Consider the following 72,089-nt stretch of genomic DNA (forward strand, 5'->3'; position numbering starts at 1 on the left):
GAGCTGCCAAGCGGGAAACGTGGCTTTGCCGAGATTGTCGTTCCCAAAATAACACAGCAGCCGTGGTAGATGTAGTCCGAAATTGCGACTCGCTTTCAGAGTTATCAGCTAAAATTGGGTCTCTTTTGCCCATAAAGGACGCCATCAGCTCCCTTGTTCTCAAAATTTATGAGCTTCTGCAAGTCAAATCAACTGTTAATGATCTTCAAAAATCAGTCGACTCCGTTCACGAAACAGTTTACTTTGTTTCGGAAAAGTACGATGAAATCATAGCTACTGCTGCTGCGCAACAAGCCACTATCGGTCAACTGCAAGGTGAGGTTCAAGCCTTAAAAGCCACCGTATCAGGTCAAGCGGAAGAACGGTCGAGCCTGCGCAAAGATGTAACTAACGTTGAACAATACAGCAGGAGGCAGAACTTGGAAATTCATCGTATGCCGCAACAGAAAGGCGGACAGCTTTTGCCTATAATGTCTGATATGGCACAAAAAGCTGGAGTTAATCTTGATTGAGTTTGGCATCGAAGCGTTAAATCGCCTTCCTGCAAACCCAGATCGTCCGCCAGTTCTGCTGGCTAGATTTGCCTCCATGGCACTGAAAGAAATGTGGTGGAACTGTAGAGTCTCTTTGAGGGCACTTGCGGAACATGGTACGATTCCTCAGCTGTACTTCTCTGATAACTTGACCAACTACAACTGAGAAATGTACTGGGCAGCCCGCCAGAAAGGAAAAGAAAAGCTGTACAAGAAGGTCTGGGCTAAACATGGTAAAAGTTTCGCCAAGACAGATGAGAAATCGCCCCTTATCCGCATATCGGAGTACACTAACCTAAACAAGCTTGTGTAAAAGTGAACAAGTACACCGACTTAAACTGATCCCATAATGAACAATGTTTTTCACAATTGTGACAGCTTTGCTGACTTCGTTAGTCTCGCAAATGAAGGATGCAAGTCCTTCACGGTTGTGCACGTTAATATCCGCAGTATCCGTCGGCACTGGGACAAATTCTTTGGTGCACCATGGTCTTTTTACATGAACAATTTGTGGCGTCATCATTGCTATCAGGGCTAAGCTCAGCAGATTGCCTGGCACTGCGCATCGCCTTGTTCGATACAGATATAACACGACTAGCCATTTACAGACCACCCTCCGGAAATGCGAACGTTTTTGTAAGCGAACTGGACAACGTCTTGCTTTCCTTGCCCTCAACTTCTATTCTTTGTTTCGTTGGTGATGTCAACAGAAATACTTTATCTCCGGCCCGCCCAGCTGTCTGCGAATATTTGAACGTGTTGGCCAAATCAGGGAATATTCCAACTATCGGCTCCCCTACACGGGAAGAATACCTTAGAGCGAAATTAGTAACCTCATTTATTGACCCCATCAACGTTAGGGCGCCGTTTTTTCGTATCAATGCGGCCGTGATCAAACACAAATTGGCCGACCATTATTTTATGGGTTGCCATGTTTATTTTCCCGCGCTTAAGAAGGTTGCAGGTATCGCGCAGGTATCTATTCTCGACGTAGCTAAATTCGATAATTTAGCTAATAATTTTGACTGTAATGCATTCATGGAAGGGGTAACTCCACATGACAGTTATAACAAATTTGTGAATGGTATCGACCAAGTAAAATGAACTCCGCAAAAAACCATAATAATTAAAAAACCCAATAATGAATTGCCTTGGCTTACCTCTGCCGTTCTTAGGGCTATTAAAGAAAAAGGTAAACTTTAAACTTCGGGAGAAGTGTAGGAGCTCTTCTAATAATACTGCTCTCAGGAACCTATATAAAGTTCACAGAAATACAGAGTTCAGAAAGTTCACAGACTGCGTTACTTCGGTCCGAGAAGCGCTCATTATAGTAAATCCTTCTACGAAAACAGATACAACCCTAGAAAAACATGGTCAACAATTATTCAAATATTTGGTCGACATCCTCCACAATCAGTTCGTAAATTCGTAAACACTTCGACAATTTGGAATCAACAGTTATTGATTTCAATGTTCACTTTGCTAAAACATCTTCGGCTACGCATTCAACTTCTATCGATGGTTTCGACAACATCAGCAGTTTACAGTCCTCTGAATTCCTTCCTTTCATGACTTCTCATGACTTGCACAACAGACTATTTAGTTTTAAGCAATAGAAGGCGCCGGGTTTAGATGTATCTGTCTACGAGTTGCAACGTAACTTTCTTTCTCTGGAAAACGTACTTTTATTAATGCCTAATAGTTACATTGAACTTGGTTTTCTTCCAGATGAACTAAAAACTGCAGTTGGTAAAACATTACATAAAAGGGGCTCTTTTAAACAGGTTGACGACTACAGGCCGATTTCGATTTTCCCGCGATTAGTCAAATGTTAGAAAAACACTAATCGCGAGTAATGACCAACTTTCTCGAAAAACACCATTTATTGTCAACTTCGCAATTCTGGTCAATTCCTGGGAAAGGAACTGTTCTCCTTTTGGAAGAACTATCTGATTTAAGCTTCTCTGCTTTCGAAAATAACGAAGTAGTGACGGCTCTTTTTTTGGATGCAAGCAAGGCATTTCATTCTATTATCCCAACAATGCTTTTCCGCAAGCTATATCTACTGGGATTTAGGGGGCCTTTTAACAAAATATTAGCTAACTATTTCTGCAATCGTTCACAGTTAGTCAAGATCGGTGACCACATTATATCAAAAGTTTTTCTAAAATCTGGTGTCTCGCAAGAATCTGTATTATCACCAATATTGCTTAACGGGTATGTAAATGACTTATGTAATTATACATCACATTGCCAATTCTTTGAATATGCTGATGGCACTGTTCTCCTTGCCAGGCACTCCGTTTACAGCAAGTCTGTTGCAATGTTACAAGGTGACCCTCAATCTGTCAGGGATTGTTTCACCCGAAACTCTATAACTATAAATGAGCAAAAAACAAATCTGGATTGTTTCCACAATCCACACAAGCAAATTGGTCATAACCTACTTCTTTTTCTTTATGGTTCGCGATGTAATATTTGTCAATGCTCTCCTCTTCTACCATCGTCGAATGTAAAGTATTTAGAAATTATCTTTGAGTCTGATATGACATGGAACAGTCACCTATCTAAGCTCTTGAATAAACTTCGGGGCTTGTCTTGTACTATGTATAGCAGCCGTTTCATCCTCCCTTTACCCGTACGTAAGATTATCGTACATGCACTTGGTTACAGCATCCTGAGATATGGAATCACAGCATTTGTTCATTGTTAGTTCACTTGGCTTTCGAAAATAAACTGTATTCCTAAATCGTTGCTACGAAATGTGGCCAACAATATCAACATTCCTGATGGCAACAGCTTGTTTTCGGCTTTGCAATTGCCTTCTTTTGACGCATTATTTTTGCACCGTATTATCTGCCGCCATTTTTGGAATAGTGATTTTTTTTCGCTTTGTTCCTACAAGACCCCTGAGACGTCATCCTTTGTTTCGCATACCCCCATGTTACACGCAATGTGGACGTTTTGTGCGCAGGTATTATGTTCCCGATATATTCAATTCTATGCCCACTGATATCTGCTTCATTTTTTCGAAACATGATCTCAACTGTATTTAAGGATAAACTATGCTGAAGTTGAGTTATTCTGCGTTTTCTCTTTTGTATGTATGCATTACACTGCTTTACTGCTTCTGATCGTTTTTCTCTTGTGTTATTTTTGCTTTTTTGTAGTTGCTTTTCCCTGTTCTCTTTTCTTTTACCTTCACCTTTCGTTTCTTTTCTTTTTTTCCTGCTGTTATTTCTAGTGTCCTGACACTGGCTGCCGGTACAACCCGACAAGCCTGTTCGGCTTGGGCTGATCCGTCATGTACTCTGTACCTCTGGGACAAAACAAAAACCTATTATTAATTATATATATTCACGGGGTTGAGTTACACGACATACCTTGAACGTTTACGAAAAAACAGAGGCGCTCATTAAGGATAATAACGCACTCAAGCCATGATCATCCAGTGCTTCCCTCTTTAGCAAACTACAAATCTTACCAATGGACAGTTTACGTCAACCGAAAACTGCCATTGCCATTAATAATATTATAGAGTACAACCGAACTGTTAGTTAGTTCATTCTATGCTCCTCGTCATGCCCTACAAAGAATTCTGTTGCTGGTAACTTCAACCTGTCTTCTACCAATAACGTATATGACATAAGACGACTAAGTTCATTGGTACCCAAACCTGGAATAGTCTGGCCTAGGCTATAAAATGGGTTGTTATATTTCCTCTCAATATCACGAAACATTTTCTTGCCCTCCTATGAGTCCCTGTGGCGAGCCGTCAGTCCCGAAATCGCAACAAAATCGTTAAACTCTTGATTGCGAATATCACTACATCCAGTGAAAGTTTACTGCGTAGTTTTTAATGATTGCCTTTCTTTTGTCTGTTTATAAAAATTGCATGTTTATTTTGTCTTACCCAAGTTTTAGTGTGTGAATATATATGTTTGTACAATTCCGTAATCTTCTTTTCTATATTCGCAATGTTTCCGCATCTGGTACACTGTATCCTGCTACAATGCCCTGTATTTCAACATTTGCCCTAATCCTAGCCTTTGCCTATGGGTCCAGGCAGTTTTTTAACTATCATGTTGGAATTGAAAATGAAGTGAAATGAAATGAAATGGATGAAGACATTGGGCGTCCACAGCGACGTCGTGCAATTCTATTTCATTTCGTGTCCTTTTATTACCTTAAAGGTCCGCGAAAAAATATTTTGTTAGAAGCCGGGTTACACAAAATTCCTTCTATGAAAAGCAATTATTCAGCTTGAAAGATGGCTTGTAGCGTTCCGCATAAATGTAAATGGAGAGGTAATTCGTTAAATTTTGGGAGGCAGGCCATTTCATACTTGTGTTGTTGATTTCAGATATGATCGAACAAATTCAGTCTTGAGATTGACCAATATTTTACCCGGGAAAAAGTTCGTTTACTGTAAAATAATTGGGAACCCGGCCAGTTGGGCTACCGCCGCTACCAGCCCCTGCGTCTCAGCCAACTTTAGCAACATCTATCTACGAAATTATTTACGATGGTGATTCGTATATTTTATGCTCACTATACGCAAGGTGCGCATGTTTCTAAACATTTAATCATGGAAAAAGTTTGCATTTCTCTCGATATATTTAAAATTTGATCCAGAGGACAATTTCGGCTCTGGGCCAAAGAACTGGGCACTGAGCCAAATTGTTTTCAAAGTTTGAACCTACATATTACGAAAACTACTTGCATTTTAACCTTCAAGTATTACTCGCGTGTGTTCCTTGCTGGGCTTAACAAACAGATCGAATATTTAGGTTGTATAATGTATCGTTGAGATTGAATGGGTACGCAAATTTGAAGCAATCGCGGCAAAACAAATTTCAGACGGGAATATCAAAAACACATCAATTTTTCTCAAATTTTCGCCTGATGTAGGCCTTTACATGTGATGTTGTCGTAGGGATCTTTGGACCGTCATGATGTGACGAGATCTTCAAGTGGGATGGACCATGGGCCACACCCGTCATACGGCTCATAGCACACCAAAATCAAGGAGGGGGGAAAACAACAGTCCTGAAATTATTGAGAAGTGCACGGACTTGGAAGAGGATTGCAGAGCCGACTGATAGAAGTCAGCGCAAACGCGGCGGAACTGCATCAGCCGGCGATAGCGACGGTGCTCCAGCCGCGCCTGACGTGCAGAAACGGAGGACTGGGTCGATGCGGAATTCATGCAAGCTGTATTTTATGAGAGGCAGTAGTTGTCCGACGGGGAGCAGAATTCCGAACGCCGATCCCTTCTTTCTAGTCTTGCGTGTTTGTTTTTTTTCCTATCCCTTCACTTTTACAATTAGAGTTTTTGGCGGTTGCCTTAAGGAAGTCACCAAAATAGCCCGAATTACCAGAATACCCCAAACCGCGAACTCACGGTGGAGCAGCTAGTAATGTATCGACATATCTTGTCAGGATCCTTCCCTTACACTCGCAATGAATCGCATGTTTTCCAGTCAGTACAATATCTGTCTTTTATGTAATTAGCTGGGTGCTCTTCGCCGCATGATAGGAGATTGCGACTTCAGCGCAATACACCCACCCATCCCATGGCCATCCCATGACACATGTACTTACATTATTATCAAAAACATGTTGCATTTTGTAGCTCGATTGCTTACAGGCAGAGAGGGTAGCGCGCTCTGCCCGCCTTTCCTGGACGTACTGCAGTGATAGCGACTTTTCTGAGATTTCTATAAAGTATGTATGCTTTCTGAAACAGGCACATTATCCCTTTATATATACAAAAAATATAAACGGAGCAGAAAAAAATGTTACCTTTAATATTCACGCTTGAACCATTATAACCAACCCGCGCATAATTCACAGTATATAGGTTTAGGGAAAAGCGACAAAACTCTTCGGTTCAGTCCCCTGGCTTTTAAGACGCACCTCATCAATTTGTGGGAAACTCTCCCAAGAAGTTGACCTCTGAATTTACTTTTGTTATAAGTAGAAAAAAACGCAATTTTTAAAGTTATAGACCAGGGTTACAAGCAGCCGTGAATACCTGATAAGTACGTTGTCGAGCCCCACTGGCCGGTTCGTAGAAGGCTGCTGATGTAGTCTTACCGACGTTGTCCGCAGTTCCCAGCCGAAGGTCGCAAGATCGCCGAGATTTAGATGAGCCAATCCGTCGGAGTATACAAATTTTTCTTTTTGGTAAATCCACTGCGCCATCCGACAGAGGTGCAGTCGCAGCGAGGCTCTCAGTTACGAGCGCTCGGAATTTTCACGCTTTTCGGGGATTTTACGACTTTTTTCTTCTGCTAAAGTCATTGCGAGTGCCGGTGACGCTCGGCGGTCTGCGCGGTGCACGCGCTCATAAGCGTTGGCATCTTCTTGGTAGTTTTTTTCCTAAAACACCGAACTTGTACAAGAGCTCCACTGTTAAAAGTAAGGCTGCCTAAGCTAGCAACTGCGGGGCAGGGAGCTGTGTTAGGTGATTGGACCAATGCACTTGCCTGGCAAATTAGGGACTGTAGCTAAACACTAAGTTGAGTTGTCACCAGGATTATTGGATGATATGCTTTCAAGTTCTGAGCAGTTTTTTTTCTGTAATTTTGAGCAAGTAGTCACTTGGCATGAATATATTAAAAGTTTCGAGCGAAGCGGGTTGATGAAATTTAACAAAAACGTTAGGCAAAACCGTGAAAGGGACGTTTTCTGCACGCCCACGAGTGAAAATTTTCAGGTGTCACTTAAAAGAAAACTGACAACAACCAAGATGCACTGAGAAGAGTTGACATTTCTAATGATTGCTTGTGTTTCCTTAAAACGACTGTGTCGATATAAGGAGGAGATGGTCAAGCGGAGATGCAGTGAAAAGAAAGTAAATCTGCCCAAATAAACTAAATAGCCAAAAAAGACGACAAACGGGTGAGGGTTAAAATCAACATGCATGCTCACAGCTTTTCTTACCACTGTTTATTTGCCGAAAATATGTCTCTATTTTTTTGGGTAATGACGAAATATGACGAGAAGCCATCAGCACGACGTAGAAAAAGCCAGAACTACAGGTTTACTCTGACCGTGTTCTATCAAAATCTTTCTTACAGCCTAGCTGGGGATAGCTAAGGTTGTGTGTATTTTATTCGTGTTTAGACTGAAAACGTTTTTCGCCAAAGCTATTCTTTTATGGCTCTTATGCACAGCGCGCTCCGCTTTATTCGCTTTCGGGCTTGTTTATCGGCGGCGGCTGCCAAGAAAGGCGTCCGCCGGGGCGGAGACTTTAAAGGAACCCTGCAACACCTTTTTTAACTTTTTCTAAGTCTTAAATGCTTTAAAGGAACCATGCAACACCTTTTTTATCTTTTTCTAAGTCCTAAATGCGCTCGGGACATAGTAAACAAACACATGCAGTACTTACAATAGAGCGCCACAATTAACTCAACCAAAAATTACTGCTCTGGGGCTATCAACGTTGCTCAGAAAAAGAATATCACTTTTCTGACCCAGGCATTCTTCAAGCGGTCATATGACGTCATTAGAGCAAAGCAGGAGCAATTGGTTGGCATCCTTTCATTCCAGCAATAAACGCTTTCGATAGCCACTTTTAAAACATAGCCACAAAAGCAAAGCAGAAACAGAAGGCAATTCACCTGCGACGAGCAAATCAGGCATTGTCCTTCTGCGCTAGCGATTACTATACCGTTCATACATTTTCAGACCCGAAGAAAATAGCGAAATCGTTTATCGCAACTGTTGCAGCGTTTCTTTAATCCATCCGGCTTAGCAGGCCGCATAAAAGAAGTAAACGCAAAAAAACAAAAAAAATTGGCCACGTATCTGCTCCTTTCCTTGCAAATGTCGACAAAAGATGATAGTCCTTATAAAATTTTGCCAAGTAAATACCTCCATTTGCTTTTCTGCTCAGATCTTATGCTGTTCCTCTTCCGCCCCATTCCTTCCAGGGTAAATACGCCAAATGTTTGCTTAAATCATTTTAAAATTACCGCGTTTCACTGCTCCAGGCCGGGTGTCTCGATGCTAACGCTGCCGTACGGCGAAGACGCGCGTGAATCGAGGCGCCCTACTTCGACGTTTATAGAACCGCGTTTGCCTACCCCACGTGCGTTGCAAAACAGAACGTGGAGCTTGTCTAGTAGAACCTTTCGTAACTGTTTCCGGTTGATTCCTCAAAGGTGCCATGAAGAGAAAAAACAACTTCGTTTACTTTGAAAGAACTAGGATTCAGTATCTCACTCAGCTCCATTAGAGCCACAAAAGATGTTTTTAAACAAAAAAAAGCAAGAAGTGTTTAAAAATTTCATATTTTGCGCCACAGTGACGTGTTATGAGCAAGAATAACGTCATATGGGCCAACCATAAAATATAATTTTCAGTGCTTTAACTGCACGTTAGCATTCAAGTGATGCGGTCAAATGGAACTAGAGGCCCCATTACAGACATACAGTCATGTGTCGCCGCGACAGGTCAGTTAGGCGGCCGCCAATCGCACAAACAAATTTCCGTGACGTCATAGAAAAGTTGCGGGAAATTGGCTAGAGGGTCACCATGGCTTCGCACGTTTTGTTTAATATCTCCGTTATTTCTTCGAAAGTTGCGATGATATTGGTATCATTGTTATCGGTGCTAAGCAGTCTTGCTAATAAACCCAAGGTGTATTTTGTCTTCATGGCTCCTTCAAAATGCCGCAAGAAGCTAAAGTGGCGCGGGCGACAGCAGGCGACGGTGTAGTGAATTTTTTTTCTGCAGTTTATGAAGTATTTATTTCGCAAAAATCAAGCATGTATGACTTTTTATAAAGGAAAACTGCAAATATAACTTCTATAATTATTTGTTGACGTATATTTGCGTCATGTCTTGCTCTTCTTCAACAATATTGACAAGTATGAACATTACACCGGACTTAGACGGGTAGATTTAACTGTGACTATATAAGGCTATTGCGCAGGCATAGTTTTACTTCGGCCGGGTGGCGGATTTGAGTCAGAGACAGACCAACAGACATACAGACAGACCAAAATTTCTGGGTTTAGGTAGCCCAAAAAAAACTATCGTCTATAAAAATACTTTGGATGTTACTTATTTTGTCACACAATTTTAGGAAGACCAGACAGAGCAGCACAGTCAGACGCCTCTAATCTCCACGTCTACGTGACGTTTCCTTTCTTGGCTACAGGTTGGCTGTCCGGATCCTCTACCCCGACCGGATATGTCTCCGCCCCGGTTCCAGTTTATTTACTGTGGTTATCACGATGAGGAATAGATAGTCGAAATACGATTTTCTATAGTGCGTCTGTTTGTTAAATATTTCCCCTTAACCGTCGCAAGTCATGCACCTCCAAAAAATATAAAGGCTAAAGTTTTCTTTGCACAGCAGTGGTGACGAATTTTACCTCTCTTCTGGACATGTGGAAAATGACTTAATGGTCACTGCTTTGCACGAAATAAAAATCCTCGGGGCTGCGTTTTCGATTCACATCCAGAACATTGCAGATCAAAGGAGATCATTCTGGGCTAGTGAAGGTACGGCGAAACAGACAGCTTATCCGAATAAGATAGCTCGTGCGGCATACAATAAATAATGCAAGACGCGCTTTACTTGGAGACACAGATAACAGAGCCAAGCGAAGCCGGGCAGTAAGCAAACAATAAATAAACAAACCCATACATATTTCGGGGCATTACCGCCCTCTAATAGTGCATCGACCCGATGCTAAAATAAAAGACCGTCCGAACAAAATATAAAAAAGTCCGTCAACTTGCATAGTAAGGTTTCAAGCGAACCACTTGCACAATTTCCGGCCGCTGCGTTGTCGTGATTTTCCGGAATCACCATCAGGGATCACCTGCTAGGTAAGTTGACCGACACGTCGTTGAATCCCGTAGGGTCTGAGATATCGTCGCAGAAGCTTCTCACGGAGTCCGCTTCATCGTATGGGAGTTTATATCCAAACACAATCCTCTGGGCGGTACTCGGCGTCTCGGCGTCGGAGGTTGTAGCGCCCAGCATCCACCAGCTGCTGGTCCATTGAACGAACTCGAGCGAGCTGGCCGGCCTACTGCGCACGCTGAAGGTATCCTTGGACGTGGCGGTTGAGGTCGTCGTTTTCAACATGCGGAAGCATAGCGTCAGCCATCATAGTCAGCCTTTTTCCGTAGACAAGCTCGAACGGCGTAATTTGCGTAGTTTCCCGGATAGCCCTGTTGTAGGCAAACGTGACATACGGGAGCACTTCGTCCCAAGTTCTATGTTCAACGTCGACGTACAATGACAGCATATACGCGATTGTTTTGTTCAATAGTTCCATTAGTACGTTCGTTTGGGGGTGGTACACCGTCATTCTTCGGTGATTCGTGTTGCTGTAGCGTAAGATTCCTTGCATCAGCTCCGCAGTAAAGGCCCTACCGCGGTCCGTGATAAGGACTTCCGGGGCTCCATGTCGCAGCACAACTTGGCTTATGAAGAACCTTGCGACTTCTTGTGCAGTCCCCTTCGGCAGAGCGGTGGTCTCTGCGTAGCGCGTACTGTAGTCTGTCGCCGGGCAATCACTTGTTCTCCGATCGGGATATAGGGAACGGGCCCAGAAGGTCCATTTCAGTCGGTTGGAGGTGCTCCAGCGGGACGGCGATCCCTGCAGAAGTCCGGGGGCTCTCGTCGGCGGCGTTTTTCGTCGCTGACAGTCACGGCAGCTCCGGACGTAGTGGGTGACGTCGGATGTAAGGAGAGGGCAGTAGTACTTCTTCAGTTTTCCAATTGTGCGGGCTGTGCCCAGATGTCCGGAAGATGGGTTGTCGTAGCACGCTTGCAAAATTTCGTCACGGAGGTCGGCAGGGATAACAAGAACATAATTCGTTCTCGTTCGAAAGCTGAAATCATTCAGTAGAACGGCGTTTTTCAGGCTGAATGGTGGTAGGTTGCGTTTGAAGGTCCTCGTCACGGCGACGTTGCATCCTTCGAGGTAGTCGATTATGACGCATAAGTCGTGGTCGGCACGCTGCTGGGCGGCTAGGTCGCTCTCCGTCATGACTCCGAAGAACGCGCTGTCTTTATCAGAGTCTTTTGGTTGTGGGTTGACGGTAGCGCGGGACAGGCAGTCGGCGTCGGAGTGTTTCCTGCCGGTTTTATAGACTATTGTAACGTTGAAATCTTGAAGGCGCAAGCTGCACCTCCAGGGACGGCCTGAGGGGTCCTTCAAATTGGCGAGCCAACACAGCAAATGATGTTCTGTCCCAACCTAGATTGGTCTACCATACACGTATGGGCGCAATTTTGAAATCACCCTTATAGTCGCGAGGCACTCTTTTTCAGACGCTGGGTAGTTTTTCTGCTCCTTCGACAGACCACGGCTGCCAAGGCGATTACTTTTTTTCAAACAATTTGTTTTTGTACGAGGACGGCACCGAAACCTATATCACTGGCGTCCGTGTGTATTTCCTTTTCGGCGTCTTCGTCGAAATATGAGAGAACGGGTGGCCTTTGCAGGCGCTTTTTCAGCACGCAGAATGGTTTTTCTTGGTCGTTTTCAAGCTGAAAGGGGTCCTATCGTTCGTCAAGCGTGTGACTAGCTGTGCAATGCGTGCGAAGTTTGTGACGAAGCGCCGGCAGTTTGCGCCGAGTCCGAAAAATCTTTGCACGCCCGTGTCGTGTTTTGGCCTTGGGAAGATCGGAATGGCTGAAGTGTTTGCCGGGTCAGGTTGGACAACCGCGGCGTTGACGACGTGGTCCAAAAGCTTGAGCTCCTCGTACGCGAAACGGCACTTTTCAGGCTTCAGCGTTTACACCGACGTACGAATGGGCTCGAGTACAGACTCCAACCTTGCAAGGTGTTCATCGAAAGTCCGGGCGAATACCACAACGTCGTCAAGGTATACGAGGCAGTTGTGCCACTTCAGGCCAGCCAGCACCTTGTCCATGACTCTTTGAAATGTTCCTGGCGCCATACATAGCCCAAACGGCATCACCCTAAACTCGTATAGGCCACCCAGGGTTTAAATGCGGTCTTCTCTCGGTCTCTCTCGTCCCCCTCAATGTACCAGCAGCGGATCTTCAGATCCATCGATAAAGAGTAGTTCGCATGACAGAGGTGGTCAAGATCTTCATCGCTTGCTGGCCGGGGGTATAGGTCCTTTTTGTCGATTTTGTTCAGTCGCCGTTAGTCAACGCAAACACCTAAGTGCCGTCTTTTTTCTTCACCAGTACGACCGGCGTAGCCCAGGTGCTTTTCGATGGCTGTATAATGTCGTCGCTGAGCATGTCGTGGAATTGAGTCCGGATGGCTTCCCGCTCGTGAAAAGAGACGCGGTACAGTGACTTTCGGGTAGGTCGGGCTCCATACTCGGTTATTATTCGGTGCTTAAGTAGAGGTGTCTGAAGTAGTTTTAAGTTCGACGAAAAACACTTGCTGTAGCGACGCAGCAAAGCCAATAATTTGTTCCGTTGTAATTGCCTTAGCGCCACATTCCCATTGAAGCGATACGGAAGCTTGAAGGTGTCGTCGTGTGTGCGTTCAAAGTCGGCGACCGCGATCACGTCACTTGCTTCTTGCGTTTCTTCGGAAACTTAATTACCGCGCCCTTGTTTAAATGCTCGTACTCCTCGGCGAAATGAGTTACCAGAACGTGGGATTGTTCTTCCCTGAAGTGCGCAATGCTTCTTCCAACAGAAACACCCCGGTCGAGAAGCAACCTTTGATCACTCTCTACGATAGCGTCGACATCAGGAGCCGCATTTTTATAGTAGACTGTGATTATCAAGCTTTCGCGGGATGGCAGGGTGACATGATCATCGGCAATCCCTAAAGCAGCACGATGTTCGGGGTTCGGTTCCGACGTCGTGCATTGATCGGGGGAAAAAGATATTGACTTGGTCTGCAGATCAATTATTGCACCGTTGTTCATCAAAAAGTCCATTCCAAGAATTACGTCGCGGGAATATTTGGGCGAAATGGTGAACGAAGCCGTTTACCTGGGGCCGTCTATGGTGATGCGTGATGTGCACGTTCCACTGGGCATCACAAGATGGGCCCCTGCGGTGCGTATGTGTGGACCGTCCCATCTGGTCGTAACTTTCGTCAGCTTAGACGCGAATGATCCGCTAATGACTGAGTAGTCAGCTGCTGTGTCTATAAGGGCAAATACATCAAAGCCGTCGATGGACAACTGGACGTCGGACGCCACCTTCCTCGAGTTCCGGGTGCGTCGTGGCGTCGTATCTCGGCGTGTGCGGCTTGACGGCTTGGCACTCTGCGTCGTCGTTATCGTCGTTTTCGCAGCGGCAGGCTTGGTCATGTCGGGTACGCCTCGCGCCGTGTCGTTGTCGTCGTGCTCGGCAGTCACGCCCGGGTTATATCGGGTCGTGGGGCATAGGGCAAGTCTTGAATAATGGTCTTCGGCGTGTCGTTGCGTCGTTGGAGGCAGTTCATTTTTCCGTCATGAAGCAGCAACTTCACCTCCAGAAGTTGCTGCTTTTAGTTTCCCCCGCGTAGGCTGGGGGACCTTCCATGTGCAAACTCAGCATTGCTACGGCGGTTCGGCGACTGGTATTGGTAGGGCGACAGCGAACGGTTGAAACAGGCTGGTCCACGGCTGGTTTTCGATGGCTATTCTTCGATCTCAGATGGGCGGTGGCTGGGTCGGGGGCGTGGTGCGTCGAAAGAGAACCCTCGCAAGGTGAGCCTCTTGTAGGGGCAGCAACGGTAGATATGGTCGGCCTTTCCGCAGCGGTAGCATAGCGGATGATTGTGGGGCGTTCGCCAAACGTCGGTCTTCTTTACGGAGGGGGCTGCACCGCAGGTGGTCGGGTCGGCGACAGGGGACGACTTTAAGGGGCCCCGTGACGATAGCCTGCAGGAGGACGAGGGCGACGGACAGCAGCCGCTTAGACCATCGCTTGACCTGTGCCCTCTGTCGAGAGGCAAAACCTCGCCTTGTAAATATATTCTCTTTATTAACACTTTCTCTCTCTCTCTCTCTCTCTTTCTCGGCTCGCGGGGTGCTTCTGGGGTCGTTGAAGTTTCCAGGGCTTGCTGCACTTCTTCTTTAATGACGTCGGTAAGAGCAGCGACTTGTGGTTGTCGCGGCGTTGGGAGAAGTTTCCGCAGCTCCTTCCTCACTATTGCGCGAATAGTCTCGCGTAGGCTATCTGCCGGAATCCGCATGCTGTCGACGTAGTTCACATTGGCCGTGCCGACAAAGTTGCGGTCGTACTGCTTAGCGCGCATTTCGATGGCATTTTTAATTGTGCTGTCTTCGGTCAAAAATTTTGCGATGGTTTTGGACCGATGGCGGACAATTCGACAAAACAGTTTTTCTTTCACGCCACGCACTGAGCAGCGTGGCATGAAGCGTGGCGTGGATTCCTGAGGCATTTTGAAAAGCAATGTGTCGAAGTTCTGCTTTCCTCTGTGGCAGTTCACCCAGTGCAAAAATTGCTTTCACACCTTCGTTATACGCTGTAAATAAAAGTTTCAGTTGTACCTATAATAATTTCGCTGGCTCTTCTGCCACCCGCAATTGGCCTTGGAGTTTTCTTAACGGTTATCAGTCAGTGAAACGTCGCAAGCGGGCTTGAGCGGAGCTATTTCAACTTACGACCTCACACAGTTTACAACCTAAAAAAATGGAGGGGCATTCTTAGAGGCACAACCTTGTCATCGCTTGGTTTCAACTGAGTGAACGAATTGTGATGATGCGCCGGTAACCTTCCGACTAAACGCTGGAAGAATTATTTTGTAGGAGGGTAGGCGAGCCGTGCAGCAGCGCTGTCAAGATAATCTGCCTCCTCTTAACGTCGAACGAAACGTCAGAGCAAATCGGAAAGGACGATGCAAAGAGGAGGAGATCCCTTTCAAATTGATTCTTCTAGCAAAGAAAGCTACGTAAATACCGCTAGAGTGGTCAAAACATGGCCTAGATACCACACGCTGCAATTGGTGCTGTTATCCCGATATTTTTACAAATCCATTCAGTTTCTCTTTAAAAACTATTTTTATACACATTTATAATATAAAGATGAGATACCTTTTTTTAAAAAGATGTTTACACGTGCATTGAGGAAAGCATTGATAAAAGCTCGGAATGTGTGCCGCACTTAATCGGATGGATTCCATATTAAACTAAAACCTCGGTTTTGCAATGACGATAATTTTAACTGTTCCCACTTTCGTTTTACACAATTTGTTTGATGCATGTCGAAAAATTGTGCAAAATATTTAAAATTTCCCTCCCTGGATCAGAAATACCAATGGTTAGCCGGCCTGAAGCCCAAATGCTTGGAAAAAAATACGCTATTTTTTATTTCCGGGTGCTGCTTTTCTCTGACAGGGGCTACTTTATGTTTTATTTGGCAATAAACAACGTTTACATATATATTATTGTTGTATTGAAATATTCCAGTTTGCATGATGTAGGTAACATATACTTAGGATATAATCAGGGTTAATTCAATCTGTGGTACACATATTCACGCAATTTTTTGAGCAACCTCCAGAAAAATGGTATTCTTGTCTCGTCGTTTTGTCTGCGTTTGTGAAGTCTCGGGAGGTTTTAAAAGTGTGTAAACCATTTCTTTGTTTTATTGTGGCGATGCCATCATGCTATGTTCAAGTACACAGTTACATTTCTGTGAATATGGTCTTCTCTGAGCCTTGTAGTGGTTTATGGGGCCCTTCAAAGTGCGTGCGCAGTTTTTTTTAGGAAACCAGAACGTTTTCTCTGGAAATAAAACAAGATTTCATCACAAATATTTGTATACTTTGCTTGCAACAGCCTTGGAGTGGGGACTATCGTGTATTTTTTAGGAAGTTCCACGTGTTTAGAGAAAATGTAGTAAGAAAATAAAACAAGCGAATAATTACAAGGGGTGGTTAACCAAAGCTTAGATAGTTTTTTTTCTTCTCTTTTTTGGTTTAGGTTACCTGCCAATTTCCGTATCTAAACATTTGTTCTGTTCTTTTACGCGACACCAGGTACGCAGCGATGGCGAAAAAAATTGTGCCTATTCTGCAAAATAATTAAATTTAATAATAAATGTTATAAGGACAGACATTATGACTTCTGCCATAAAAGGTTGTCTGTATGGTACAACTCCAAGTACTATCGTTTTTTTAAATGAGACTTCACCAAGATTCTAAGCACCAGTACATTACCTTGCGAAGATTGCACGGCCGCGCTTAGACTTTGTAGCCAGGAGAAATATTCGGACCATGAATATATATGTGTAGTCCATTTTACTCACATCTGGGAATATAGGCAGCACATCCATCATAACTATCTTTCCAAACTGCATAACTACATACTGACGGCGGTTTTGCTTTCTATTTTTGCTATATAAGCTTTAACTATGTTTTCTCACAATATATGCAAACACACACCATATCTCAGTATCTTTATTAAAATATATCGCGCAGTGACACAATTCATCTTTTTCCATTTTCTACTCGTTTTCATTGATGGCTTATTACTGGGCATAGGTTCTATGTTTAGGTTTCAGGAGTACTCAGAAAATGCGTCTTCTTTATTATAAAGGTCATGCCAGTCCTTAGTTGAATGAAATCAGGCTGAATATTGCGAAACCCATTGACGCCTTTATTTCTTACAAAAACTGCCTGGGAACCAGTTTTTTATAATGAGTATACGAGATGCGTATTCACTTCACAGTGGAGCTATGGTAAGTTCTGCGTTTGCGTAAGTCTGCTATAGGTCGTGGGTCACGCAGGGGTAGGAGCAGATGGCAGGTTTACCGATGAAGGGTGTAATGCCAATTAGGGTGAGAATCTCTCTCTCTTGTTAAGAGTGGAAGAGGGTATAGACACGCTCGCTGTTGACGCTTATCGTCCGCTTCCTTCTGGAGAGCCTAAAATTTGGCCGCCGACAGCGTCGGCACTTTCGGGTGCGCGCCCGTGGACGTTGGAGCCGACGTAGGAGAGTGAGGGCAGGACTGTTTTAGATGATTTCACACGTGGTGTCTCTGGGTTTTAATTTTTTTCCAACATGTCCCAGGGCCATACCCTTCATCGTTGTCGTCCAGAAAACATTCACAAGGTGGTGGGCATTCAGGATTGTAACCTCCGCAGAGAGAAGGCGGCACTAGAAGAGAGTTCAGAAAGTCAACTTTTTATGTACCGCTTTTAAAAGTATTTGGAAGTTTAAATGCAAACCTTCGGTACCAGCAGGATAATGTTTATTTGCTAAATTTCATTCTGTTGGTAGTTGTATGTTCAGAAAACTGTGTCACAAGCCCATTCAGTGTATTTGAAAACGTTTTCCGGGTGGGTGTCTGTATTATGCGGATGAACAATCATCTATAAAGCAGTGTTTGCATACTGTAGTGCAAAGTAAACAGCAACAAATTTTGCTGTTGTAATGATGATGATAATGATGATGATAATGATTGCATTTTAATGGCGGAAGGCCCACTTAGGGAATGAGCGCCAGGGCAACACTATTTTAGGAAGACGAAGTGAGAGCAATACCATTTACTAACCATTTACTAAACATACCCCATTTACTAAAAATAAATATGAAAGTCATAAAAGCAGTTTCATTTATGTGTTTATTTATTTATTAGTATTTATTTATTTATTTATTTATTTATTTATTTATTTATTTATTTATTTATTTATTTATTTATTTATTTATTTATTTATTTATTTATTTATTTATTTATTCATTCATTTATTCATTTATTTTAAAACGCAGACCCGCCCCTCTTAGGACTATGGCAGGTGTCAGCATACCACGGAATAATAAGTTGGAACTGCAAATAAACAGAGCGGTGTAACAAATAACAAAACCGCAATCACGGCAAATCAGAAATGGCAACTAAGAATTTTTCAAGGGGAAGGGAATGGGTGTCACCAGGAAATCCCTTCTAGTATTGAGCGGTTAAAGGGAAAAAACTAAATTCGAATGTGTCAGACCTACAGTGGCAAGGTTTGATGTTAAGATGATGATTGCTTCGAGTAATGGACGGCGAGGCAAATGAATTATATGTAACCTCAGACATGCGATAAGCTGAGTGGATGAAACAGTGAAGCAGTTTCATACCCGACGTATATTCACTTCGAGATTTCGCGCATCTGCTGAAATTACAGTTCTAAAAACTAGAATAATGGCGTGATATTTGGTAGGGTTTTCGGGATAATATTGCACGTATAACCCTTAGTACATCTGTGCAGATGATGGACTTTAAATGATGATGTTAAAAAATATTATCTGCGACAAAAAATCTGCCATACACCTCCGCCGTGAAGATGCTCGTATTTAAATAAATGATTATACCGAAATAAAGTTGGGTCCGCGCACCACAAGGCACCACGGCGGACGTTTTGGATGCATCGCTGAAACATTCGCCCGTGTGGTATCTCTGCCGCAAAATCGCGATTTGTGGTACCATGTTTTTCTGTAATCTTGTGAAAGACAGGTCACACAATGCAGGCCGGAAATGCCTACGACCTATAAAATAAATGGTACATGGTTTCAATGTGTCTAAACCAGAGGCAGAAAGTTTGGAAGCTTCATCTCTCACCCTGAGCGAGAAAGGCAAAGAAAGGGGTTGTCAATTTAAAAAGAGTTCAAATGTTGATGTGTCATTATGGCATATTTACAGTGTGACCAGCCACTGATGAATCATTAAAGGCATACAACATGTCAACACACTTTGGTTGGTACCTTAGGCGTACCAACCAAATGCATACTTGCATTTGGTTGGTACGTCACGCACTAAATCTCATTATTCTCATGGTTCTTTCCACAATCGGTCGCTGCTGAAGAGGTGAAGACAAGCCTTTGGGTGTGGCTGCCTCAGTTGTAATGTTCTGTTAGGACCGATAACGCACCTCCGCGGACGATTTGTGAGCACAACTGATAGTGGACAGCTGGCAAGCCACGGAAAAATCGAGAAATCAGGAAAATAATGCTATTGCGTTAAACCTAGCCTTGTGTCCTACGATGACAGTAGGACACAGTTGTTAACCACACACAGGACAACAAACAATTGCGGCCTCGCTTGAAATTCCCATGCCCGTCAATGGCCTGCAACTTAGATTGCGTGGCTTCATCGTGACATACCAATTGTGAACAAGAAATAAGTTAAATGCACTTAACAACAGCCTTTGTAACTTTACCACGACATTACCCACTGCTTTATTATCAGGAGTAGGGCACACTTTCCCTTCATTTCCGACTTTGGAACCCTTTCCCGCTTCCATCCAGAGGACGTCACTCCCTGTTTCTTATGAAGCCGACGTTGTCCGTTTACGGAACAGCTTATGCAACCATAATCTTTATTTGGATAACCTCGCAGGTTAGAGGTACACAGCTTTGGTGTAAACCGTCTGCAGAATTCTATGTAGGCCTTGCCCGTTGGGGGTGCGCACTCAGCAGCCTGATTGCCTCTGTAAACTCGCTAAACTGTAGAGGGAAGGGTGTGATCGTTACATATACCCTGCAAACTGCCGAGAATGGTATTGAGTTTGGTCAGCCTTGCACCCTGCTGGCGCTACCCTCATGAATATACCATTCCTGCATTTTTGCACATTCCTTTTTCCCTGTTGCTACTTCACAGATAGCATTGGTGGTGTTCTCACTCATCTAAAGGAACACGTGCATGAGAGAGTACGAATTTAATCGTATTTGACAGAAAAAGTGTCAACGTTATTGACAGTGCAATATCAACAACGGATGGTTAAACCGTTACATCGTGAGCTTGTAAACGTTAATTATTTTTCTGATCAATTCCGCTTTGGAATCAGTGTGCCCAAAAGTAACTGTTCAGTTCATGTTAAGTACCGGCAAAAATATCTGTTCGGTTCCGCTTATTGGTTCACGTTTAGTTCCTGTTGGACACCCTGCAAAATTACTTTACTTGTTTCAGTGTTTACAATGTTTCCCCTTCTTTGTTTTGAGCCATGATTTAAGCTTAGCGCTGTAACAATTCAATTTCTTACTTCCACGAAATATGCGATCTTGAATATGTACCATCGCAGTGACAAATGAAAATTGGGTGCGTCTTATGTCTTGTTCGATTGATGAATACGCAATCTTCAAGATATCGTTCAGTGAAAATGCAGTAAATATCTTGGATTGGCAATGTTTGGTGCTGATGTTATCAATCTGTCAACATTCGCGCGGATCATCGGGCAATTTGTCGCGGCGCATGTGAGTGCTGGTTTGTTCCCCTTTGAATTATGTCAGTTTTGTATGTATGATGCGCCACAAGGGTGCGCAGTGTGGAGATTTTGTATTTGGTTTCAGTAAACTCAGTTGTTAGTAAGCGCTCGTCCTGTGTAGTTCTTCTCTTTGTCGCGCGTTTTTATGCGCTTTTATTTAGCAATGTCTCCATAGCAACTTGCCCACATGTCGGTGGTCCTAATATGCTAACTTTCCTGCATTCCCAAACAAAAGAATAGAGAACACTGCTGGATAAACTACAATGCCGGTACATACCCAAACATCTACAAGAAATTTTACGACCCTACACGCGGGAATTAATCTCAGCGATGGACAGCCCTGGTGAGAAAGCGGAGACGTACGAGGCCGTCCCTAAGCTGCAGACATCATCCTCGGCCGGGTCCATTGTCATTACTAATAAACCAATCATGACCCTCAGCGACTAATTCATAGCCGTGCTCACCTACTATCTCAATAAAGTACGGGATGGACTAAAGCTTCCTTATGCAAGAAAAAATGCCTGCATCATCCTCATCTCTTAGAAGGACAAAACCATATATTGGCAAAGGCATCGGCAGCATGCCGGTACCACAAGGCGCCGGGATCTCCGCCATCTTTATCAAAGTTGCTATGTTTTTCTTGGCCCTTTGCTCGACCGGATTCACAATCACCCCCACAGCGTGTACGCCGATAACATTAGTGTGTGGACAGTAGGTGGTAGGACGGAAGGATATAGGAACGCCTGCAAGCAGCCACTCATGTTGTACATACATAGGTGCGCCCCAGAGGTTTTGCTGTTGTCTGTACAAATTCCTAAAGTTGTTGTATTCTTCCGATAAGCCATCATGGTGCATGCAAACAAAAATTGACTACAGTTTAGGTGACAACCCGGGTATTTTGCGAGAGGTAGGGGTGCTAAGTAAAATTTGGAGCAGCGACCATATCATGGTTAGATGCAAGCTAAGGCTCAATCTCAGAAGAGAATGGAGGAAACTCGTGAAAACTAAGCGACTCCGCATTGAGGGAGTCATAGTCAGATCGCAGGAGCTTCAAACAACTCAACACAAATTCGCGCTTCTAGACGAGCACAACGAGGTGAATGTACACAAGCTATATCAGAATCTAATAATGGCTATTGGTGAAGCAGCAGCTCCTGCAGGAAGAGCAACATGTAGGAAACAAGCTGGAAAACAAACTAAAAAAAGGAACTCATTGGTAAACCTAAAAACCTGAAAGTGTCAAGTACGGTAGATTTAATTTAAATAGCCAGCTCTCGAAAGTGATTAACAGATGTAAAACAAACGATACTTGTGAAAACAATACTTGTGTAAAACAAATGGTACTTGACATTTGGGATGGTCAAGCGAGCGTACTTGATTCCATTCGACGCTTAACCTCGAATCGCAGCGAATTGAAAGCGACAGTCACAAACACATCTGAAAAGTTAGGCTCCATTGATATCAGGTTTGGAGTTCTTGAAAAGCACGCTGAAGACTTAATACTAAAAGAAAGTACTGGCACACTTCACAACGAAAACTTTTTGAGAAAAGCACGTTTGACAGATCTGGAAGGTAAAGCGAGAAGGGACAACCTTGTATTTTTCAATGTGCCTGAGAACCCATCGAAAACTATGGCGGACTCAGTGAAAGAAGTCCCGAAGATTGTCCTTAACCAAAGGTCGAATTTTCTTTTGATAGCGATATCGCTCGTGCTCACAGGATTGGCACACTGAATCACGACAAAGAACGACCAATAATAGTAAAGTTTGGAAACTACAAAAGAAAAGAAAAGGCACTGTGCGCAAAAACCAGACGTAAAGGATCAGACATCACAATCACTGAAGAATTCTTGTCAACTATTCGACATGGGCGTAAAATGCTAGTGGATTTCGCGAAACGCTAAGCACCGGATGAAACTTAGAAGATTCGTTATAACAAGCTCACCTTAAACAATAAATGTTACAAGTATTGCGAGGTAACCATGGAAGTAAAGGTAAAAACCAGATATCGTAGTGCCCCAAAGCTCCGCATACAACACTTTTTCCACATGCTTCCCCAGAATAGCTCACCGTCAGTCCACATAACTTGGCGCGGACGCCAAGTAACATTTCAGTTGTTTTCACTAACATACAAAGTGTAGTCCGTACCCACGATTCTATTTCTGGTGATGCTGACACTACTACCTCTGACGTTATTGTATTATGTGAGACTTGGTTGAAGGGATCTTTACGTGATAGTGCAATTGTTTATGCTCAAAAGTTCTACAGTATCTTCCGATGCGATCCCTCCTCAAAGCATGGCGGTGGTTTTTAGTTGCTGTGAACCACAGTTTAGAATAATCATGAGTCAATGTCGCTACCAATCTTGAGTCAACTTGCATTCAGATATCCTTTCTCTTAACTAAGTTTCTATTCTGTGTATGTTTGCACCCGCATTCTACGCCACTAGTCTTTTGTAATGATCTTCACGAGGCTCAACAATATTCACACAAGGTTTATTATTCAACAGATATTTTTTTTCGGTGGCTTCAATTTTTTCAATGTTAACGGGGAGTCACCCGCAATCTCAAGCGAAGAAACACGCGAATCACCAAATTTGACGGAACTCTGGTCATTTTTTAAACTGAGGTTATCACTGAGCCAACACGAATAACTGGTTGACGTGTAACATACTTGACTCATTGTTAACAACAGCTCCCAATCTTGTCACCAACGTCAGCTATTTACCGAAAAAAAGCGACCATTCCGTCATACACCAAATCTTAAATTTTTAACTCATTTGTCCTGTAATACCTATAAGGTTATTTACGATTGCAAAAAGGCTGACTTTTCGGCCAATTATGATGGGCTGAAGACTTTTCTGGATGAGGTTGTATTGGTTTTGTTGAGACATCCGTCACTGAAAACTGGCAGCTGTTTAAAAGTACCATTTGCAATTTATTAAACATAATATTTTACAAAACGTTATTACCACTAACCGTCAGTTTCCATGGTCCAGCCGTGCATTAAAACCCCTTGCTAACAAAAAAAGATGTTTCTTTATCAGAGCAAAGTGCTCTCGAAAACTGGAGCACTCGTCAGCACTAAAGGATGTCGTATCTACTTAAAAGAAAGCTTTAGAGCAAGCAAAACACAAGTTTTAAATTGTTACACTACCTGAAGCGCTTTCCAAAAACCCTAAAAAATTTTGGAGTATAAATAAGGATACCAAGGATTCAACAATTTTTCTTGTTGATTTGAAGTGAAACCGAATCACCAACGCTGATTGCGCCGTCGCTCTGAACGACTCATTTGCAAAAGCATTTTCGAATTACGGTAACCCGTCACTCCCGGCTTGTCACACTCATATTGATTTCCCCATGGATCCTATTCATTTTGATTTTTAAGGCATTGTATGCATCATTGAGAGCCTAAAATTGTCCTCCAGTTGTGGTCCCGATGTTAATAATAGAAAAGTGCCTAAAGCAACACGGTTTACTCTGCGATTATACTGTCCAAAATATTTATTCAGTCTTTTCAATCAGGGGAGATTCCAGATGACTGGAAAATAGGTAAGGTGGTTCTCCTTCGTAATACAACCTTAAAAACTTAGGTCTACACAGGAGATGCTTGATTTCCACCATGAATGATGTATAAGCTCAGTGATGCTTAATTTTTTAACAAGCATTTTACTATTGTGGTTTCTATGGCTGCGGAGCATATTAGGCCGAACCATTCACTTCAAGAATAGTTGCTGTGTTGTAGTGAAATCCCATTCCTCTTGCGCCGAGGAGCTTCTCGGCAATTACTATACCCTGGCCGTGTCGAATCGCGATAGTGTACTCAAGTGTGAAGGGGTAATATCAGGGGTATGTGAGCTACTAAAAATTGCCCAAGTATTGCACGGAAGAGGGATATTCGCACGCCTGTGCCTTCCTAACTAGTTTGGCTCTTCATGTTAGTTGCCTGCCGATGGATCCAGACCACATGGTTCCACACTTTCAAAGGAATCCTTTCCAAGTAGAGGCATTAGATAGATTGCCAATCAGCAAACCCAAACCGTCATATTTCACTGTGCAAACTGTCAGTAAATGAAACTGTTCCACTTTGCAGCGGCACTGTTACCAAGCTACTAAATCGGGGGATAAATCCGAGGTTTTGTGAAGAACCACATTTTTTATGTAACAAATTACACCAACTTCCCATATGGAAACCCTGAGTAGTTTGCGAAGCAGGCATGGGGTAGATTCAAGTGCCCATTTGTTTTCAGTTCGTCGTTTCCGTGATGTTGAGGCACGTAGCTAGAGTTATATTTACCGTTTGGTTTCCATGGTACCTACCACCCTTTTCACTTAACAAGACTATGAAATGGACAATTGCGTTGACACCACGACTGTTTCGCATACTACTCAGGGTTTCCATACGGGATGATGGTGTAATTTTATTGGAGGGGTTGGGGGTGTTAGAGTGGGGGAGAGAGAGAGAGACGTTGTACGTGGTATGAGTTTGTCTTTATTTAGGCATTATCATCATCATATTCAACGTAGGTGACGTGGAGCAGTGGTTGGCGTTCCGCTTTGAATATAACCGCCTTATGGTCTGTGAAATGCAACGTCAAGGGAAAGTCAACGGCTGCTGTAGCGGATGAACCCTAAAGTTCCTGAAGATGAGGTCGATGCACGTTCCCCGGATGGTTGTGGGCTGCTAGTAATCACGGCCCGCGGAGACTCGCCTACGCACGCCGCTGCCGACGGCGTTAAAACTTCGAAGGCGCGTAAAGCATGCTCGTCTCGTGCCAGCCCAGGAAGACACCGGCAAAACTGTGTCTCCAGGACCCCTTAAAGTGGAAGCGTGCTCGTCTCCTGCAGGCCTAGGAAGACACCGGCAACACTTTCGCTCCAGGTTCCATAGAAGGGTAAGGCACCACCGTGTGCTCAGCAAGCCGAGCATGCGCAGTGGGGGTCTGTACGGCTCAACAACGACAACGACAACGGAGGGACATACACCGGACCAGGAGATGCTTTGCATCTAAAATAGAGTACAATGTAAGGCCTAAATATTCACCCCCCACTGCGTGATGTTGGCAACGAGCATCGAAACATTACTGGCCACGATCTGCAGTGGCTGTTAAACTCTACCACACGTTACTTCTGCGGAATTGTTTCACATGTTCTTAACTTCTATTTCACTGCGCAGCAATAAACCTTGCGCAAATATGTTCTTTGAAAACTGCCTGGGAGCGCGCTAAATGTTTGAACTGCCTATTGTTTCTAGTTATCCTCCGCGCAGAGTCAATACTACGATGAACAATGTGGCGAAGGCGTACTTCTTAGCGTGACAAAAAGTACGCGGTATAACCACTATAAGCCGCCTAAAAGTCGAACAGCAAAACATTCCTGTGAGTCTCAGCCTTGCGAAATTGTTATTATGTTTCCGTGGAGCAAACAACCGAAGAAAACAGCTCCTCACCATGAATATTGAAAAGCACCCAATGAAAATTTAGTTTTAAACGTACTTACGCTGTAGTTATTACAAGGTTGCCAGCCGGGCCGGCCCCAGTCAGTCTCCAAAGAAGTAATCAACCTAAAGACGTAGGAAAATGGGCGCGGGATCTCTTATAGACGAAATAAACAAAACATCCAAAGTACGTGTCACGCATAAAAGTGTCACTTTTATGTTGCACACTCTTATAAGAGATATAAAATTATTTACTCCAAATACGCACGCACTTCTAGGAAAAACGAAGAAAACTGCCAAAGACACGACATTTATTACATTCATGAGTAGATTATAGTGTTAATATTGGCCTATGTTTCAAATAATTCCTAGATTTAATTAGTTCAAAGATTTGATTTCCTCATAAGTATGAGGAGGCAGGCTGAGATAAAGGCTCCAGCACCCTGACAAAGTCCCCAGCCCCCTTTAGTACAGCACAAGGATTAAGAAAAAGTACAAAGATGGAAAATGTAAAATTCCAGTAATAAAATATATAAGCAACATTTGTGGCACCTGAACATAATGAACAAGAACGATAAGGTACAAATAATTACATTAAAAAACATGAGTAAAGTAACAAAGTACATTAGGACCATCAGAGTAGAACTATAATTGGGTTTATACACAGACAAAACCACAAAACCCACGCAATAAAGTGATAGGCTAAACAGCATTCCCAGTTCTAGCCATTGAAATAAAAATTCTGACGTAAGGGGTGTTCGTTTACCTCTGCTTTAAATTGTTTCCACCGTATTGGACATCAATCTGGTCTCTAACTATGTATAGTATGTCGGTGGGTGGGAAAAGAAAAGACAACCTGCCATAGTTTCTAATTTCGGTTTACGTGCTTTGGCATATCCGGGAGAATATATACTGCTAGTGTCGTTATATTGCAATGCAGATATTTCTGTGTAGATATGTTGTTAAAGCTTCATAAAATAATTTTGGTCACCCTTAAGCATACTGTAACAAAGAAATAGTCGAGTTGTTTGGAAGCCAGGATAGTGTCCATGAAAATTGGCAAATATATGTGGAACTCTTTTTTGTGTGGCGATAAGCCATTTGTAATTTTTTCTATTTTAGTTCCCCATGCAAATATTCTGTAGCAAAGCCGAGAATACACAAGAGAATTGTAAGCTGTTTTGAGCCAAAGCCGCATAGACCTCCTAATCTGTAGACAACTCCAATATTTTTGAGGTTAACTGTCTAGCTGCCCTATATGTGGATGCCAAGATAATTCTTCACGAAACCATACCCCCTTGGACTTCTGTTCTTTTACTTAGATGACCATATTTCCCATATATTAATTATAAAAGCCTTCATCTGCTTCTTTATGGACCTAAAAATTATATAGGTAGCCTTCGATGCGTTGAGCTGTAAGTTTTTTTATGCAATTTCTTTCACAATGTCTCTAAATATCTATTTACTTATTACTGCAGTTTGCTGACACTGCTATTGGAGAAAATTATGTTCGTGTCATCTGCATAAATGCCATACTGGGGTGTACATTGTATGTTTAGAATATCATTTCCATATATTAAAAATAACAACGGTCCAGGTCTTATCCTTGCGGAACATCGTGCTGCATTTCCCATAACTTGGATAAAACACCACTTAGTTAAAAAAAGTGCGCCTACTATTTAAAAAAAGCCATAATAGGTCAACTGCTCCTCCGAGTATTCTTACCTCTCTTAGCTTATTTACCAATATTTTGGGATTGATAGAGTCGAAATATTTTTGCAGGTCCAAGAATAACATCAGTGTAATTGGTTAACCTTTCCATTTTCTATTACAGTCAAATCTCGGTAGTACGAATCCTATATTAAGAATTTCTCAAGTTTACCAACATTTTCTGAATGCCCAGCAGGCTGTCTATATTTTCAATGTCAAACCATTTCAGAACTAAAAATTTGAGTACAGCAGATATTTCCGAATAACGCACGTAATTTTTTTTCCTTTATGGTCGAGCAACGTCAGTATAACGAATTCAGTTCAAGTAGCAGGACTGCAGCTCTCGCGTGAAAAAAACGCCATTTCTGTGTGCGTTCCCCCTAGCACTCCAGCTATTATCAAAAGCTTTAGTGCCAATTGCAGGCGCCCCTACAAAACTGTAATATAATGTATAGCAGACAAGCCATCCAAGCCGCTTGTACTTCATTTCGCTCTCGGTGGCTCAGGTGTCAGTCGGTTGCCGCTCGGTGGTTCGGTAGTTTTTCACATTATTCACGTGTGCGAGCAGGTATCTTTTTGTTGGGAGTGATCTTGCAGCGAAGTCTGAGCGGTATCGAATGATGAATGCAGCTAGCGATACAGCCTAGAAGAAGCGAAAATATTTATTGTCCCAACGCGAACGAAGACATCTAGGGGTCACAGAACCCAGAAGAAGAAAAGATATTGTAAAAAATTAATATTTGATGCACATTAACAAAGTCGACACTTTCATCTCTCGGTGCAGTGATGTACCCGATGAGGTATTGCGCATAGTGTAATCCGTCGTGCGTGCTGCACTCGCTAGAGAAAACTAACTTATTTATTCAAAAAACCTGCTTTGAGGTTAGTGCATGATTTTGATATTTGCGTTTGATATGGGACGCGTAGACTGCCAAGGTACGTCATTTTCACTCGTTGTGCACTGGTTTTTAACTGTAAGTTTTTAATACAACGATGTTTCAAAAGAACAAAATATTTTGGGCAGTCCTGCGTAATTCGTCATATCGAGATTTCACTATATACCGTCTTCAATATTAAGAAGAGATTGCACTGTGGGCTTGTATTTTAAGCCGTACTGACAGCGTGAAATGACCTTGGTGTTGTCTAATACGTTAGTCTAATACATAAGTTAGTTAGTCTAATCCGTATCACATCTTGAAATTTTTTGACCCCACCATCAACACGAGTGAACCTCGAAATCGGCGGACTTCCCTCACTGGCAAGTGAACGACTTTACCATCGTGTTTCTAACGTTATCCAGCACGCTTCGGTGCCTGAAGTGCCATCGGGGGGCCTCTCTCTGCTTAATTGCCCGACTTTGAACTTCCACGGCGGCGACGCTTTGCTAAGCCTACCGCGCCAAAGGTGTTCTATACTGCTGCCTCCGGCTATGCCGGCTGGCAGAGAGCTCCCACTCCCAGCGCCCCACTCCCAGCGCCAAGAGGCCATAGAATTCGATCAACTGAGTGGCCGTACTATCCCGCGGGAGAACCCCTGGACCGACGTCATTTACTTGCGCCTCAAGAAAGCACCTTCGAAGCCACCGGGCAACACCACGTCAGCTTTACCACCGCAACGCGGTGAGCCAACAGTTTCACCTACCACGGGCGCCAACACCCGCCGTGCACCACAACCGTGGTTGCCGAAAGACAGCTACACCGTGGTCTATCGACCCCGCTCTGGCCTTAACGTCGTGGCCTGGGCTCCTCGCACTGTTCTCCAAAGCTTCGCAACTGCAAGTGCGATTCCCCTGCAAGACCTCTACAACACCATGTTTTTTCAAATCCAGACGTCCCAAAATTTAGTCGTGGCAAGCACACCCAACGCCAGTCATGCCATCACGCTGAGCAAGATAACATGTGTGCAAATCGGCGAAGTACAATACGAACTCATGCCGTACATGAAGCCACCTCCCGACACTTGCCGGGGAGTCGTCCACGGCTTGGGCCCGGATATATCAAATGAAGCCCTCGGCGACCTACTACAAGCAAACAGGCCTCAACTCATACATGCTCGCCTCATGGGGCGTACCACCTCGGCACTCCTGACCTTCCAGGGCCCTCACGTGCCCTTCTACGTGAACGTCGGCAGCCTCCTGTACCGCTGCCGCCCATTCCGCTGGAGTGTACAAGTTTGTCAACTGTGCGGCGACATCGGCCACAGACAAGATGTCTGCCCTCATCCCGACCTCCCTACTTGCCCCGCTTGTGGACTGAGCAATCCTCCTGCAGACCATCCGTGCAGTCCCCAGTGCAAACTGTGTAACTTCCCCCATGCAACCGCTAGCAAAGACTGCCCTAAGAGACTCATACCTGCACCCCCAGTCTCCAAGCCTCGCCCCACCCACTATGGACAAACCACCCCTCCAGCATCGGACATCGACCCCCGATAGGTGAGCTGGTCAGCTGTTGTCTCGCGCTCCCCCACTGCTCAATCCTTCCCTCCTCTCCCCACGCGACCTGCACCAGCCTCTCAAACCACACTTCCCCCGGCCCCGCCCGCGATAGAACAACTTCTAGCCGAAATAAAAGAGCAAAACGCTGCCATGCTCCAGCGTATAGAAGCGCTCGAAAACGCTAACCGCCTCTCTCAACAAGCCCCGAAAATGCTACTGCCCCCAGATACTGCCTCCCTACCCCCTACCCCACCCTTCCTTTCTGACGTACCTTCTGGCGCTCTTTGCCCTCGTTGCCCTTGCGCCATAAAACACCATCATCATAATCTTTCTGACGTACCAGCCGACGCCCTCATTGACGAAAAGATTCGTACGCAAATCATGCCGCTTGTCGAAAAACAGATCACCGATGCCTTTGCTGCTCTCAACAAAACCATTACGGACACTGCGCAGACTCTCCTGCGGCTCACAGACTCCCTCACCCAGAGCATGACCGCCCTAGAACAGGCTAGCCCATCCAACCTTACCCAGGCCATTCTGCAGCGCCTTGACGCCCTCGAAGGCGACAGGACTCCTCAATCAAAGAAGCCAAAAATATCTCAGCATCCCGATGCCCAGATAGCCGCCGCCACCCCATCCCCGTCCGATGATGACTGACCCCTCCGAGATTACCATCTATCAATGGTATTACCGGTCATATACCAGCAAAAAAGCCCAGCTCGATCATTACATATGCCAATCTCCCCCAGACGTTATTGCCCTCCAGGAAACCGATACGCTAACCCCAACGCTTCGTGATTTCGAATGTTTCACCCAGGATCCCTCTCATCGCACAGCAGTGCTCGTCTCTAAAACGTTCACGGCGCAGCAGCATGATATTCCTTCATCTATTAACCACACTTTCGTCGAGATTCTCCCAACTCACCCGGGTCAACACAGCCTCTTTATCCTCAACGTGTGCAGTCCCCCGCAACACCCGCTTAAGGATATCGACCTCCTCCTCCTGATGGCTACACAAAAAGCCAGCTCTAACCCTCTTCTTCTGCTTTGGGATTTCAACGCCCCTCACCACTCATGGGGTTATAACCAAGCCACAAGGAAAGGCACTGCCCTCCTTCAAGGAACGCAGCCCCACGCACTCACGCTGTGCAACGACGTAGCCCTCCCGACCCGTATAGGGAACAGTGTTTCACGCGACACCAACCCATACCTGACTTTCGCTCGAAGTGCCCCTCACCTACAGTGGCAGAGACTACCGGATACTTTGGGGAGTGACCATCACATTCTGGCGCTCACTATTCGCTGCCTTCCCCTCAAGCGTAAAATCCGTCACGCTACGCTTACCGATTGGTCCTCGTTCCGCAAGGATCCCACCTCCCTGCCAGATGACATCACGGACCTCGAAGAATGGACATCGCAGCTTCTGTCCCTGGTTCAGAAGCACACAAAAGTTATCCCCCTCAACAGCCAATCCCTCTGTGGACGCCCATCTCGCAGTTTTCTGGGCAGCCCGACGAGGCTTAGTAAACCGCTGGAAGACGCGCAGGCACAATCGCTCGATAAAGCGCCGCATCGCTCAAGTCACCCAGCATGCCTCGGAATACGCTCGAACCCTTTAAACCCAACATTGGCGATAATTCTGCGATGCGCTGCAGGGTACGCTTAGCACAAAACACGCGTGGCGTATTCTGAGACATCTGCTGGGCTCAAAACACTCCAAGACTGCCACGTATCACCACATTCAACGTGTGATTCATAACTACCCCCATCCCCCTGCCAACCTTCTAGACACCCTACGCACGAAGTTTTTTGGTCCCCCGCAAACCCCGCCACCTCCTCCATCTAACGACTACATGGGTACACCGAACCCTGCGCTTGACGCCCCCTTCTCGATTCAAGAATTGAAGCAGGCCCTCACCCGCATCACGCGCATTACCACCCCTGGAAAAGATCTAGTAACCAAAAAGACCTTGCGAAATCTCGATGAAGACACCCTCAACTCCCTCCTTGCCCTCGTCAACAAGCACTGGACAGCCGGCACCCTTCCTCCTCAGTGGCGCCACTCCGACATCACCCTCATCCCGAAACCACACAAACCAATCTCCATTGACAACCTTCGCCCTATTTCTCTCACATCATGCCTGGGTAAACTCTTCGAGCACCTCGTTCACTCTAGACTTACGGCATTCCTGGAGGACAATGACCTCTATCATCATACCATGTTTGAATTTCGAGCACACCTGTCTACCCAAGATGTGCTTTTACAACTTAAAGAGCAAATGATCGAAAACACAAGCAAGACGCACCCCAGTTTTATACTTGCATTAGATGTACAAGGAGCATATGACAAATTCACGCATGCCGCAATACTCCAAGGACTGCAAACAACCGATTGCGGAGAGGCCACATACAACTTCGCCGGGCCTTTCTCAAGAACCGCACCGCAACGCTTCGCATTGGTCCCCTCCAGTCTGACCCTTTCCCCACTCCGCCGAAAGGAACAACACAGGGTTCTGTAATCTCTCCACTCCTTTTTAACATAGCCCTTCTTCAACTCCCAGCCCAGCTTTCTGCCATCCCCAACCTTCAGCACACTTTCTATGCGGATGACCTCACGTTCTGGACTAACGCAGGATCCCCAGGAGATCAACAAGACATTCTCCAGCAAGCCGTTGTATGCACACTCGGGTACCTGTAGCAGTGTGGTCTGACATGTGCACCACATAGATCCGCACTCCTCGTTCTCCGAGCCCGCACCTGAGGCCGTCCCCCAAACGCTACTCCGGACCCGTCAGTCACGATCGATTGCCCTCACTCCGTATACTTGGTGTGACGTTCCACGCAGATGGCTCTGGGGCGGCGATTCTACCATAACTTCATGTCACAGTCACCCAGCCCACACATCTCATCAGAAGAATCTGCACCCAGCGCCATGGCCTAAAAGAACCAGACACCTGCCGTCTTGTTCAAGCCCTACTGATCAGCCCCATCACATATGGTACTCCCTACGTCAACCTCAAACCAAAGAAACATGCCAAATTAGACGCCCTCATTAGGAAATCATACAAAATTTCCCTCTGCCTCCCTGCCTTCACGCCTACTAACCGCCTTCTGCAATTAGGTATCCACATTTCTCTTTCTGAGCTCCTCGAAGCACAGCGGGTGCAGCAACTCACTCGCCTTGCCCCTACGGGTCGCACGGTACTGCATAAACTAGGCTACCCCACTCCTCTTCATTTAGACACCCCCCAGCGTATCCCTCCGTCACTCCGCGCTCACATCTTCGTGTCTCCCATCCCCAAACATATGCACCCTTCCTTCAATCAAGGAATAAGACAGGCCCGCATCACCCGCCTCCGAGCCGAATACCACAACAAACCGGACACGCGATACACGGACGTCGCTGAGTATACATCCCGCCCTGCTCACGCACTGGTTGTCGTCGAATCGAAATCTGTCAATGTTACCTCCCTCAGCATTCTCCACGGAAGCACCACGACGGCTGAAGATGCAGCCATTGCTCTAGCAGCGACCCCGGCTTCCTCTAACTACGTGGTAATCCTCACAGATTCGCAACAGGCTTGATGCAACTACTGTACATGCCGCATCTCTACCTCAGCGCTGAAGGTACTATCCTCAATCAAGGATCCACCCCACATCCAGATTGTACGAACTTCAGGCCATTCTTCCCTCGAGGGAAACGAGGCGGCACACGCCGCTGCCCGCGCTCTTACAATCCGGGCGTTTTCGTCGGCGGAAGAGGACCTTTCCGAACCCTCCATCTATCCCCCGGTCCCTCCCTGATACACTGAAATCCTATATCATTATCGCCAACTGCGGCTTCAATACCCTCCTCCTCACCCATCCCTCAGTACACAGGCGGCTCGCATTTGGCGTCGACTGCAGACCAACACATTCTACAACACCACGATACTCCACCACATATCTCCCTCCACTTACCCCTACAACTGCCCTTCTTGCTCCGTCCCAAACACTACCTACCACCTAGTCTGGGAATGCCCCTACGCGCCGAACCCACTCCCTTCCCTATCCCCTGAGCAGTGGGAGCGCGAGCTGGCCAGCTCATGCTGCGAGGACCAAGAACGCCTCATCACTCGCGCCCAAGCAGCTGGACTGAGAAAGCCACCCACGTTTATGCTCATAAATGTTTTCCAATCTAAAAATACCTTCAACACAGACTTTGGCCTGAAATTTGACAACTGATAATCGCCACCGCCCGTGTGAAATGGTCTAACTCGCGGCACTTTCAATTTTTGAGCAAAACCAGCATTGATAATGTGAAATTGGTAATAAAGTCTGAAAGTTCACTAATTTTATGGGCGGCGTATTTAACGGGTAGCGCTGCAGTACCATAGATACCAGATACGATGTTGTTTTCCTCGCTGGCGTTTGTCAGACCAAAGAAGATATAGTTTGGAAGTTTGGACGTTTCCAATGCAGCGCAACATTTATCTTCATTGGTCTCCGCTATGAAAGTCCGTGCTTTGATGAAACTCCTATACATTACGATTGTCATTGCCTCTGACTGTACCCACCTACCGTTCAAGCTAGCAACATGCGACAGTGTGCTCTTCCTGCGGGCCGTTATCATGTTCACTGTATCAATATCCTTAATAAACGTTCCGTATATCCTCGCAGGAGCATTCACATTATTTAGGATTGGCATTTTTAGGTGGGTCTGCAGTTTGTTTTTATATTTTTGAATTCGAGGAGCAGGTTGGGGTGACGGGGTCACACAATAGAGTAATAAATTTGTTGTTAATTTTAATTCGTTTAAGAACTAGTTGACCAATCCCGGGCTTTCGCGCCTTTCGGGAACATCTTTATTGTACCGCTGGTTGATACGCCAACTGGTAGAACGCTAATAGGTACCTTAAAATAGGCCATGTGCTTGGAGTCCCTCTGATAAAAACCTTCTTTTAGTCTAAAACTGTGACTAGGTTTTTAAACTGCGCCAATCCACAACTGGGTATTCTAGAGAGAAAACGTCTTTTACAGCTATTGCCACTCCCGGTACTATTCGTATTGACAACATAAAACAGTGGTAAATGACCACCAAGATCAATGGAAACCACGCCAGCCTGAAGTTCGTCGATGTGGATAATAAAAAGAGAAATATCGAGCAGGTTAGCAGTACCAGGAGATACCCTAGTGGGTAGTTCTTACAAAATGTGTGTATACGTGTCTTGCCAATACGTTTTTTATTTACAATTAAAACTTGTTCGCTGAACACATGTCTATATGTGTTCAAATATTAACACCTCAAATAATAACTCTACAGTTCATATTACTCCTACCAATCTGAAGGTGTCGTTATAAAATTTCTAAAATTTTACCTGTCATCATTTTTGGGTCCATGATCAAGACTGATCATGGACCTTTCCCATTTCGTTTGGGAAAGATCACGGATCCTTCCCAAAGAATGTTTAGGCGCTCAGCATCGTTATTGTCGTACAAAATTCATCATTTACCGTATACGCTGGTGACTCTTCAGGGTACATTGCAACTCCAGCCCCCTACAGGCCAGACTGAAAAGGTTTTTGATCCATGCGTGCACAACAATCACATTACCCCACTTCGTGAAAAATTACGGCGTCGAAAGTATTAACCAACGTGTCCTGTTTTATTGCATTTGATGACCTATTCTTTATGCCCCTTCTGGAATGCTGACCAATACGAAAATCAAAACTTTGAGTTTTGATGCAATAATGCATTGACTTGACAACGCGTGCACTAACGTAAAATCACCAAGGGGTAAGCAAAGTTCTTTTGTATATACATGTAACTTTATTCAATACCCAGCATTATAACTGCAAGAGAAAGCGGCTCTTCCTGCAGCTGTTAGGTTTGGAGTACCTTAGAACCGCACAATGTGTGTCCGTATTCGTGCGCATAGCATTTACAATCGCAAAAAAATCACACAGCACCGGCAGGATCAGACCCTGTGTCTGATAGACCAGACAGAGTTAGTGTCAGTCGTATTACACATTGTGCTGCGGCTGTGACTTGGTACCCGAGAGTGAAAGGGCTTACTCCTTCGCCTGTAATGGTGCGGAGAACCTTACGACCTCCCAATGTCGGGCGAGTTTATCCGTGCGCAGACCACCATCAAGCGCAAATCAAGCAAAATTTTGATTTGAGCCGTGAGTTGCAGTTTCATTTATGAAGTAATCAAGGTCTAACTCACGGCTCAAATCGAATGACGGTCGGGGCGCAAATCGAATGTCACTCGTGGCGCAACTTGGATGTCATTTTGAGTCCCTGTACTCCGAACCCTCGACACCATCAGCGGCGTAGAAATGCTGCTATTTTTAAACAGCAATGCATTGAGCTTTTTATTCCGCGTCTTTTTTGTGCCGTTTCCTCAGAGGGGAAATATTTTTTTAGCAAAATGTCAAATAAGGCTGTTCAGGAGAGTTCTAAAAAGAGACCACCTCCCCTACCAAAAAAGAAAAAAATTGATATCTATTCCATCGGGCCCTGAAATGAAATAGTGTAAGACATAGAACAGGATTCATTGGGCACCACTTATTAGGAGAATCTTGCAACGAGCGGTAGGCTAGCCAGCCCAGGTCAAGTGCCGAGACTTCAAAGTACAAAGGCGATGGTAGTATGGCGACGACAATGTGCGTGGCGAACAACTCAGGTGGTCGTGGTACAAAGCCTTCGCAAGTAGCTGGCCCTTACCCTTTCCCACGTAAGCACTCGGGCAATATTAACATGCGGCTCTTAATGTCTGCCTTTGTCCGTGCATGTATTTCGTTTGCTGCTGAAACGGCCCACTCAGGCGCTAGGGCGCAGACGAGCAGTTGAAAGGCTTCAGCCAGGAGATGTGTAGAAGTTTAGTTCTTCAACAACGGTAGTTAATTGCGGCAAAGGAGGGCGTAACGCAGTGATTGTCCGGTGATGTCCGCTCATCTATTGTGTAAGGGTCTGCGAAGCGGATCAGGAACTTTTCGCAGATACCTGGGGTCCGGTGAGCAGTGGAAAGTACAACAAGATTTTCGACTTTAAGGACACAAAGCGGTGTGACGCGCCATAGTTGTACTCGCGGTCTTCCCGAGACGCAATTCTCCTGAGACGAGCGAGATGGTGGCTATAGGTCTGGCAAGAGATTACGCCTTCGAGAACGCTACACGCAGAGAGCACAGGTGCCGTCAAGAAAGAATATTAGAAGAGACGTAAGTTGGCCGCCATGCACAAGTAAAATTTTTACCTCCAATCCACGCTGTGAAGGTGATTTGAAAGCAAAGTTTTAGATGAGGCCCCCAAACATTGTCCATGCGAAGTCAGTTGAATCTAGACACGTGGCTCAACAAAGGGGAAAACTATGTGATTCTACCAGCCGTTACGTGGAAATTGTGGGGGCGGCGTCTCGAACGCAGAAGCGTCGGCCACAGCTGGGATAGACTGGCGCACGCAGGCTCTGTAGCACGGCCGTACGTAGGAAGAGAGAGAAAACGGATAGTAGCGTCTTTCAAAGGATGAGACGGCGGAACCTGGCCATCCTGACTTGCTAGCTCGGAGCTACAACACCCCGCGACAAAAGCGCAGGCACCGATACAATTAGTAATGTGAGCTTTGTGAATCCCACTCAAGCCAAGTAAACCTAGGCAGCCTAGTTTAGTAAGTTTTTAAATTGGGAGAAAGCTGATACAATTTTTATAATCGATATTTTTAACAGAACGAGTTGTTTCTTTCGACTTTTGTTATACATCCTAAACCCCAACCGAATTGGTATTCACGAATGTAGAATCCGAAGTCCTATAACGGGCCGAGAATTGCGCAAACAAAATGTAGCGTTTCCCTTACGGCCCGACGTCTGAATGTGGTCTACAAATTTTCCTACCATTCAAAACGAGTTTTGTCGTATCTGTCATGAATGGGCCTAGGACCAGCAAGAAAGTCACGATAAGGGTAACTAATACGTGCTCAAGTAGGGATAGCTTCATGCATAGAAGGTGAGAGCAGAAGTTAAGAGAAAGTAGCGCAAACACACAGCCGAAACGAGACCAAAGCAAAGAGCGTTAAATGTGGTAACAGCCTTAAAAAAACTGTTCGCTAAAGAGAGCAAGTGATGAAACATCCTACATAGTTTAGTCTGCGCAGCAATCTCAGGAGGTGTCCTCAGGAAGTGCGTGTGATCGGCCGAGGTACCACGGCGCGGCTTGCTCGCTGAGGAGTCTCACGCCACGTCGGGTCCGGACACAGGACAGCGCTCGGACGTCAAGGACCGTGCACAGTGGTTGACGGCTCAAAGGCCCGGCGGTGGTTGTGAGCCGGTTTTCCCCGAACCACACCGTCTGACCCAGTGCGTCACCAGATCCAGGCACGGGCCAGCAGACAGACTTCGGTAACCGGCCCAGTGGTCGACGGCTGGCCGGCGACAGCAGCGGTTGACACCCTGGCTTCTAGCTCCAAGCATTCACAGGGCCGTGCTCACTCGCCAAGCGCGTCAAATGCATCCGCTGAACGCTTGCAGATTCGTTACTTCTGAACGCTCCGCGCGCTCTTCGGCCCTCTTTTTTCTCCTTCACGGGCGCCTCATCACACAACCCTGGGTTTAAAACAGTTGGTGTAAGCAACAACTATTCTACATAAAGAAGAGTCATTTGGCGACGCGGAGAACTTTAGGGAAAGCACGATAAAGTCCACAGTACACGGCAGCACGATCAGTCACAATAGGACACTTAAAACGCTAAACGAATGCACAATGGTATGGGAAAAACACTAAAATACGTGAAGAACCGCAATGACGAGTTAAACAACAAACGTGAAAAACACACTACTAAATACTAAATGTTACTAAATAATAAATGTTATTAGCCCCTATATTTTCGGTGCGCTTGATAAACTCGACAGTGAAAGAGTACTCTTGAAGTATAAAGCTCCAACACAATACTCTGCTGTTCTCGTGCTTAGCTGATTGGAAGTACTTTAAGGGATGTGGGTAACACTCTATATTAAGAGGCTTCCCATATAAATAAATATGAAATTTGTTCACCGCCCAGATCAGAGCCAAGCACTCGCGCTCAATGGTTGAGTAGCGCGTCTCGGCAACAGGTTGCGGCTAGCGCACGCGATGGGGTCTAAGACATTCTCGCACCCCCTTTGCAAGAGAACCGCTCCGAAGCTCGTGCTTGAAGCGTTTGTTCGTAGTATGAAGGGCTTAGTGAGGTCCGGAGCTAGCAAAATTGGTGTGGACGCAAGTTGAGTCTTCAAAGTGTTGAAAGCTTGTTCGACTTGTTCGTCCCAGCATACAGTTTTGCTTTGCCCATTTGTAGTCAGTTCTGTTAGTGGTTTTGTAATAGCGACATAATTGGGAATCAATTTCCGGCAGTACCCGGTTAACCCCAAGAAAGACTGTACCGCTTTTTTTGTTCTTGGTTATTTAGAGCCCAAGATCTCGTCCAAAGTCTTTAAAAGGGGTTTCACGTGGAGTCTCCAATCACGTGTCCTAAAAAGAAACTGGTGCGCTCTCCGATTTCGCACTTGCTTGGCTTGATCGTCTGGTTGGCATTTTTTATTCTTTCAAATACTTGACCTAGTGTGTCCAAGTGCTCTTGCCAGGTGTCCATTGCCACGATTACGTCATCGAAGTAGTAGTGGACGTTTTTCAACCCACCTACCACAGCTTGCATTAAACGTGCAAAGATGGCTGGGGCGGTCTTTATACCTAACGCCATATACCGGAAATGGTAAAACTCAAACAAGCTTGAAAACGCGGTCTTCTCGCGGATGTCAATAGTCATGGGCACTTGCCAATAGCCTTTGGTAAAGTCGTACTTTAAGAAGAATTTCTTCTTCCCAGCGAGGGCACGTACGACGTCTATGCGCGGAATGGGTTCGCAATCGGAGACAAGAAGTTTGTTACGCTCTCTAAAATCAATACAGAGCCGGATACACTGTCAGGTTTCTTTATAGCCACCATTGGCGCATCGTAAGGATGCTGCGATTTTTCAATGATTCCCATCGCTAACGTGTCTTGAACTTCTTTTAAATCGTCTCATGAAGTGCAAGCGGTAGTGGATATTGAGAAACGTGTCAGGCTTGTCAGTGGTTAAATTCAATGGCCACAGTACAACGTCTGTTTCTCCAGACAAGTTTGAAAAGATCATGTCATACGCTTGGTTTATTTCCTGCCCCTGAGCCCTCTGCTTAGCATTGAGTTTAGGTGGAAGACTGACATCTCCGTAAGTTTGCGTCAGACGAAGCGGAAGTGTGGGAAGGCTGTCAGGCGATGGCGCGTCGTGGGGATCGTGTGTGGCAGCCGGGATGTCGTCAATTGCAGCAGCAACTGATGCTTGCGTCGGTGGCGAGGACGTTCTTTCTTCGCACAGTTTCAACGTGTTTACGTGAAAGACCTTCCTTTTGCGACCCAGGCTAATCTCGTAGTCCACGTCGTTTTTCTTACCGGTGATCTCGAATGGCTCTTCCACTGATTCAGCAATTTGTTTGAATCAGTTGGGAGCAAGATAAGAACCTTGTTTCCAACTGAAAACTTCCTCGGGCGACAATTCCGGTCATAGTAGTCCTTTTGTTTTTCTTTCGCTTTGCGAAGTTGCTCATGGGAAATTTTACACGTCTGCTCCAGTCGGTGCCATAGATCGACAAGGTATCCACAAGTCTTCCGAACCTCACCATCGAGGTCATATTTCTTCTACAGCTCCTTGAGTACAGTGAAGGTCCCTCGAACATGTCGTCCGTAGGTGAGGTCGAAAGGGGAGAAGCCCAGGCTAGCTTGGGGCACTTCCCTGTAGGCAAAAAGAAGTGGCACGAGGTAGCGGTCCCAAGACTAAGGTTTCTCCTGGCACAGCCTTTTTAGCCTCGTTTTCAAATTTCCGTTAAACATTTCAACCAGCCCGTTCGCCATGGAATGCTAGGAACTAGTGCGGAGGAGCTTGATTGACAGCAGGCGGCTGACTTCTCGCATCACCTCTGAGGTGAAGCTGGCTCCTTGATCGTTGACGATCTCTTTGGGGATACGGATGCGAGAGAACATTTCAATAAGGGCCTCTGCGACATGTGCTGAATCAATCGCTGGGAGAGCTATGGCGTCCGGGTATGGGGTTGCGAAATCGATGAGCATCAGCACGTATCGGTTTCCTTTCTGCGACTTGGGGCAGAGTGGGCCAACTACGTCAACAGCAACCCCTTCAAAAGGCGTCTGGATTAACGGTGTGCTGACCAAGGGCGCAATACCGACTCTTCCCTTATGCGTTGTTCAATGACACAGGTCGCAGGATTTAACAAAGCGTTTTACATCTCCGTATATGTCAAGCCAGTAGAACTCTTGCAGAATACGATCGGTCGTTCTTTTGATGCCCTGGTGGCCCGCCATGATACCCTCAAGTGCCACTCGGAGAATGGGTTCCCTCAGTTTCTTAGGAACGACAACGTGCCTAAAATTCCTGCCTATGGCAAGGTGGTATCCTCACGCGGAGCTCGTTCGATGACAGCGCAATTATTGAATCTAATCGAAGCGTACTGCTCGTTATTATAGTCGAAGCTTTTTAGCAATCTTTGAATTTTGTCGTGCTGCCTAGAGAATGGGGTGGGAAGAGTGTTGCCAGTTTTGCAGCAAGGTGAGGCCTCCAGCACTTTCAAATACACGCCCATTACATCCCAAACCATACCCTGTAAACTGATTGACTACGTAAGACATTCCAATCTAATGAAGTTCCTCAAACACAACAGGTTTGTGATACCAGCTAGCATCCCATCATCGGACAGCCATCTGTTGTACCTAAGAGCTATTTCCCAACACGCCGCTTAAAGTTCTCCACGACTGGCTAGCCCGGATCGTTTCGTCCGCCCACTTCCACATCTTCTTCAAAGTGGAACGCGTCCGCCCCCGCAATGACACCCGGAAGACTGCAAGCCCAACGCGAGCACTAAGAACGCAGAGGAAATGCTGTGCGCCCGGAAAGCGATGATAGCTAAATCGAATGGACGCCGGTTTTATAACGCGAGGGAGCCAAGTTCGATAAAGACTACGGGAAGCGTTTTTCTTTCCAGTCGGCTTATTGTTCCCCTTCCGCCGCTACCGCGTAGTGCTCGACCCTTCGGGGTGGCAAAGTGGTTAGGTTGTGGGTTTAACGAGGCAAAGTTCCCGGGTTGAACAATAGGGACATCCCTAACCACATTCTTTTCTTGAGTCCTCGACATTTTTTTCATGTGATGGACAGACAAAGCTGGGCATAAACAGGTCTGCTCTGAAAACTAAAAATGGGCCAGAGATTTTTAATGATACATTGTCACACAAAAAGTTATCAAAATTGGGTGATGCCATTTCCTAAGATTCATTGGCTAACACTCGCACCAGGCCAATACAACTGCTCATATCGGAGCCAGAGCTGCCAAATTCCGCCCGCTTCAAATGACTATGGGTTTTTATTTCGCTGACCGCCTTCGTGACCCATCCCTTTCCTTAGAAATGCTACGCAAACTGATCGCCAGATTATAGCTCTCATTGTATCACCATCATCAAGAGGGCGCGCGCGTCGCGTCCCGTTTTTACGGATGAAAACGATTTTACTTCCTTTTTCCTAACTCTCAGCTGTTTGCCAGCCAGTAATCAAGCAGGTCGTAGCTCATGAACAAACTATGGTTCTTCTGGCATTGCCTGGCATAGCAGGCAGCCTTCCAACAGCTTGAAAGTCATTCCTATTAGTTGTGTAACCTTAAATTTCAGAGCTAATTCATTTACCTTTGTCATCAAATCCTCATGTTCGGTTTCTTGAACACCATGCACTTCTATAATTAGGCGACGGCTATGGAATTCGAGGCTATGGACATCCTGTTGTAGCGGCGCTTGTTATTTCTTTGAGTCTGCACCCTCCATTTTTTCCCTCGCTTTGTAAATTCTTCACCTGTGTTTTCCTGCGAAAGAAGACGTGCCGGAAATTCATCGAAATAACGAGAAATAGTTTCACCGACCTCTAATGTTCTCCCATTTTTTAGGCATAGTAAGAAGCACGTATAATTTAGCGTTCAATGGAAGAATTCGGCTTAAAACGCTTACATCAATTCTTAGCATTTTGGCCGCACCGTTCTGCTTCCAAGGTACGCCTCGTTACATATCACGCTTCCAGTGATTCTTAGTAACGTCGCGTTTCCCAGTGAGGGAATCTACACTTATTCCGGAGCAGTCACCAAGAGGGAATTTGTATTGAGATTCACTGCAAGGTGACTAAAGGCTGTTTTAAGTAACAGCGCTACATTTTCACGGCGCAAACAGGTACCAAGATAAGTCGCTGTTGGCAGTGACGCCACGCAGTAAATGTGTAATCGAAAATGTAAACAACCTGTACAAAATAATGGACATCGCTTCCAGTGACGTGGATTTCCAGCGAAGCAGTTGTACACCCCCACAAATACTGGTGTAAGACGGTATGAAGGGTTTTTCGTCTTGTGTGCGTCTTGTCTTGTATCATCTCGTCTTGTCGCTTACCGTCTTTGGTTGTTGCAAATTCTCGGTTCTGCCTAGCCTGACTCACGAGGTTGGCGTTTTGGGCAAGAACTGTTCTATTTGTTGGCACTAGACCTGCCTATCCTTGAAACGCAATCTGGAAACATAATCTTTATCAGGTAGACATGAAGGGTCCCATTGTTCACAGCCGCCTTTTGATACATAAAGCGGTTTCGCAACTTGTGTGTGTTTTTAAGAAATAGTGATCTCTATTCTGTATGCCTGATTAGCACGACGAATGCGCTTCGCGACGTAGGCGAGAACTTCTGGGTTCCGTAAGGAATATTCATTTTATACACAAAATTTCGCGATAAGCTAGGGTCGAACAGCTTCGCTGGAAACCAAGAGCAGAGTTAAGGCTATGTGCTCAGTCGCTAGCGCGTGTGCCGAGGGACGGGAGACGCCCCTGGGAATACACGGGCTCACAGGGGTGATTGTTGTCAGCGAAGTCGCCGGCAGTACTTCAAATATTTAAACAACAATCTAGCTGTATCCGGAGCATTTTCTCTCTATCGCAGAAAGGCCTGGCTCATGCACTGCTTGCGGAGCGTTATCTAGCATCTGCTTTTATGTTTTGGTTGCAAATTCTCGTGCAGAGTTCAGGGGATGTGCTCACTCGCTGCCGCTACTGCCAAGATTGACTCACCTGTTGACAGGCTTGTTAAAAACACTATCTTACACAACTATTCATTTACCCAAAATAAAGAAAGTGGAAAATAGCGCGGACATTGATCATCTGGAATCGTAGGTGTTTGACGCAGCTGTGTTTGCAGGCAGGGTAATGTTGCAAAAAAATAACTGGAAACGAAGATAACCCATGCCACAACTAACCTGCAACTTTCGATAGTGCCCATTAAAGCTCTAATTCAGTGAGAGGTCTAATAGCGCCGCAGGTGTGAAAATATACAATCTTGCATTTTTGAAAGACCGAATGAACCGAATAATCTCCCCCAACCCCAAACACAAAAGGCGCTAAAGACCAGCTTTCAATGTGCAAGATATACCGACAAGGTAATCAATGGTCCTGGTTCCTGTGCCGCAAATGACTCGTGCCATCGATTGGACAACTACTCAGTGAAAAACGTAAGTCTTGTGAACCTAGAGAGACCACACCGAACGACAAAACTCCGTTCACCACTTGACAGACAGACCATTTGACAGAGGCTATAGAACAAAAAAAAAAGGATGTGGCTCTCAAAGTATTTGAAAAAAATGCTGGCATCAAGTCGAAAGCAGGTGGACGTGTGTTAGGAAAAAGAGAAAAACGACAACGCTTACGTATCTTCCGCTCATGTTAAGGTTTCGTGAGGTAATCAATCGCATCCAATCATTGCAATTTGACCAGGAAAGCACAAAGATAACAACCCGTCCATAATAATATGTTTAATGCAGGTTTTCGTTGTAACGTGATTCATTCAAAATAGAACTTGCACAACAGAATGCGGAATGTCGAGATAAAAAGGAGCCAGATAGTGGGAGGCAGTTTAGAGACGACAGATACCCTAATTACAAGGAACAACATTGCCTCGTATCAGCTCGACACACTAACTTCCCTGTATACACAAGCCAATTCTTCGGAGCTGATACGCCTTACCAGCGCCAGGAAACTGCCCCCACGGCAGAGGTGTACTAAAAATAGAATGCAGGTTCAGTTTACGGTTGTACCGGTATACGCGCCACATAGGCGTGCAAAACATTTAGCAAAATACCTCGCAGAGAACGTGAACAGCGGTTTTCCTATCCTAAGCGTATACAGGCGTTTGATAAAGATGAAAGAAGCGGTCTGCAACCATTTTATTGTATTTTAGCAGTGACGGGAGGGCACACACACAGAACCCGAGCGCGGGAAGAGCGGCCCTATTATCCTGGAGGCAGAGTCTGCCACAGCGAGTGCGTCGCGTCGCGGGTAAAGTAAACAAAAAGTAGGACAATATACACAAACTCCATGAAATACACGACGAAAGTATTAGGCACAAAAGGGAAAGTTTCTCTTGCCAGTACAAGAAAAATTGCCGCAGTTTGGACTATTGTTGTAAGGCTGGAGAAACCGCAGAGCTGGCGGCCCTTTACCAATCGTTGGAGACCCGGCTGCTGCTTCTAACATGGATCTCCGAACTTGCCGCTGAGAGTTCTTTATGAATAGTAGGTCTGAATGGTTTTGTTCGCAACGCGTTCACACCTCTCCAAAAGTGGGCCGCGTTAGCACGCGCCAGAGCCTGCGGCAACCGTTCTTAGCTTTACGCCCGTGGCCCACATTTCACGCGTGCCCGCATATGAACTGGCAAGCGGAACAGCACGCGAGACATAACTTTACGTAGGCTGGGCAGAGTGTTCTCAAAGGTCGAGCTGGCCGATGCCGGGCGCTCCCCACGAGGCCTACGCTCACGTTCGCTCGCTGTTTTTTTCTTGGTATTTTCTGCGAGATTCTTATCTGGCGCAAGCCCACACGCTAGCCTGGACAACCCCGGGTGCTCCCCACGAGGTACGCGCTCACGCGCTCTGGGCGGGGCTAAGTTTTTTGCTAACGCTCAAAGGAACAACTTAACTGGCCTCGAGGGCAAAAAAGTTTCCTCGTTAAAAGATTTCCTCGTTAGAACCATACTGACACCCTTTTTAACGCACACTTCGCTCACATAAACTACATCCTTAGAAAAAAAGAGAATGGCCATGCTACCCACTTGCTCATTTCCCACAACAGATCCTATGAGGTCATATAAGCCCAGCTGTGCGATTGGCTGAGCCAGGCAAAAACAAACGGAAATTAGGCACGGCTTTTAAGTGTGCTAAACAAGCAATTTGCCCTTAAGTGCAATCCATATTCATCTTACAGCAAAAAGGATGGCGCGGTAAGCAATGATAGTTACGAAAATACCTTGTAAAAATACCAGTACCGATGCGCACTGCTGTTGGTACTGGTACCACAATGCTTGTTTGAGCAGCACAGCACTCCGCCGCTTTGAAGTTGTCTTACTCAACTCTGGCAGATTCGCGTAAGCGACGTTGTCTGACGTCGCCTTCGTTGTCAAGGATACCCGATGTTTCCGGATACGATTAATTTCTATCGTAAAAAAACAAGCCAGGTGCAAATACGGTCAAAAACAAAGCAACGGAAAAACTATAGTAGCGCCGTCTGGGAGGACTGACGGCAAGCAAGGCTACAGAGCCAAATGACACACTGGAAGTTCGCTTCAATACACGCACTTATGACTTAAGTGCTGACGTCACGAAAACACATGATTTGGCAGAAGAATCACAATTCTAAACTAATTGAATAATTTCTCAGTGAATACGGCGTTATGTGCTGCCGAACACTATAAAACACTTCGGGGGCCACTATAAAACACGAAATCATTCGCATAGAAAAAGTATGTGTTTTGTCTTCATAGCGCCTTTAAAGCACGAACAGCTCTGCTGCTAAAAAAATTTGTCCACGCCGGGGACAATGGCTCCACGCTTTCAACAAAAGCGATTTACTTGCCCATGGAGAACCGGCGGAGCGCATAGGATGAATGTTTGGCATGTATAGGCATTGACAAATGAAATGAGAACAGGAAAATATGAAATAAAACACGCAGTATCCAAGAATGGGTATAGTACAGAAAAAACAATGCTCATATATTTGTAAAAACAATTTTTTTTGTTGTTGTAATAATGCCTGCGAAATTTCAATTGTACGCAGGTAAACCCTCTTTTTCTGTGTTTAGGTCCATATTTTCGTGTTCTCATTTCATTTGCCAGTGTAGTACGCCCGGGAAATTTGGTATGGAGCGCCACCGCTTTTTCTGTAGCACGGCTCACGCGGGGAGCTTATCCCAAAGCACCCTGTCTGATCCGATGACCGGGTTGTATTCCCGTCTGGTTTAGGGCCGGCTAATAAAATATAGTCTCCACATATTGGCATGACTGACAAATGGCAGTGAACAATATAAGTATTACGTAGTGCGGAACCTATTGTTTTTGCAGAAAAATTGTGTTCGGTAAACTAAGATTGATGAGTCGTACAGTAAAATAACAAAGTAATAAAAATATTCATTAGTGATAGATGTCACGTTACAAGTTACAGTCACCAGAAAGACTTAAATTACAAAATGCGTTTATTGTCACGTTGCACCGCTCTAGCGACGCATAACCGTTGGAATGATTATTCTTTGTTGAGTATTAAATGCGCCCAAAACAATTTACAGTAAGTCTCCTCTTTTGCCGAGTGCTCCTCCAGGCCCTCGGCCTATTTTGAATGACAAACACAATTCAATAGCTGCATGACAGCAGCACGATAGATATGTGGTCTGCACTTGCTACATACCATCGCCTAGGCACGCTGTAATCGCTGCGAAGCCGTTTTTGCCTTTCCTGAATGTGTAATCTTCCGTATCACTGACACCATAAATCCTGACCTGCAACAACGTCTTCTCGCACTGAGCGCAGAAGTGGGCGCCGAGCCGTACATCGACAACCCGCCCCTCAAGGTGGAAAAGAAACATGGCGGCAGCCCCTACCCGTCGCCTAGTGTGGGCACTCCTCATGCACCTTCCGGTGCCGAAGTCGGCTGGTAAGAAACAGTTTGCGCAACGCCATTACACGTGTTCCCATATTTACGCTGAAGGGGTAATGGCATCGAGCGATTTTGGTGATCGGCACGACGAATGCAACTAAATAGATAAAGAGCGAAGGTGCAGGCGACCGCGAAAAGGAGCCCAGCACCAGTTTTATGCAGTGCCGGGGGCGGCTGTCACTATTAGCTTATGGTGAACTATTGAGTTACGTTTGTTTTTCTTTGCGTCGTCGCCGAAGTCACTTCTTGTGGTTACCTCTTCGTGCATTGATACCGAGTCAGCGCACTGTTTAATGAAATGTGCGAACACATGCAGCAATGTTCGAAACAGGTGTTTCGCACATGATTACCGTAAATGTTCGATTCCTAGCTCCATTTTTATGCCCCGCCTATAAAACATCTCGCTGGTTTTGTTCTTTTCGTTTCAGTTGTGCGCCGACCAGCGCTTTAAGATCATTTTGTTTTGGTTCTTTAAAAGTATAAGTAGTAACAACAGCCACATATTGCATGTTCCGTTCTTTCTACGGGATTTCCGAGCCTATTCTACAGCCGGAGGCTCTGGAAATTGCCAGAAAAAACTTCATAACTGGGCATATGATTTGAACAGTGTTAAAAAAGCTCCCATCCGGCGCTGTGTTTTCTACGGTCTCAAGGATAATATTTTTTGTGTGGAACAGCACGAAATGCAGCAACCCACATGAGAGTTCACTCTTACAAATCTAAAGCGTTGTACGTACGTGCGAGTTAAGGACGTATCTATCTTCACGTATTTATTGCTTGATTTGCAGGTAGGATGTTGGCAAGTTGGATTTGGGGCCATGGAACAAGACAGAACACAGTGTTGGTGCTTGCGTGAGCGGTTTCCACAATCCGCAAATGTTTTCCATCTGATACCTCTCCTTGCTACAAATACCCTATTATGTGAAACTGCGTTCACCTTAGTACTAGCACATAGATATTAGGCACGACGTATTTAGGAATGTCACATAGAATAGACGGCAAATGCATTTGCACATGCACAAACAGCTACTGATGCAAAAATGTGCGTGCTTTGTGTTGGCAGATGTTCGTGTTTACATAGGTTTGTACGCTGTGTACTGGGAGCAGAAAATCATTATTGTAAATTTGAAATTCTTAACGTGCATGTTGCATCAGTCGCAAGGTTCACAACTATTTTCTGTCTTTTTATTCAATGTTTATTCAACAGTATGTGTAAAGTTGAGCTGTTACCTGTACAGATTCATTTCGCTGCCTGAAAGCAGAAGAAAGACACAAGCGCCCCACTGACTACCACTTGAGGCTGTACGGCCTTACACAGATGAATAATACTCGCAAGGGGCACGCCCTACCTAGGGGCGCGTAAAGATATGCAAGGCGGCTGTCATAAGAAGGTATCCATGTACCTACGTATACGTAGGCGGTAGCTCTGCTATGTAACGTTGACAGGGGACGATGACACCTGATTTCAACATACCAGTGTGCGTAAGAGAGGCAACGCGCCAGTTCATAACTAAATACAAAAATTTCAGTGTTCAAATAAAGATGAAGCAATAAGGCAAAATACGCTCACGCTGTTTATTGCGGCAGGAAGGGTGACAGTGTTCTGTGTGCTACTACGAAGGTTTTCTCCGAGGATACCACGGGTGGACAAGCCCCCACAATATCTAAAGTAGGTTCATAAGCAGTCAGTCTAAGTAAATCCTACCTGCATAAGGCACTTTTGTTATACCACTTGCTAGTACGTTGGGTCGCACCGTTCAGACGCGCAAGTAATGGCCAGCGTGATTAGCGAGAGTTTTTTACTTGGTAAGTTTTATCACCAGCAAAAGCAATAATTGAAACATTTGCCCAATGAATCTACATTAGCCTGGTGGGGGCAGGTTTTCAGTATCTTTGGTAATACGTTTTCTTCCTTTTTTATTTAAAGCAAGAATATACCGCGACAGCTTCCGCGCAATCGAACTCGCAATACTCTCTACGGGAACGAATTTTTGAGACACGGTATAACACATTTTAGTTGTGCCATACTGTGCGTAGATCACTAATTACTCCTCTTAAAAAATGAAAACACTGAAAAACCCTGTTTTCCTGAAAAACAGTGACCACTTCCTGCTTTTTATAATTGCCTGCATGTAAAACAGGCATACATTTTCTTAATTACAGAAACTACAAGTTTCTATTTCCTAACTGAAAATTTCTGTTTAGTAATTCCTGTTCTATCGAGGAAACATAAAGAGGCCCACAAAGGTGTTCTGAGCAAAGTAAATCAGTAAGCGCCGTCGTTACGGTGGGTGATAAACGCCATCTGTAGCAATTATGACTTTTTTTCGTGCAGCGGAAAGCTGACTCTTTCGTGTCAAAGTTTGTAGCTTCTTTCCCACCCTCTACTGCATATTTTCTACACCACCATATAAGCGAATGCACGTCGCCGATTCTCTCATGCGCATAACGAAACATAAATGCTGCTATTGGGGAGCTTTGTTCTCGCACTAATCCGCAAAGAGAAGAGTTGACTTTGTATTCGTGGGTTGGAGCGGCACCTTTGGTTCATAGTCACCTCCTGCAGCATACTTAGACACCATCATGTTCCTCTATAGTTACCTTTTTATTCTATTACCACTCTTCTCGTTAAGGCGCGCTCACACTAGGCCGACTGGATGACGACACGACGGCAACGCCAACATCCGAGTTGGTAGACGGCGGTGTCACACAACGCGTACGGCGACACAATTACATTGGCCGATGAAAAGTCCGCGTAGTGTAACTGGCTTGCCGACCGAAGACGCACACAAATCCGAACGGCGAGTAGTCATGGAAAATCAATGATTAAGCGAAAACTATATACCTACACCGTTAGTGCCGTAATAAATATCGCTCTGTATTGTTAGCTTGTAGACTGCTGTTAGTTTCTAAACTTAGTAAGGTTCATGAACCTCGTACTTCAAACGTTACCACTAATGCCATATGTATTTTGAATGAGGATGCCTCGGTTGTGCAGTCGCTTCGGCAGCTTGGTTTCCCCGGAGCTTCAAAACAACATGTGCGCATGCGACCACAACGCTGTTTAAGAAACAAGCTTAATTGAAAGCTACCCGCGTCCAAAGCAGAGACGGTAGAATGTGTTCCCTAATGTTCTGACGGGATGTTTCGCCGGGTTGCTTCACCGGACATTTAAAAAGGGTTTTCCTCGGGACACTCATGGAATTCCAGTCTTGCCCACTGAGAATGATTACAGGATACCACACTCTGTATGACCTATTTATAGTCGTTACCCGGCCCGACATTGGAATGTCACCAGTGCCCATTGCTAATCGTGACATTGAGGCTAAGTGCTCGAAAGAGTATTTTGAGATTAAATGAGAATGATGATTGAAATGAGGAAGGCTAAGCCTGGCCCTCCTGCGGAGGGGGAGGGGGTGTGATGGCGACCCTAACGAATCTTAAGCAGTTTTAGCCGCCTTGTACAATGAAGGTTTCACAGACAGTTTTCCTGTGTTTGTGTTTGTCTTTTCAGTGTATGTAATGTGTGAAACTACGGCAAAAAAATAGCTGGCGTTGCGTAGTCTTCTCAAGCGTTGCGCCGTTTTATCAACGTTGCAGGTTCAGATCTGGGGTCGGGCTCTTAGTTTTTTTCGGCCGGGTTTATGTTACATGATGAGCGTACCCTATTTGCTTATTCGAAAAAAAAACACTTTGATTGAACTGCAGAACTCCTATTTTAAATGTCAGTATATATTGTAAGTCATTGGCACAATTTCTTGTTTTTAACTCGTGCTTTGTATTGCAGAAATCCAGTTTTACTTTCAAGAGAATAATTACTGATGTGTGTAGCTTGCAAAATTGCTGTCTTTACAAAGTAAATATGTTTAATTCCACCCACTTAAAGGAAACACAAGGTAGGCAATGGGCGGGAAGAAAAATGTAGGGCCACGGCCGGCAATCTAATCCGCCTCATATCGCAAGTGGAAGCAATTGAGCACGTAAAATTGAGCAAAGAGATTTTAGAGAAAGAAAAATGCCTCTAGGATATCAGAGGAAATTGCAAAGGTGGATTATTTGTCTTGAGCAATCATAGGCAAGGTCGAACAAAGGAGCAGGCGCAGCCCTGAGACCAACGCTATTTTTGCAAGTCTTCTGAAACTATCGATTACGTGAGGCGAATTAGTTGCGAAAGGTGGACGGATCGGCTTGCACGACGCATGTTAAAAATAGCTTTGCGCCGTATTCTGCATCTATTCGGATGCCCTTTGTTAGGGTTATAACTGTTTAAATCTGACCAGAACAACAGAATAGAATACTACTACTACCTGTGTGCGCGCTTGCATGGCGTCACCACATGACCAAGCCCTACATTAACGCAAACGAGTCACTGTCGAGGAGCCAAGGTGAAAATAAACCGACGGATGATGTCAGAACGCATGGAAGTCGTTTGGGAACGGCTTGGCGTTCTGAAGTGGGTTTCGACGATATTAGTTCTGTGTTAGAGTGCTTACTCTAAAAACTTTGAGCCGGTTCTTTAGACACTCGAGCACATACTTTTGACTCCCCTTATCCGTACCTACACAAGTCGTCACCGTGACCGTGAGGTGGCTCTGACAGGGTCGTTCTCTTTCGTGCCATTGTTCCGCATGGTGTTCCAGCGTAAAAACACCGCCGCATTCCTTCTGCCAAGTTTTTCAGCCATGAGAGGAGTGAGGGAGTCATGAGTAGAAATATAATCAGAATAAACGCCGAAAAAAAAACGCAAAAAGTGAGACGAACCATCCCAAAGCGATGCTTGCTTAGGGGCACCATTGAAGTAGTATACTTCCGCAGCCGGACGTTGTTGAACACGTCACTGAGAAGTGAGTCATTATGGGCAATATCCGAGCGGAGCGGAGACGCAAGCGGGGAGAAAGGCGGCGCGATGAGGCAACGCGCCGCAAACAAAAACGCAGTCCCGAATTGCAAGCACTCGACTAACATTCACCGCTTAAACAAAATTCTTGAAGTGGGCAGTTAGTAGAACATTGATTTATCTAAAAATGAGAACACCGTAGCATCAAAAAAAAGCTGTTACGCTTAATGTGACCGCAGTATTTTTACAGTGGGGCTGTGTGGGCTTGAGCTTTTTTAATGCGCAAGGTGAAGAGAAAACTATCATCATTGGCGAAGTGCAGAGGCGAAGAAGGAGATGTGGTTTTTTGACGCAACAACTTTCCGGTTTTAATGTGCCATACACCGGGTAAAATAGTTAGGTAAGGGTTAAAGAATGTTATTCAAGCAGTTGTGAACATTAAAACCATTATTTTAAAGGAACTCAAAGAAGTGCGCAGTTAAAACCGGTGTCTTATAAAAAATTCAGAAACATGGGTAAACTTCACCAATGAGTCATCGCTAAGTAACAGCATGGAATGTTAAGGGATGCAAAAGGTGTATTTACTCTCTGAAATGCCTGATGCGTGCTGCTTCAGTGTGCGCGCAGCTGATTTGTATATGAAGTTCGGCAAGAGTATCTCCACAGTTGTCACACAGGATTTGCTTTTTTTATTATTAGGAAGCTATGTGTGAGTATAGTGTAACATGTTCTAAGTGAGCGGAAAATAACCTCAAAGAAGCAGTTTGTTTGTCTGCAACTTGTCCACTCTGTCAGGGAGGGTTTCATCAGGTGTAACGTATTTCCGATTTGTGTCCCGTTCTGTTGGCCAGTAGACTGTATTGACTTGTGAATGGTGTTCCAAATGTGCTGGTGCTGGTAAGAAACCTTGATCTTCCTCACTGCTCGATGCTTGGTATTGTATGCCGTTTTGACGAGAGTTTCATTTTCTAGAATACCAGTGTGGCTTGGTATCCAATAAACGATGACCCTAACTCCTGCCGATGTAGGGCAGCACATTTGATTTTTAGCATATCTACTGCTGCATTCTTTGTAAGGAGAAGGGAGGTTACAGCATGTATAACACATAAGAAATATTTAGGATTTGCACGTTTCGTACCCAATTGGCTAATATATCTTCAACATCAGTGGTTAAATCAAATATTTCTGTAGGTGAAACACTGCCCTCGTCAGCTGTCGTCTCCGCTACAGTAACCGCTGAGTTTTCAAAAAGCATAATCAATATGACTAACAGCTTTTGCACCATCAGTAAAGTAGTGGCAGCATCTGGTGCAATTGTCCATAAGTGAAAGAAATTCTTGGCACAAATATTCCTCTGGAACAGCTTTTTGTCACACTTTCACAAAGCCAGGTCACATTTATAGCATGTAGGTTCCAAGGGGCTAGAACGTTCCTGAAGTTCAGAAGAATTGGCGGGCACATCCTAAAGGAATACAAAGCCATGCGTTCCTCCAAACGGAGGGTAACAGGTGGGCCACTCTCTGCCTGTCGTCGTAGAGCTTCTGTGCCTATTCATAAATCACGTATGCCTGCTGTTTCGCCTGCATATATTCCACTTCCGTACGCTCTACGGTATTGCAGAGGCCGCTCGTTGCACCCATCGTAAAGACTATCAACAGGGATGTACGATATGCACATGAGGACCAGTTTGGACACTCGATCGAGTGAAGTTAGAGCAGACTTGTGAGTGAACCCAAGAACAATACAGCCATAATCAAAAGCGAGACGGCGCAAGTGAGCCATATATTCTAGCACTCATGCACTCCCATTCCACACGACTTCTGCGACAAAATTCTCAATATGTAGGTGTCCTCATTCAAGTCATCTCAAGTGTCCTTAGGTATCCCCAAACGTAATTTCAAATCATAATTGGAGCCGAACAATTTGTGCTTGCTGTCTGCTGGCACGAGCATATCCCGGATTTTTTTCCAGGCTTGGCATGAATGCCTCGTTTTCGTGTGAGACACACATATGCATACTTCTCAGGGGAAAAGCTAAAACCATTTTCATCTGCCCATCGTTGTAACCGATGCACAGTATAGTGGATTTAGCTTTCGCAGACTGACTGATTACACGAAAAACGAGCACTCTGCAGGTCATCGAAGGAAAAGAAATGCATACAGGTCGAGGAATAACCTTTTCCAAGGAATTTATTTCAATGGAGAAAAGTGTCACACTTAGCACACTGCACAGGGTTACTCCATTTTCCTGACTGAAAGAACACGGTGAGTGCACTGCCCAGTCTAACAGTAAAGGTTCGTTCTTGAGGGAACCTATTGTAACCAAAACCTTCTCGTATTAGCTTCAAGCCGAACGAGACTCAGTTCTAGACAGAAAATACCGAAAACCACATTGACACCTATCGAGATAACCCGAACGTTGAAGAATATAAAGCAATCTAAAACTGGCCATCCGCTCGAGCGTCTTGTACCAACAACTAGTCAACAATATGGGTCAGTAGCTTGATAGACAGTCTGGTGGCTTGCCATCTTTCAGTATTGGAATCATTACCCCCCTTCTCCATGCTTTGGGTAGCCTTGCTGGTTTTCAGATTTTGTTTGAACTTGAGGTGCACTTCCAAGCAGCTGTCATTAGGGTGCCGCAGAAAAGCATAGTGAATAGGGTCAGGGCCAGCAGAAGTAGCCTTGCACTGAAATAATGCGCTTTCTAGTTCCCACAATGTAAATTCTTGGTTATAGACCTGTTGTGTGGAGGCGCGGCTCACCGGACAGGGGTCGGCAGGTGGAAGCGAAGAAGACGAGGTGTGCGGAGGAGGAAGAAGACGGTGGTGGCACGGCGAAGCAGGAAGAACGAGGTTCGGGGAGCGACCTGCCGGACGCTAACGTTCGGGGAACCTCCGCTCCGAGCCGCACCTTTCTCCTGGAGACTCTCTGCTGGGTGTGAACGCCCGGGAGATCTCCGCGCCGAGCTACACCAGGTCTCTGACCGAGCTACACCAGGTCTCTTCGAGCCACCGAGTAGCAGCGTCAGAAAGGCTCTGGAATCCTTCAAGCAAGCAGCTCTTTTCATCGACCAGCAGCAGCGCTACCGACGAGGGCCTCGCGTCAGCACACCGCTCAACCATACTGACCAGCGCACCGAGCCAAGTGCACCTACCCAGCTCACAGACGTCAACGACTTCCACACGTGAGCGCGAACTATTTTGGGGCGCGAACTTTGTCGCGTAGGACATTAACTCTCGTGACTTGATTATGTTAATGCTCATTTATCTATTTTTCCAGTTATTTGTCCCGTAAATACACGTTGTCCTTGTCCGCAGCCAACGGCATCGCTTCTTCTCCGCCGGGTAAACTTTATCCTCCTCATCCAGAAAAACAACCTGCATCACACCTGTGTTATTGGTGCTATTTTTGATTCCGAGCTTTTCAGAAATAGCTTTGCGCCTCGTGTGTTTAATTTGTGTCACTAGGAACTCGTCCAGAATGGACACCTAAACATCGGCTTAAGTTTGAAGAAAATCGCATGCACCATCGGTAGAGAAAGTGGTCCAGTAGATCGTGTGCAGCTGCCTTCGACTTTGCGCACATTGTCCGCAGGCCTTTTTTGTTGGATGGTAGGGTTTGTGTAGCTTACAAATGTTTTCCAGGAACTTCTTATTGTTCGTTTTTTTTCGTTCTTTTTTCTTTTGCTCTTTTCTTATATTGCTTGCAGCATCCTTGGCAGACTTAAAGCTCAGTCAGTTCAGCAAGGTAGGGTACCTTCTGAACACACCCCAAGCCCTATTCTGCTTTTTCCGGGCTTCGCGACAGGCATCGTTCCACCACAGCTTTGGTTGCGTAGGAATTCGGCCACATGTTGTTGGACGGCCACTTTAGCAACAACAAGAAGTTACTCAAAGATGTAGGCATTTCATTCATATGTGCACATATTGCTCATGTTAATGCCCTCAAAAGTGACGAGATAATTAAATTTTCTCTGCCTCTCGAGTCTCTATGAAGTGAACAGCTTTTGAGGGCAGGAAGAAAATTCACTTCTCGCAACAAGGGAGGAAAGTGGCTACTTCCATGAGGATCTCTCACTGGACTCCACTCGAAGTCCATCTGGAGCTGTGTGGACCCAACACAACGGATTAGTGCGGAAACGGTTCCGGTACTCGAGGAGAAGTTTGTCTTGTCTCTAATATTAAATATAAGGCTGTCAACAATTGCTCACTGATCGATTAGGTTTCACCAGATGTCGGTTTTTTCACCTCTTCCCAGGTAGTGATTGGCATTAAAATCTCTTATAATAACCAACCGTACAGGAAATCGCAAGAAGGCTATTACGTTCATGTTATAGCACATTACCGGATGTTTGCAGATGAAGGAAGACAACCATGATCAGCTTGCTGATGCAAACTTGTGCTGAAACAGCCTCCAGTGATGTGTTGAGATGTAGTGCCTTTAGCACTAGGACAGGTGCCATCACCAAACCCACACCTCCTGAAACATACGGGAATTCTTCTATGTAGTTTTGGAGGAATTAATATTTGCGGGATTGGGAACAGGTGGGAGTAAGGGTTAATGGAGAATACCTCAGCAACCACAGATGTGCTCATGCCCTTAACTTGATAAGTCGGGGGTGAATTGCAAAGCATGCTACCGCACTAGACAAACAGTAAAACTATGAATCTGAAAATAAATATGCTAAAAACTAAAGTAATAATCAATAATCTCGGGGCAGCACAGTGGTTTGAGACAGGTGGCCAGGTAGTGGAAGTGGTAAGCGAATATATTTCCTTAGGCCAAGTGGTGACCTCCGATCCCACACTGAGGCAGAGATAACTAGAAGAATAAGAATGGGGTGAGTGAATTCAGCAGACATTCTCAGATAATAAATGGCAGCCTAAGATTGTCCCTGAACAGGAAAGTGTATGACAACCGCATCTTACCGGTACTCACCTGCGGGGCAGAAACGTCGAGGCTGACCAAGAGCGTCAAACTGAAATTGAGCACTACTCAGCGAGCAATGAAACGAAAGATGATAGGTGTAAATTTATGGGACAAGAAGAGAGCGACGTGGGTGAGGGAACAAACGAGTGTTGAGACATAGTAGTAAAAATTATGAAGAAGAAATGGACGTGCGCAGGGCATGAATTGCGAAGGCAAAAGAACCGTTCGCCAATAAGGGTAACCGAGTTGATCCCTAGAGAAGGCAAGCGAGGCAGGGGGCGACAGAAAGTTAGAATGGCAGATGAGTTCAAGACGTTTGCTGGAATGAATTCGTCGGAGCACAGGAGTGGGATAGTTTTAGATTAATGGGGGAGGCCTTTTCCCTGCAGTCGGCAAAGATAAGCTCGTGAAGAAGATGATGATGACGAATATTTGCGGAGAACTTTGTCATGTCATTTTGTTACATTTGTTTCTTGCAACACCACTACTTGGTGTTAATATTCGTGTAAGGACTTGTGGATGCCACCTATGTTGTGGCGTGCACCTATACACCACCAGTTATTAAATGGAACTTGCGGTTTAGCTTCAGTCTGGGTTAGGTAAATTAGTTGACATTTTTTACTTTTTGGCAAGTGCTATTCTTGCAGGAGGGTTACACCTTGCCGCGGTCTTGAATGAGTTCTTCCCAGTGCCTTTAGTATGCACTGGTAGAAGATACGTCGAGTGTTTTCCAGTGCCCTTTTGGGGGTTGGAAGGGATGAGGCAGAGGGGACGACCTACATATCCTCCTCAGGAGAAGCCGAGGGGGCATCTGGCTGCACAGCCTTTGATCCTGATGGTTCCAGGAGGCTGGGCCGGTGCTGGCTGCTGAATGGGAGAAGCATGCGTCTAGACAAGTTTCACAAAGCCAACCTGAATCAGACTTTGCTGCGCCTTTGTACATATGTTTTGATTATGCTTGAATTTATATGGCGCATGTCCGTTGAGTGCAAAGAGCACCAAAGCATATTTATTTTATGAAAACAATATGAATATACTTAAACATGTCAGGATAGCGAACGTAAAATAAAATACACTGGCAATGAAGATGACTGGTGTAAAAGGCCATGTTTCCAAGATTTATGATAAAAAATGGGATGTAAAAATTTTACCTAGGTATGAAGCTCACGAACGCATTTCATGTAAAACAAGGGCTCGTCTTCTAAAATATATGACGGTTATTGGGGAATACATTGCGTGTATAGTTCAGGAAAATGGTTGTGTCGTTTGGTGTCGAGTTCCTTGCATGTAATTAAGATGTGAACTAGGAATAGGGCCTCTACCCAACTGCTACACAGGGGCCTTGAAGATCCCGAGAGCTGATACGAGTCTAGTCCCTAGCCTTGTCAAGGCGACTACGGTGTATTTGTTGCGTGTGTCAGTGGTTTGTTATGTTGGTTATATGAAAGTTTGTTATGTGTAATTTGCTGTCTGCCTGTTCACATTAGTGTGTTTGGCAGGTTTTACACAGGCCTTGATTCACGTGGGGCTTCCGGCAAGTGTAGGGTTATGTGGTTATTCTTACTGTGTTTTCTAGTGCAACAGCACCGGCACTCTCACCGGGCAACTCGTTGCCAGTAATCACAGCCTGCCTGGGACCCAACACACGGCCACGTGACATTTGTTTTTCATACACAGACATGATGGCGTGAAAAGCAATATAAACTACGCGGTTTTTGTTAAGCGAGGGAGATGGCTGTTCACAATGAACACCTTAAGAAACTGTAAAAATGATGTACTTCATAATTTGGTTTTTAATGATACATTGTACATTGTGTAAAGCTTCATATACCTCTGCTGATGAAATAGTGGTGTGTATGCTCAGGGTTGTGCACACAATAAGTTCGGACCATAGGCAGCACTAGACACCATAGTAGAGGTTTAGGAACCATCAGAGTAAAAATCTGCGAAGGAATATTTATACTGCAGAGACGGAAAGTGCTCCAAGTTTGCCGTTTATGGTAGCCTATTTTTATTTACTTTTATTAAAGATAGGTGAACAGCCACAGAGGTATCCTCCAACTCAATACATGTCTAACAAATATGATCTTTACACATTTTAAAAGGACACATAGCAATCGAAAGCTTCAACGCTCACAACAGTTCAAAGGAACGAGCGGGTGATGAACAGCTGAGATATGAATGTATAATCAAAAACAGGTTTAAAAGGACGGTTATTCAGCGACAAAATTTTAAAAGCACAAAGCAAGTTCATGTACGTTCGTTTGTCCTCAAAGCAGCGCTTGGTACGGTCCTCATATTGATTTTGAACTTGGTTAGTGTTGAAAGCTTCCGACGCAAGGCGAAGCTCCAAATGTAGCACTGGGTCTAGCACTCTTAATGCTGGTTTTGTCGCTGACCCATGCACGACACGGCTATAGTCGAGCCGATACTCAACAAAGACAGTGTGAAGGCGCCGCAGGAGTTCTCTGTCGGCACCATACGATTGGTTTAGGAGGACCTTAAGGATATTCATTCTTTATAGACATTGATGCTTCAGTTGCATTATTTGAGCACGGAAGGTGAGTTTGCCCTCAAACACATCACTTAAGAACTGCACCTCCTTGATCACAGGAGTAGAGATGCTATTAGGGGAATATCAATGTCCCGGTGGATCGCACGCTTCCTGGGGAACACAACGCAAGCAATATTTTGTGGATTGAATTTGAAAGCCTTAGTCCCTGCCCCACCGGCAAGTTTGCTCACGCCATGCTCGACTTGTCGTTTTCAGATTGACATAATACGTTATTGACCATATATGTGGACGTCCTCTGCATAAATCGAGTAAGAAATAGCAGGTGGATATGCCTTTCCAAGGCAGTTATACTTCCCCACAAAAAGAGTGCAGATTAACACTCCACCGTTTTCTTGCACGTCAATCCTTGAGAATGCACTGCCGATTCTAATGCAAAACGTTATCTCTGAGAAATAAATAGCGGATATATTTAGCATATGACCAGAAGCACCGGTTGACTTCTGATTACTAAGGATGCCGTAACACCAGTCAGCGTCATATGCTTTGTCGATGTCGAAAAAACACATAATGCAAAGCTATTTACGGACGAAGGCATCGTAATATAGAAATCCCCTGCAACGCGCAGGTCGTTTCAGGATTGCACCACCAAGAGGGTGCACCACCGTGGCAGCTCTTGAGAAGAACATTGAACTCAAGAGAGTACACAAGCCTCACATTTATCATCTTCTCAAGTAGCTTACACAATGTAAAAATAAACTCCCTTGCAGGTTCTTTTCTCGATGATTCAGTGGTTGCTGGGTCTTGCCACAGTGCCAAAAAATGCAGGAAATTCACCATGTGATTGTGGTTTGAAAGCAAAGCTGTAAACTAAACCCACAACAATTACCCATGAAGCTTGACTTAAATTTCCTGACGTCGCTCTACAAATAGTGAAACCAGAGAGAAGTGAAATGCCTTAACCACTCCCGTTGTTACTTCAAAAAGATATTTTTGGTAAGCAATATATCGATGCATTATGTATGAACGGTGGTTGCTTGAGTTGCATTGGTGTAGCACACGAGTGCAAAAGTTTTTACAAAATAAAGAAAGCTCAAACCCGGTGTAAGCGATCTCACTTCTCTGTCTCTACCACAGGGGACGCAGACGACGAGATCGCGGCATAGATGGAAGAGGGAGCTGGATGAGGAGGAAGAAATACTTCTATTCCGAATTCTGAACGGCCCAGAGTGCGGCCCAGGGGAGTGGTTCCTTCTCCAGTAGAGCCCATATGCAGTGCGCGCCACCTGTCCACCAGCTGAAGTTGGGTAGGTGGAGAAGAGGTGGGCAGCAGCATCTCCCAATGTTTTTGTAGGGTAGTTGACGGAAAGAGAGGAGGGTGATCAGGGCTAAAGTCGCACACCCCGCGTATATGGTGCAGTGTTCCTACTTCTGAGCAAAATTTACATTCAGCCTTGTAGCGATTCAGATGCATTAGGGGAAGACACGTCGGGTGTGGGAAGGAGCCGGATTGTGTGAGCCGTAGGGTAGTTGTTTTTCCCTGGAAAGGTCAGGGTAAGGCGAAGGTAGGGTCTGTCTTTGAAAGCGACAATGCTGGGTTATGTCCCTGAACGTGACGAGCGGGTGACTGTCCTCGTGCAGCTCCATAGCTGGGGAGGGCGGAGGTTAAAAGCGCAGGCTTGTTGGTGGGCGTGTTGGGTGCCCTGCATTACAGCGTGAGCTGGTGTCCAGATGAGCTGAATGGAACCGTTAGAGTGTGTTTTCTAGCACACGCAGTTCAGGTCGGGACACCCAATCCGACTGGTAATTTTGGTAGGCTTCGGGAAGCGGTGACCGCCTTCCGAACCCATGGTTGAGTGATAGCCAAGGCGATGGCTGCCTCTTCTGCTGCTGTCTTGGGCCTTGAGTAAGGCGCGCGCAAGGAGGTTAGTTCTGGAGGTAGCCACAATGATGGCGTACTGCTGCTCTCGATGTTGGGAGGCGTCTGTGTAGACGACTTCATGATCGCAACCGAGGATGGGGTCGAGCCCTTCATCCCATCCTTGTCGGTGACGCCCGTCGTAATAGGGGTTCATATTTTTAAGCAAACGAAGAATCTTTAGCTCTTGTCGCCAAGAGTCCGGGAGTACAACCAGTGGAGTTACATTCTATGCTGGCCATCAAGGAGTGTTTGCATGTGTTGCTTGATGTGTCGTTTTGTTTGAGGGCGGACGACAAAAAGCTGTGATGTCTTGCGTAAACACTGGAGGCCACAGGCTTTAGGACATTGGCGTACTAGAAATGAGATGGCATGCGTTGGTGTGAGCGTTTTTAATTTTTTGTAAGTTGTAGCACAACAGCAAGGCGCGCGCAGGACCGCTAGACATGCTGTGGGCGGATCACGCAGCGGCGCCATAGGTCGCCTGAAGCTATCACGTGGCATTCAGCGAGAATGCAGGGGGTAAACCCGTATATGCGCTGGGTGAGTACACCACCTGCCTTCCCCGTCTTCGCTTGGGTGTGTAGCTTAATCGGTGAGAAAACGGGCTCTCCCTTTGGTACTCCATTCGTAGAAGGTTCAATTCCTGGCGGCACAAGGATACTCTTTTATTTGTTCACGGGAGTTTTCTGTTGACACCAACGGTCGCGAAAGAACCATTGGGGGTAGAGGTAAAAAGCTTTGCTTTAAAATTGTACGAGGGCGCCTGTACGGGTTATGAGAGAACATGTACTCTTACACACCGCACGACGCAGCCCGTGGACCACCCAAAAATAAAACACTGGTAAAACAAGGTAAACACCTCAGAAGCCACAAAATACTCTATCTCAAGAACCATAGAACAGTTCATGGAAAAGTTCAACATGACTGAGTAATGTTTCAAGGGGGTCGGTGCTTGGTGCGGAGATGTGATGCAATGCAGAGCGCTGCGGGGCACGACGGGGCGCCGATGGCTGCATCCGGCATGCCGAGTCCTCGCCGAGGTCAACCCGTCGTAGCTCTTACGGTTCGGTAATGCTCGACGCCCAGCCCCGAACAGGTACCAAGCGATAGCAGGCGGCAGGCAGCAGGCCGGTGTCAGAGCTCAGGAAGCAGCGGGCCGGAAACAGGGCACGCCATGGCTGCCTGCGCCTGCTGGTGCACATGAATGTGGACGACCGGACAGAGATCGCAGGAAGGAAAGCTGTCAGGTAGATCTCTCGGGAGCTCTTGTCCCTGAAACCCGGCGTACTCTGGACCTCTCGCCTGGACACGGCTCTCCTCGAACCTACGTCTTCTACTCCACCAGACGTTCTGCTCTATCTCGCCCTGGCCTCCCTTGCTCTTTGGTTGTGGGCACCACTCATGGGTCCACGTCCTTCTCTTATGCGAGTCGTGCTTCTTCTTCGGCACAGCAAGATGAGGGCAATTCCGTCATAGTCATGTGCCCGAGCTTGCGCCGAATCGAGTGCACCACCTCACACACAGACAACCGGTCAGGGCAATGGATCAATAGCTGGCAAACGGAAGGGTCCCGGAATATTACAACTCCGGTCTCGCTCCGATACCTCAGCATATGCCCGGAAATTCATACTTTATTGTATATGCATATGAGCATTCCTAGTGTAGTGGTGCAGCATGGTGTTTGTTATGTTGTCTGTCCCGACACTGAAGGCTTAAATGTTCTCAGTACAGCCTTCAGGTTTGTGATTACAAAACAGGGAGTTGTGCGCAGTGTTCGATTTTTTTTTGTGTAGCTGGTTCTTCTCGCAAAATATTTTGCATTTCATTGGTGTTTTTGAGTAGTGTGCAGAGCTGGACACTTCTTGGAAGTGTTCTCCAAGTGTGTTTAACTAGTCTTCCAGCGCTTCCACTGTTGTATCCTCCAGGGAAGGCTGTATGTCTGTTGCCCTAATGTTTTCGTAGTCGGGTCCATACTTCGATGACACACTGCGGCTGCGGGATTACTGTTACATGAGCTATCTTTGACTCACATTCGGAACGACGTCAGTTGGCCGCAGCCGCATAGCATAGAGGACAAGCTAATAAGCCTGCCAGAGGTGACTCACTAAAACGCATGAACAACAAAATGTCGGCGACTATGAACCGTCGTCGTGTAAAGAAATGTTACGTACTGCGAACTGATTCATGTTGATTGTGGCAGCACTCATACAGGCGAAAAGACGGCCACCACTCTCTACCCTTAGCTAGTTACACTAGCCAAGCGCAAGCAACAAGCCCGCCGAGACGACGTGAAATATGTCGTAGCCTACTCCTTCCCAATTTGTAGTTCCTTATAACAGCCCTGCTGCACATTTCTTTTCGCCAAGCGGTAGGCCAACCAATTTTTTAAACATACTGTTGCGCATGTCTCGAAATGCGGGCTACGTGACAGAGTCTTTCTGCGCACGCACAAAATTGTCATTCTCAAGACAGCTTCCATAATTGACACAGCAGATCGCCGTGGCGTCTATTTTACAGTGGGCGGAGGTGCCCGCGATAAGTATGGTTTCCGACGACTGTTCGGAAGAGAATATACTCCATCTTGAAGGCTTTCAAGCTTTGTGTTCATCGTGACTCATAGCCATTTCAAGTGGCGGTGAATGGCACCCTTGTGGCCGCTTTTTGGCGTTCCGAAAGCGACACACCCTGGCAAGGTAGCTTGGGCCGCCTTAATGTCTCCACTGTCTGCCTGTTGGGGACATTTTTCAGCTTTATGCTGCGTTGTGCCGCATCTGAATTTATGCATGGTTGAGGACATATCAGTGGAAAATAAGAAGAAATGGGCGTGGGCAGGACATGCAATGCGACGGCAAGATGTACTTGCAGGCTGTTGTACACGCAGAAAAGTTACTTCAGTCTCTCGAAGATCTTCTGTGAGAGCGGGTAGTCAACTGGTAGCAGCAGCTACCGCGACAGCTCATCCGGTGCATCGGCTGGAAGGGTGTGCTGCGAAAAGAAAACAGAATCCTCGGGTGCAGACGAAGTCCAAAAATATGCACTGGATGGCTTGGCCATCTCAGCCAGCACTGTGATTATGTCGTTGGTCGCCTTGTGTCGTATAGAACAGGCTGGGATTTAGGATAGCCTAAACGTTCGGAATAAGCAACTGGCGACAATGAGCTCGCGTGTTCATTTGAGGGGTCCAAACCTCCCATTCTGAGCAATTTTTAGTGACCCCGATACCCATAGAATGAACTCACAGCAAGAACTACTCTCTCGACAGCAATGCAACCGCGGCTTTTCGCAACGGTTTTACTTCAAAACACAAAAAGCGCTAGCAGCGCTTCTGTGGCTTTGTTCAACAGTTCAGTATGTTCAACAGTAATAAATGGCTCTAGTACATGGCTTGAGAAGTGGAACACAACAAACTTAGGTTGCTTGAGAGAGCGTCTACTGTGTTTATTGCGCGAGGAGCGAAGCGGGAGAGGACGAGCTTGAGAGGTGGGCGGCAAACAAAGGATCGGCATCTTCCTGTCACGGGCAGTAACTGAATTTTGTCTTTGGACAAGATTGGCAGTTTAATAAGCACAGACACGGCCACTTTTTGTAACAGACCCGTAGCTCAACATCAGTACACTGAACTAATTAAACGACGTGCTAAAAGGTACTCACAGGAGGTCGTTTAAAGAAAAGAAAAATCCACCCGTCAAGACATATTGCAGAGTCATCGTCGCCGTGCAGTTATCGCTGTCACTCTTGTGTGTCCCTCCAACCGTATGCACCACATATTTCGTTGTGTTCCTGAGGCTTTTATAAACGCTTGCTCGTAAAATTACTCTTTTATGTTTTTATTGGGCACAAGCATTCTTTTTTCCCCTTCGTTTATGTTTCTCAATCAAAAGTGGGCAGCACAATTGATGCTTTCCTGCAAGATGTTAACAATGCATTTTTATTTGACAAAACACGCATGTTGGGAAAATGGAACAGAAATTTTTAGGTTCATGTTTTAAAATTTAATGGCTACTTTGAAATGCGAGCAGTGAAAGGAGCAGACAAATGTAGTTGCGGCTTTAATGTTTATTTTAAAAGGCAAGCAACGAATAAAAATATGTAGTTGCTGTTTTATTTCTCGGCCAGCATTTCATGTCTTGCTCTTATGTTTCAAAGCCATCGGGGGGGGAGGGGGGGCTTACTTGTTTGATGCAAATATATATTGACCACTGTCATAAAAAACTCGCTTCGGGCATTTGCAGATTGCGACACCTACAGAAGGTGTTTTAGGCTTCATCTAAATTTTCGAATTGTTACGTCCATCGAGCAAAGCTTAATGATCTCGTGATAGCTGATTTCATTCCTGAACTACAATAATTTAGGTAATTGTATTTAAACCGATAAAAATGCAGCTTGTCGACCTATTATTGTTGCTTTAAAATATAATATCGTTCGGTCGTTATTTCATCGTATAGATTCACCAAAATGTTTCCTACTTGGCCGACTGAGGAAGAACAGTGACAGAGGATATTTGTGAATTTCAGTGATATGACAACCAAACATATTTCAGTAAAAGTAAGCGTAAAATGAAACAAGTCACTCAAGATTACTCGTGTAAATGGCTAGGATGTCATAATGCATGACAAGAAATCAGACGTAAATGTTTAACATCATTGATAATGAAAGACGCGCTTTATAGAAAACATGGGCTTTTCTCTTAAAACGTGCGAGGGGTGCAACGGGACATGTTGTCTATATACTTGTGGGAAGTGTTTGCGTCGTATTGTGTCAAGCGCATTGCACTGGATGAGCATGTGCATTGCGGGTAAAACCTCTCCACACCTGCTGCATATGGCTCTTGGCGATCCAGTGAGCAGGTGGGATTGTGTTACATGTGTGCGGCCTTGCAAAGGTAACTTCGCGAAGGTAACTTCGGTGTGTCTGTTGTTTGAGTCAGTTGTGTATCGTCTTAATGATGGCTTTATTAAACGTAGGTTTCTGTCTGTTCAGTACTGTGTGTTTGCCATGTTTTACGCTGGTGTTGTCTGATGAGTGGCGTAAGGTCAATGTAGCGTATTGTTGTTGTGTCTGGGGTGTTTCTGAGGGCAGCAGCAGCTGCCGTTTCATCAGCCAACTCGGTGCCAGCGATCACACCTTGGCCTGTAAATCAACAGACGGTCACATTCCCATTTGAAGCATATGCTGATATCAAAGATTTTAAAACTGGTTTGACGACATCATTTTTGGAACACCTTTAGGATGATAATGTACTCGAGACGCTAAGTAAATCTGGGAAAATTATGAACTTAGCGATATTATGATCGATATTTTATTTAAAACAAGAAATACACCTTAGGCTTCGCCGAAAAGGGTCTAGAATTTAGATTCACGGTTTTAAAAGCATTGTAGTTGCGTTCGTGGCCAGCACAACACACCGAAGTGAATGTTTTCGACACATGACTGAAAAATTTTGGGGGCGCGTATTTCTCCTGGAGGTACATGAATTGCAGCAAAATGGCAGTTGTGGGTACCGTGTTTTTTCTTGAATTCAGCAACAGAGAAATCATATATTACTGGGGGAAGATGCTATGGCGCTGCAGAATCAATGACAGATGTTTTGAAGAAGTCTAGAAACGAGACAAAGTTCAGAGGCCCTCTTCCTCGTCCTGACCGAGAAAGGCGCAGAAAATGATCGACGATTTAAAAATAAGTGAGATGCATATGTTTCGTGCATTACACAATTAATGGGATGGTGAGAGATTGAGGTAATTTTAAAAGAACACAGTAAATCAACATACCTGCGTTGGTACCTTAAGCACCATTTGTCGAACTCTATGTAAACACTTTGCACGGGACTAGTACGGAAAGCACCAGATGCAAGCCGAAGACAAAAGTGCTGCACTGGATCGAGTATTTTTAAAGCCTTTTCTCTTCCTGAACCATATCGAACACTCCCATCCTCCAACCGCGAGCCTACAAGGCTGGTCAACACCCGCAGCCGAAGTTGTTTGTCAGCACCATACGAATGACGGGACAGGACCTTGAGAATAGTCATTTACTAAAGACATTTTTGTTTTAGTTGTTTTACGTGCGCGATAAAGAAAGCTTCTCATCAGGAACTATACCTAAGAACTTGTTTTCTTCTCTCAGCGGAATCGAGACATCATTCAGTTTATTGTCTGGATATGCCCTGACCCGACGTCTTTTTGAGAACATAAGTGCTTTTAACTGGGTTCAGCTTAAAAGCGCTATTATCTGCCGAGCCAACTAGCTTGTTGACACCGAGATAGACTTGCCATTGGGAAATTCCCAGATTGCACAATTTAAAAGATATTGACACATCATACACATGCTTCAGGCAGGAGATGGTTGGCGGCAATGTCTTTCGGAGAGAGTTGATCTTAACTATAAACAGAGTACAGCTCAAACGCCTCCTTGAGGTACGCCCTTCTCCTGCCCGCGAACGTTTTAAAGGGCCGAACCAACGCTGACACAAAAGGTTCGTTCAGACAGGTAACTGTAATGGGTGTTCAGCTTGTTATCGGTTATTTCAAAAGATTTTAGGTTAATAAGGATGCCGTAGCACCATGTGGGATCATGCCTTGTCAATATCGAAAAATACCGTCATGCAATATTGCCTTTGTACGTGATCATCATCATCACCAGCCTATCTACGCCCACTGCTGGGCAAAGGCCTCTTCCTTTAATCTCCAACTACACCGGTCTTGTGCTAACTGCGACCAATTTATCCCCACAATCTTCCTGATCTCTCTGCCCATCTAACGTTCTGCCGCCCCCTGCCATGCTTGCCTTCTCTAGGGATCCACTCTGTTACCCTTAATGACCAACGCTTATCTTGCCTTCGCATTACAAGCCCGGCCCAAGTTCATTACTTCTTCTTCTTAATTTCTAATAATATGTACTTAAAAAGCATTTGTTCCCTCACCCATTCCGCTCTCTTCTTGTCCCTTAATGTTACACCTATCATCTTCCGCTTCATTGCCCGCTTAGTCGTTCTCAATTTAGGTTGAATCCTCTTAGTGGGCCTCCAAGTTTCTGCCCCGTAGGTGAGTACCGGTAGGATGGAGCTGTAACACACTTTTTTCTTCACGCAGAATGGTAGGCTGCCATTCATTATCTGAGAATGTCTGCCATATGCACTTCACCTCATTCTTATCATTCTAATTTTCTCTGCCTCTCCTATGTACGTAGGTAGCTTTATTTTGGGACACCAATGCAACTAATTGATTAATAAAGGATCGCCACGTACTGAAGCCTTGCTGGTAGCTCTCAAGACCGTTGTGGTTTAGGAAGTGCACGAGTTTCCCGTTTCTCATCTTCTCTAGAAGCTTCCACAGGCAGGTTGTGAGGGCGATCGGTCGAGAGCTGACCGGAGAGAATGGTTTCTTGGCCTCCTTCTGGAAAGCCGCTACAATGGCCTCCCACCAAATCTTGGAAGCTGCCTCGAAAGCCATATTTTTTTGAACAGGTGTAGGGCGTCTCAAGAGTGTCTAAATGTAGGTTTTGTATTATGGTGTATGTAATCTTATATGCTCCTGGACCTGACAGTTTACATGTGGTCAGTGAAGCTATCAACCCATAGAGTGTGAATTCTGTGTTGTAAGCAGTTTTTGGTTTGTCTTTGTCGTGTAGGGGCGTTTCTCTGCTGATGTTTTGGGTTGGATGAGAGTGTGTATCGGGCTGAACTGGACACGCATTGTAAGTTTTGTGAGCCTAGATTAGCCTGTCTTCCAGTGTGTCCGCTGTTGTACTAACCAAAGCAAACCGTGCGTCTGACGTCCATTGAGTTTCGTATTCTTCTCCACACCCTGTGTGTGTCTGTGTATGAGTTTGTGGATGTCAAAATAGGAACGCCAACTGTCTCGTTGTGCCCCATGGCGCGCAAATTTTCCATACGCTTTTTTCCTTTTGAACAAAAGGGGGTTTCCCGACGTGGGGTACCGGGGCCCCAGTCTTTGTTTTTGGCATCTCGCGCCCACCTACACTCCTCATTCTACCACGACCTCCTCCGGTGGCGCAGGACACCAGAGGTGTTGAGATTGGACTTTTTGGTGTCACCGAGGACGCGCGCCGTTAGTAGTTGGGTTGCCTGTTCAACTTTTAGGTGTCTTATGTACTTGTAGTGTAGTTTAGATGTCTTTGTAAATTTATTGTAATTTGCTCTTGCTTCATTGAACTGGTTCTGGGAAGATGTACTGCTGGAGCCTTTACCTACATGTGTTAGTAAGGTGGCGAAGTGGTCACCACCGTATGGTTATGTGCCGATACCCCACCGAAGACAGCGAAAGAGAACAGCAGATCCAATAACTGAGTCAAGGTGTAAATAAGTGTTATGTCCTATATTATAGTATGTAGATTGTGTGTTGTTAAAACGACGTGTTCCCGACGATGTTAGGAATTTCTCGAAGAGGCGGTCTCGCCATACGTACGAGCAGAGCAGCAAAGAGAGTTGTGTGCATTCAGGTCACCCACGAGAATAAAAGGTTCGTGTAACTGATATGCCAGACCCCCGAAATCCGAGCTCGAGAGCTGGAGGTCAGGAGGAATATAAAGAGAGCATTGTGTTATAAGCGTATTAAAGATTAAGGATTGAATGGCCCCCGCCTCTAGGATGGTCTGTTGTTGGACAGCGGGGCACGCCAAAGATTTTCGGGCAATAATGACCCCACCGCCTTAGGTCTGTCACCACCACCCCTGTCCTCCCTAAATACGATGTAACTATTCAAGAAATTTGTGTGCCTGAAGTTTAAATGTTATTCCTGGAGACACGTTACACTTGGCTGATTAGAATGCAATAACTCATGGACATCCTAAAGATTTTTAAGAAAGCCTGCACCGTTCCATTGCATGATATTTTCTATTTCCATTATTTAAGGTTAAGGTGACTGGAATACATGCGTGTTTATGTGTAAAATTTTGTGGCTTGAACTTTTAGAAAGGACTCTTTCTCCTTCTCTAATAACCTGGACGCCTTAGCCCGTTCTTTTTGAGGTGATACAAGCCGGAGCGACTCGACGTCGATGTCGTCATCCGAAATCATGAGGGTACCCCGAGGACCAGACCCCCGCGTATTGGTGCCCTTTCTGGTGTCTTTCGTTTGAGCAACGACTGCCGAGTGCGTCAGGAGCTCCCTTGGTCACACCGGCCGAGCGCTGGGGGTGGGAGCGGCCGTGGGTGATCCGTCCCCATCTCCCCCGTGCCCTTCCTTGTGCTTTGGGCTGGTGGAGAGAGAGAATGAACTTCCTTATTAGGAAAAAAAGTGGAGTGGTGTCCTCATTTCAGGAGCAATTTGTGGTGCCAGCTGCGACAGCCCTTTCTACCAACCGAAGCTGGTCTACTCGGCTGAACCGGACAACACGCTCTCGCACTGCTCATAAGAGGGACGAGGAATCCTGCCCAATTTGGGGTTTTTCCGACAACCCAACACCATATGCTAGAGCGTGCCAGGTTCGCCACAAAACTGACACAGAGCGAAGTACTGGGTCGGCCACATTAGACGAAATTTCGTCAAGTGGGGAAACGTTTTCGTTTGAAGCAGCCTGAGTATTCTTTCCGGGGATTTCATTACGGATTTGT

Source organism: Haemaphysalis longicornis, unplaced genomic scaffold (genome assembly GCF_048455015.1).
Source record: "Haemaphysalis longicornis isolate Haplotype H1 unplaced genomic scaffold, Haemaphysalis longicornis Haplotype H1 scaffold_7, whole genome shotgun sequence".
In the NCBI taxonomy this organism is placed as follows: Eukaryota; Metazoa; Arthropoda; class Arachnida; order Ixodida; family Ixodidae; genus Haemaphysalis; species Haemaphysalis longicornis.